This window comes from Helianthus annuus, chromosome 12, assembly GCF_002127325.2.
Source record: "Helianthus annuus cultivar XRQ/B chromosome 12, HanXRQr2.0-SUNRISE, whole genome shotgun sequence".
NCBI classification, from domain to species: Eukaryota; Viridiplantae; Streptophyta; class Magnoliopsida; order Asterales; family Asteraceae; genus Helianthus; species Helianthus annuus.
In genome coordinates, this window is record NC_035444.2 from 18,882,887 (window position 1) to 18,954,975 (window position 72,089).

A 72,089-nucleotide genomic window follows, 5' to 3' on the forward strand; every position below is an offset into this window, starting at 1 on the left:
GAGAGAGAGAGAGAAGAGAGATGGGTGTTTGGAGAGAGAAAGAGAGAGTGTGTGTTGATGGTGGTTGTTGGTTTGGTGGTCATCGGAAAAACCGGCCGGATCTTACTGTTTTCAAATTCCTATCAACATAAACGTAAAATCATCATCATCATTATCATGAGCTTCTTGTGCATGACCCGAATCAAGGTCAATTTGCTTGTTGAATCCATTGCTAATCAAGTCAATCGATGAATCTACATCTTCATCTGGATCGGTACTGTGAGGATTATGATCTAAAGTAGATGAATCCATATCTGTATTCTAGATCTAGAAATAGGTGTGAGATCTAGAGCCTGGTAAAGTTTGTTGGAACAGATTTAACCGCCTGAAGTTTGTTAGGAGAGAGAGAGAGAGAGAGAAGAGAGAGATGGGTGTTTGGAGAGAGAAAGAGAGAGTGTGTGTGTGCAGAGAGAGAAGAGAGAGAGAGAGAGGGATGAGGTAACGGTGGTGGTGGTGGTGCTATAGAGAGAGAGAGAGAGAGAAGAGAGAGTGAGTTGATCTGGGTTTTATGATGATGATGATTTACTTGGGGAAGCTGAAAATGTTAAATGAAAAGCAAAATGACCAAAATGCCCCTGAACTAAAAGACAAAATAAGAGGTTGCAACAGTAAAAAAAATGGGTTTTTGAATTTTGGACTAAAATGACAACAAAATGCAAACCACAGGGACCCAGATGTAAAAAGTTTGAGATTTGGACTAAAATGGCAAAACTGCCCAAACCACAGGGACCAAAATGGCAGTTTACTCGTAAATAAATAATAAAATAAAAAGTTAAAAATTTGAAAAACTGAAAAATGTACCAACTCGTATGAACTGGCCAAACCATTTCAGACATAGCCAGTCCGCACGAACTCGTCAAAATCGCCTCATCTTTCAACTCGCATGAACTGGTCCCCCTATATAAGGAGGAGTCCAGATCGCATAGAAATCATTTCTGTCCCACTCCGCACCAAACACAGTGACTTCGAGCGATGTGAGAGAATTGTCTGATTTCATCGATTTCAAACCGAAATCTTGTGTTCTTGTTGATCGGAATCATCTTATAAGTTGGTTTGCACAACTTATAACATGGGAAAGGCATCAAATGTGCAATTTGATCCATCGCACAACATTTGCTGTGTGTATGATGAAACGTTACCGAAGATGGTTATGTTTAAAGATATTTTGGAATTCATGGAACGTTTACCAATTAAAAAGGCGTTGACGAATCAGCATAAAGTTTTTAAATCGCATGTTGCTCATTTCTGGACGAATGTTGTTTATGACGAAGTGAATAATGTGATTAACTCAAAATTCAGCATAGATGGTGAAGATAAAGATATAATCATCACTGAACAGCTTGTTAGAGAAGTCTTGGAGTTTCCGGATGATGAAAATTCACCAACAGGGTTTTCCAGAACGAATGGTTAAAGGTTGTATGCTGAGGATGGGGTATAGTGGTCCGTTGAACAAAGCAAATTATCTGAAAGCATGTTTCACGAAGCCATACAAATTCTTCATTCATTCAGTGATTCACGCGCTTAGTCACAGAAAGGGTGGATATGTTGTGATGAAAGATTACCAGATGTGTATGGTGACGGCTTTGGTGTTGAACAAGAAGTACAATTTTTCAAGAATCATTTTCCACTACATGAAAGATAATATAACTTTGGGAAGCAAAAGTTGGGTGTATCCAAGATTCGTGTAGATGATGCTAGATCATGCTTATCCGAATCTGGTGAAAGATGAACAGAATGATCTCTTGGTGTTGAATCATATGGATAACGAAACGTTGATTAGATTATCAAAGTATACCACTAATTGGCCGGAACCGAAGACGAAGATATAGTTACTCGGATTCATTAAAAGTGCTAACTTTGAAGATCCTGATCCGGTGAATCATTTGAAGTGGAGAAACGATGAAGAAATGAAAGAAAAGAGTGCAATCGATGAATTGAAGAAGTTAGAAGAGTTCGTTGAAACTAGAAATGAGTGGTTTACAAAGGAAGAAAAGAAGAAAAGAGGTGGAAAGAGAACTCCAAAGGTTCAAGCAGAAGAAGGTTCGTCTTCTCAACCTCAAAGGAAGTGTAAGAAGAAAGTTGTTGAAACTTTGCTGGTGGATGAACCGGAAGAGGATGAAACAGAAGTTGATGTTGAGAAAGATCAAGAACAACTATCTCCTGAAACTGAACAATTGTTGAAATCTATTGATGATACTTTAGAAGCTGGTAAATTAGCTAGTCCGAAAGTAGTTGGTGATGAAGAAAAGAGTTTATCTGGTTCAGATGATGATGTTGATACTGAAGTTGATCAGTGGATTAAAGAAAACCTTGATCCAAGAGATAGAGGGATTCCAAAGAAAAAAAAGAGGAGTACGGACGCTGATGATGAAACGTATGTACCTCCAGAAAATGTTCAGGTTGTATCACCACCATCATCTACCGAAGGCAAAAAGAAATCTACTTTTAGAAAAAGGGCCAAATCTCCAGCAGTACGAAAGTTGAAATTCAAGTTCAAGATAAATCCTCCAACAGAATCTCAATCTAAACCACCATCACCACCACCACAAAATAAACCACCATCACCACCACCACAACAATCTGAAGCTTTACAATCACAACAATCACCACCACAACATCATACTTTATCACCCATCCATGAACAACCTCAAATTACTTCACCTCCCTTTCAACAAACACCACCAATTCCACAACAACCACAAGTTCATTCTACTCCTGAATCATATGGTTTTACAAATTTCCCACCAATTCCAGAGAATATAGGTCTTGAACAGCTTGATGATTTTAGTTTCGTGAACGATGATCTGATGAAAAAGCTGCAAAAGAAGGTGAATGAAGTGTCGAGTGAGAAAAAGAAGTTGGAGAAACGTGTAAAGACTGTTGAAGCTGAAAATTCATCTTTGTTGAAGAAAGTTGAAGTTGATCAAGTTGATATTGATATTCTGAAAGTTCACATAACCGTTTTGGAAGAAGAGAAAGCTCGAAGAGATGAGCAAAATGAATACTTCAAGTTGAAAAATAAAGAATTAGAAGCCCAGAACGCTAAGAAGGAACATGAATATATGTTAAAGAAAGTGATTGAAGATTTGATTGGCAAGTCAACTGAACAAGGATTTGAAGAAATAGAGCTTGAAGAAGTTAGAGCAAAACGAAAAGCTGAAATGAAAAATAAGGGGAAAGATGTTCAAGTTGAAAGTGTTGTGCAAGTTACGAAAAGGGCAATTGTTCCATCACCAGTTTCTGAATCATTTATTCAAGATCCTTGTCCGATAACTTCAATACCTGGTGATGAAGATGATGATGAAGATAATGAAGATGATGAAGAAGATAATGAGGATGATGAAGAAGATGATGATGATAATCTGAAGGATGATGCAGACGAAGTTTATTCAGTTCACGGTAATGATGATGATGACGGTAATGATGATGATGATCAAGGTACTTCGGGTATGAAAGTGAGTGAAGCGTCAAATGAAAAGAATGTTGATGATTATCTTCACGATGATGCTAGTGAAGAATCTGAGGATGCAAAAGGTGAGGGGGAGGAGGGTAATGCTGAAAAGGATGATGAAACTGTTGATAAGAGTACAAGGTTGATTCTACGTCTCGAACACGATGTAGAGGAAGGAGAAATCTCGCATACTTATACTCGTGCTGAGATTGTCAAGATGACGCATGTTGAAGATAATGAGTTTAACTTTGACTTTGAAGAAGAGTTGAACAAGTTTGACATTAATCAGCAACCAGAATATCAGTACAAATATGTTGAAGATGCTGATAACTATGACAGAGTTGAAGTGGAAGACTGTAGTGACGAAGATCAGTTTGAAAACGTTAATGTTGATACTTCTAGCTATTCAACGCTTGTAGAGTTATTCAGTCAAGCGAATGAAGATGTACTAAGAAGGAAAGTAGCAGAAAGTGTGAAAAATAAAAGTCTTCAAGAAATGTCGAAAGATGAACAGCGCGAAGAACGTAAAAAGTGGTTCAGAAAAGATACAGAACGAAAATTCAAAAGACCACTACAATATTACAGAAGAGATAGAGAAGTTTCTCTTGGTGACATCATAAGCTGGGGTTATCTGCCACAGGTCAATGCTTATGCAATCAGAAGAGAGTTCGGTGTTCAGGATTTTCAGTACATTCAAGATATAATGTCTGTGCCTTGGTGGGATGTTGAAGAATTGCCCAAAGTCAGAACATTATCTTATCCTATCAGAGAACACGATATGCCAACATGGGGATTAATGAAGTTTGAAGCATTCAAAGAATTCAAACACTGGAAACCACACTATCCGAAGAAAGTGAAGAAGATAGATCCAGTTACAGGCGTTGAAGAAACAATTTTGCAGATTAAGAAGCCCAGAATTCTGAAGAACATTCCATTGCCTAAAATGGAACAGAACTTTCGTGAAGGGTTTATCTGTTGGGTTTACAGTTGCATAACAACAGAAGCAATCATTGAATACAGAGTTGGGAAAGAGATCAGGAACATTCATCTGTATGATCCGATGTGGATTGTGAACTACTCTGCGAAGGATATTGAATGTCTATTTGTTAACAAGATTGGATACAGAGCAGAAGATAGAGATCAAGCTCTGCAATTTCAGAAAGTTGTTACAATTTGTTTCCAGAAAGGTATTAATTCTGAAACTATGTGGTTATCTCGTTGGAGAGAGATTGAAAAAGAAGAAGCTCTGAAAGCTAAGAAGCTGAGAGAAGAACATGAAGAGAAAGACAAGATTGCTAGATTTACATGTATGCAAAGACTTGCTGAAGAAGAGCAGAGAGCTGTTAAAGAGAACAAAAACCTCAGGAAAGCGTTCCTGAGAAAGCCGAAACAAAGAGAAGAAGTTTTCAAGTCTTTGTGAAGAAAAGTTTTTGAAGACAGGCTGACTGAAGACTGCGGCAATATCCAAGGGGGAGTTTGTTGGTACACAATGTCTATCGCCTACGTCATCAGTCTAGGTCGTGTCGTTTGTATGAAATAGGGTTTAAAATGTAATTTTATATGTTTGTAAGCCAGTTCGCATGAACTGGATTGTATAAGATCAGGTCGCACGAACTGGATGTGTCAGTTCGTGCGAACTGGGTTGTTGTCTTCATGCGAACTGGTGTGCCTATAAATAGGTGTGTTGTGTTTTTCATTTGTAACTTTTCAAGAGAATCTGCCACGAAGTGCTGTCAATATTCTCTCCATACGAAAATGTTTTATATGAATGGAAAACCTGTTTAAAGTGTATTTCTCTGCTCTACTCCTATTCTAACATTGATGCAAGGTTTCTAGTTTGTTTCCGCCATTCTAGAGACTCAGATTTGACTCCGACCGACTCGTTTTGGATGATTCTTGATCCTACATAAAGCAGTTTTTTCCACCTACGTAGAAAAGAACTCATCATTTCATAACTACATTAATTATAACTTTATTGAATTAATGGTATTTCAACAATTTTTGTTTCAACGTAACTTCCAACAACCATTAATTGCCATTAGTATTAGTTTAATTTTCTAAATTGTACGCTTTTCAAATTTGCACTTTTCTAAGGGGAGGTGGGGTGGAGAACAAAATTCCCGTGATACCTTCTTCCACACGTGGAAAACAAACAAATGCCCACTGCCACCTTAAAGTTTCACGAGTGATAAAATGTGTGCATGATAAACTTCACGTGTTATGGCACATTTCGTGATAAATGGATGTGAGGGGTGTGAGGGTTTATTGTTGGGTGTTGTGAGTGATGACCATTGCCACTAAAAAAGGTTGTGAGTGATGGAAATATGGTTGATGACATGGCAGAACTTGATTGGGTGTTATGAGTGACGAGTGAGTGATGACCACCACCCCCACCCCCCCTATGTATAAATTTATGGTTTTGCATGTTTTCTCTTAAAATTATAAAACTTCAAATACGAACCAAGTATGAGTAGAATTTAATAAAAACAACCCTATATCTACTCAAAAGTGTAGGAATATTTATGTAAAAATATTTATATTTCAGAGCATATCAGTGTTAAATTTTGATAAATAATTTATCAACATAACTAATAAATAAATATGATTTTTATTAGAATTATTTTTAAGAAATAATATATATATATATATATATATATATAGATATATAGGGGAAGGTTCTATGCAGAACACAAAATATTGCGAGAACACGCAGAACACAATGAATCGCCTATGTTTTCAATCCTAAAAAGTAAATGAAAATGTTGTAAATGTAAGATTTATTGTTTCTTACACTAGAATTCAAAACAAAATAAGGAAAATTTTTACTTTTTGTATAACCTACACATATGTAGGTTAAATTACCAACATATATGTAAGCTACGTGTAGGTAAAAAAATATGGTTTTTTATATATATAACACACATATGAATGTAAGAAACATAAAATTTAAAAAAAACATGAAACATAAATCCCAAAATTTAGTGTTTTAGAGTTGTTCTTTTTGTTCTCGCAATAGTTAGTGTTCTTTAATGATCCTCATCCTATATATATATATATATATATATATATTTATATATATATATATATATATATATATATATATATATATATATATATATATATATATATATATATATATGAACAGGATCAAGAGAGAACGCCTCAAAATGTGAGAATGGCGAGAACGATTCTCAGCCACAAGATCTTAGTGGTTTGTGGCTGAGATTGATGCGGTGGCATTTTTGTAAATAACAGGGGTCTTGGAACTAACAGGAGGGGTAAAATAGAAAGATCCAAACAAAGGTGCACATGCTAATCACATGCCATTTTCCCCCATCATATTTAAACTACAATAACTTTTTTTATACGTGATTATTTTTCGAAAAAAATTACACGATAAAAATTAGCCTTTTTTTATCTTTCCAATGAGTATACTATTGATATACTTTTAGAAAAAAAATTAACTGGGTTTCATGGCGTTTTTCTGAACTGGGTGTTTTATGGCGTTTTTGACTAGGTATTTTCATGACGTTTTTTCTGAACTAGGTGTTTTTATGGCGTTTTAACTAGGTATTTTTATGGCGTTTTTTCTGAGTTGAGTGTTTTATAGCTTTTTCAACTGAGTTTTTCATGGCGTTTTTCTGAACGCAACGTGTTTTACGGTGTTTTTACAGTACAAATTATGATTTTTCCGAGCTCAAAAAATATTAATTTAGGCGGATGGCTCAAAAAATGGGTTTTTTGAACTGTTGTAAATTATAGCTCAAAAAAATAGTTTTTTTATGGCGTCTTAACTGGGAGCTCTGTGTGTCTTCATTGGAGTATGAATTCTTTTATTTCCAATCACATTCCCCCAAAGCTGCGTGTATGATGAAACTAATTAAATACTTGTGTTCACACTTGTTTACACTTGTTCACACTATAAGTTACACTTTGGATCCTAAAAATATAGCTTTTTTTTTGTTATGGTGTTTTAACTAGGAGCTGGCTTGAAACTAATTAAATACTTGTGTTCACACTTGTTTACACTTGTTCACGCTATAAGTTACACTTTGAAACCTGAAAATATAGCTTTTTTTTTTGTTATGGCGTTTTAACTATGAGCTGGCTCAAAAAATGGTTTTTTTTAGATGTTGTAATTTATAGCTCAAAAAATAGCTTTTTTATGGCGTTCAAAAAATGTTTTTTTTTTGAGCTATTGTAAATTATAGCTCAAAAAAATAGCTTTTGAGTGTTTTATGACGTTCAAAAAAATGTTTTTTTTTGAGCTGTTGTAAATTATAGCTTAAAAATAGCTTTTGATTGTTTGGCGTTTTTCTGAATTGGGTGTTTTTATAGCGTTTTATTTTGAACACCCAGTTCATGTGAGTGGATTTTTGACAATATTACCCCTTAGTGTAATTTAACATCGATGCCACATGTCACCACCAAAATCGTTCTCACCGTTCTCACACTTTTCACCGTTCTCTCTAAATCCTGACCCTATATATATATATATATATATATATATATATATATATATATATATATATATATATATATATATATATATATATATATAGGGCCTGGATTTAGAGAGAACGAGTGAAAGTGTGAGAACAATTATGGGCCGTTAGATCAAAACAATCTATGGACTACATGACACGGTGGTGTTTTCGCAAATAACATCACTTTTATTAGTGTGGCGCACTTCCATAAGGGAAAAAAAGGTAAATGTTCATATACAAAGCACATCAAAGCCGACCGAAACATATATACTTCCCAGAGAAACCTCCCCAAAACCAACGTAAAACGCGAAAACCCTAAAAAACGCTAAACAACAAAAACTATGGCATCGAAAGATCAAACCAGATCCAGAGGAAAAAAACATAGTGAGTTAACTTCGATTTACATTGTGCTAGTTTATCTGCTTTTGGCGTTCTAATTTGAAAAAAATTTGCACTTTCTACACGTTTGGAAGGGGAAGGGTCATCTGCTCCAAAACGCCAAAAATTGAACGAGCAACAAAAGAAGACAACAAGAGGACATGGTACGCAATGTTACCTTTCGTGATGTAAAAATACACTTTGATACTTGTTTCCAAAACGCCAAAATTTGTATCGTTTGTTTAACAATGTATGAGAACGAAATTTTACATATCACTCATGTGTTACTAAACTCCACAAACATGTATCCTGGCATAGCTTTGTTACTAAACGCCAAAAAAGGTATGGTTTCTGTTATAAATGCCATTTAACTGTTATTGTCTTATTCAACATCTATCATCTCTTATTGATTTATAAAACGCCATAAATGTCTCATAGTTATGTTAAATTATACTACTAAAACGCCATAAAATAAAACGCCATGAAATCATTTTTTATAGGTAAAGAGAGGTTAAGATTGAGAATAAATGTCCGCACTGGAAAGGCCCAAAATGCCAATAAGAGGAAGGCATTAAATCAGAATGTTGAGGTTGAGGAAGAACCATATCATGAGTTCAGTGGGGCTAGAATCTTGTCAAGAGTAAAACCTACAAACTTGACTGGTTGGTTTATAAATCTAAACGAAAATCAAAGACAGAGTACACCAAATGGGGTTTGGTGCTACACTAAGGTTTAAAATAGACACCGTACCAACAATGCTTGCGTACTGGTTGGTTGAAAATTACAATGAAAAGACAAACACCCTAAACGTTGGCAACCATACCATACATATGAATGACGAACTGATAAACTCTTTAACGGGTATACCAAATGGAAGGGTGCCCGTGAACATGAAAAAAAAAACAAACAACTAAAGACCAGGTGATGGCTGAGTGGAAGCACAGTTCCAAGGGATGGGATGGGTTAACAGACCAAGCGTGAAGATATACTTTGATAACGTTTTGCCTACGATGCATGGCTTTGGGAGAGACTTCTGCCAAAATTTCCTTGTAGCATTCTTCACTATAATGGGGCATGCAACTAACAATACAGTCGTCAACAAACAATTCTTTCACAACGTTTCACCAAACGTTTAAATAAACCAAATGAACTAGTGTAGTTATATCATCCAATGCTTGCAACACGCCAAAACCTCATGGGCTCCCAAAAAGCGTTACACATGGCCAAAAAATATCTGTCATCTGAAAAATCTATTTTGTTACAGCTTGCCTTGGTGAACGATGCTTGCAATAGGAAAAAACGGGACCGAAAAGAAGGATACCCAATTGAGTGGGTTACAACATATACTCTTGGCTTATTTGAGAGTGCAATGGCAAAACGCCTTGTTGGTAATGAAGTAAAAAGGAAAATAGTCAAAGAAGCTAAAGGAAGCAAGCCCCAAAAAACAAGAAAAATGCAGGTTGTTGTTCATGATGAAGATGATGGTGATGATGTTGAGAATGAAGATGAAGATGATGTTCACAAGGTCGATGAGCATGCTGATAACAATGATGATGAGTTTGATGATGATGAATGTTTTGATCTTGATGATCATTATGACTATGATGTGCAAAACGCCATGCCCTTCAATGATGATGAAGAGGCTTCAATTCAAAGGATGGTGAATAAGGATAGAGAAAGCCGGGAAATGATGTTTGAAGTTTCTGCATCAGGAAACCATGCTCTTATCAGAGGAGTAACACAGTATGACAACATTTTTGCTGATGAAGAAGAACAAAACAAAGAACCTGAAGAGGTATGTTGTTCAAATAATAAATTAAAAAAAAACAAAAAAAGCCATGATAAACAAAATCCTTTTTTTAATATAACAAGAAATGGCTGATAAATTGGATGGAGCATACAAAGAATTAGAAGACTGTTACAATAAAATGAGCACATTGTTAAAACAGTCAAAGTCTGAATACCCAAACAGCCTCCTGGTACACATTAAATACTCACAATGTATGGCATTGTTGGAGAACATCTCAAATTTGTTGATGAAAACGCCAAAGAAATGCCAGCTGAAAGAGAAGAAGATACACATGAAACTGAGGTTGAAAATGAGGTGGTACTAGGAGATGAAAATGAAGAAGAAGGGGAAAAGGAGATGGCTGAAACAGAAAACGCCATTGAAGAGCAAACATTTCATGAAAACGCCAAAGAATTTGAAAATGAAGAAGGAGAAGAATGATGTGAAAATGAAGAAGAAAGGGAGAAGGAGATGGCTGGAATTGAAAACACCATTGAAGTGGAAACAGTTGATGAAAACGCCATGGAAGTAGAAATAGTTCATGAAAATGCCATTGAAGTTGAAAATGAATGAAAAGGAGACGAAGGAGAAGGAAAAGGAAAAGGAAAAAAGGGGAAGGAGAAGGAGAAGAGGAAGGGGAGTCGGAAGGGAATGGTGAAGGGGATGGAGAAGGAGAAGGAGAAGGGGAAGGAGAAGGGGATACAAGAGTAGAAAAAGAAAGGGATATGGCTAGAGAACAAAACGTCGAACCCTCTACTGCTACAACAACCCCCATATATGATGATGAAGATACTATATCATCAGATGAAGATATAAACGAAAACCATATTGAGAGATGGAGTTGTGATTTCAAGACACTTGAATATCACATTTCAAGATACAATGCGGGAAAAATAATTAAAAGGAATATTTCTGAGATTTTAGAGCTATCGGGACAAGATCTAAAACAAATGATTGATATAAAAGAAGGTCTTGATAATTCAAGAACGGTGGATAAACTGATTAAAGCAATAAAAAAATCTGCAACCTGCTGAAAAGACCCCAAAAATGTCAATATTTGATAAGACACTAAACATCCCCACGACAGAAACAAAATATAGTCAGGCGTTTAACACTGAAGTAGAAAAAACTGAAGGGGAGATGGTGAAGAAAAGTGTTGACCAACAACGTGCAGTATTTGATAAAACGTCATATGAGCAGCCACCATCTACATCTATCTACATCTGGGAAAAACCTCTTGAAAAGTTTTGAAGAGGAATAGACACCCAATAAACCCCAGGATGAAAACGCCATCAACACATCACCACCAAAAACGCCAAACAGGTCAGATGTGCAGGAGAAAGGTAATGAGGACAACACTCCAGACATCATAAAGCTGATGCAAGAAAATACAATTTTAAACCTTGAAGAGCTGCCTACTGATGAAATAGCTGATAAAGATGATGAAGAAGATAAAACTATAAAAAATGTGGCTGAAGAGGAGAAGAGAGATAAAAAATGAGCAGGGCATGTTTGTCACCTTATATAAGGAAGCAAGTGGTTATACACGAAAAAAGGACAAACCCTAAAAATAATCTTTCCATATACATCTTCACTGGATACGACGATTATGAGTATCTACACTTCTCTCAAAAATAAAACGCCAAACTTTCCATTCATAACGTTTACTTGAAAATATGCACGTAAAAACGATCAAAACGCCATATATTACAATAGAATGAGTTTGTATAACTAAAACGCCAAATGATGTTTTTTTAGCACTGAGGTGTTCAAGATGGGAGAAAAGTTTCTCATGAGGGTGATCTGTGAGAGCATGAAACCAGGATTTCAAGCACACGTCTTAATTATTCTATGTGCGGCACATATACTGAACTATGAAGAAAGATACAAGGCTCTAGAATCACCCTCAAGGTTATTCTACTCAGAATTACTGCTAGTAACTCTTTTGCTATATTTAATTGTTAAAATTATAATAGGACATTGTTTTGTTGTTCAAAATATGGTACTCAATATTACAGAATACTCCGGCATACGAGGAAACGACAAAAGAAAATATACGAAACAAAGAATTCAACAGAAACATGGAAACTGTTCTGAAATATACACGTTTCAAAGGAGACAAGAAAAATAAAACCATCAAAGATTATGAACTGGTCTTCGTGCCAATAATATGGAAAAGACATTTCTATGTTGTCTGTTTCAACATAAAACACAAAAGAGTTGATGTATTGGACAACAGCGGTGCAGGGGATGACGTCAGCATTAAAGACAAGTAAGAAGGATGGGTAGAAAGATTGGTAAGTATCTTAAAAACTTTGAATATAGGAACTATGTTGACAAAACGCCAAACTAATATATGTGAAAAATGTGAAACTGCAGCACGGAGCTTTTACAAACTACTTGCGTATTAAAAAACACCCAAAGCATATGATCATGAGCAAGGCAAAGATTGTTAGACAACAGATGGATTGGAGGACAACGTCTAACGTGATCGACTGTGAGATTTTCGCAATGAGGCATATGGAAACATACATTGGGGATATAGCTCGTTGGAGAAGTGGTTTGGCAACAGAAGATGCCCCAAATCAACTCCAGTAAAGACAGCTAAATGAACTAAGGGTAAAATACATTGGAAAAATCCTGTTTCATAGCAAAAATGAAAACGGAAAACTATTGACAAGTTGTCTAAAAACATTCATGGCTTTAGGGGGACCAAAATACGTGAATTGTTTGACAAAGCAGACGAGAGAATAACACACAGAATGGAAGAATTCGTAGATTAGCTAAACGCCATCGATTTTTAATGTTGACTATTGTGTTTTACTGTTTACATTATTACGTCTACATGTTTGGTTGTGTGATCTTCTATCGTATTTGTGCAAATAAAAGAAAACGCCATGATTAAAATAATTAACAAATAGTAACCACTTAAAACATAACAACATTTAAAAAGTGTTAAAAACTAAATTAAAACAAGTAGAAAACACAAAAACGCCATATCTATTGGATATCAATAAAACACCATTAAAACATAAACGCCATTTGTAAAAAAATACTTTTTAAAAAATCGCCATGAAAAACTAGGAAAAAGATGAAAATGCCATTAAAACATAAACTTTAAAAAAAAAACGCCATGAAAAACTAGCATGAAGATGAAAACGCCATTAAAACATAAACGCCATTCGTAAAAAATATACTTTAAAAAAAACGCCATGTAAAACTAGCATAAAGATGAAAATGCCAAATATATTTAATTTTTTGGGCAAATGAATCATAACACCATTGTTTAGCGGGAAGTGGACAATGACAATCTAACCCCCCGCATAACAATTAGCGCTCCCTGCCACGTGTTGGGCCAGGATCCGTTCTCACCGTTCTCACACTTTTCACCGTTCTCTCCTGATCCCGTTTATACATACATACACACACACACATATAAAATGAGAACCACCACGAGTTGTGAGAATCGTGAGAAAATTTTCTTCCCCGAGAGTTGGTCCAAATTTTTTTTGCACAAACGTAGATGAAAATATTATAAACACATCTGTTAAAAAAAGTAAAAAAAAAAAATTGTTGAGTCGGTAGTTTTGATCGATGCAATTTTTTTACGCGCTAGTGTAAATTTTGTGCGAAGATAAATATTTTTATTACGTCTCATGTAAATGTGCGTATGCGGCATTTATTATTATTATTTTTTTTGCTGAAAACGTGATTTTTTATGACTTTTGAGAAAAAAAATTCGGAAAAACAGTTTGGATGGCCTAGTTCTCACAACTCAAGGTGGTTCTCATTTTAACTTATCCACACACACACACACATATAGGGGAAGGATCCACTAAAAAGTGGATTTTGCCCAAGTAGCCTAAGAAGGATTGTGATGATATACCATGTGGCACTCCTAATAAGTAGGAAGGAAGGACATTTTGTTCCTTATAAATAAGAGTGACAATGACATTTGGCACCCCTTTTGATTTTTAAGAATACAACAAAAAAATCTATTACAAAAAAAAAATCTAGTATAAAAAATCTAGTACAAGAAAATCTAGTACAAGAAAATCTAGCACAAAAAAATCTAGCACAAAAAAATTAGTACAAAAAAATAAAGCACAAAAAATGTAGTACAAAAAAATATAGCACAAAAAAATCTAGTACAAAAAAATATAACACGAAAAAAATCAGCAAAAAAATGTAGTAAAACAATCCAGCACAAAAAAATGAGAAAAAAAAATTAAGAAAAAAAAATTCAGCACAAAAAATTTAACACAAAAATATAGTACAAAAATCCAGCAAAAAAATTATTATACAACATAGAAATACAACACATTTTAGTGGTTTTTTTAGTTTTCATTATTACTCAATTTAAAGATTAAAAAACGCTCGATACGGTGAAATTTTTATGAAAAAATAATGTCGTATAAAAAAGTTATGAACGTTTAAAAAACGGGGGTGGAATATGTATGTGCCTTGCATGTGGAGAGAGAATGTCCATAAATAGGATTTTCCCAAGATACCCTTGAACTCTTTCTTTCTCCTACACTTTAATCTTAATAATTGATTTGAAAAATGAATGGTTAAGATTTCTTCTCATCCTATTTAGGCAAAATAAACTTTTTATTTGATCTTACCCCTATATATATATATATATATATATATATATATATATATATATATATATATATATATATATATATATATATATATATATATATATTCTAGCAGCCCCCTATATATATATATAGTCCGTCGTTAAAATAGCTTTACGGAGTTAATTAAGTTTTTTTCCGAATTACAAACCGATGTTTTAGAGCTTTTGATCAGAACGAGGATACAGGTCGATTGATATGAAATTTACCTCGAAATTGTGCTCGAAATGGCTTGAATTTTGTTAATTGGAAGTGTAAACACCCGAATTGAAGCACCGTTTTCGTGGGTTGGGGCAATATTTCGAGGCAAGTTTTACATCAATCGACTTATATTCTCTTTCTGATCAAAAGCCCTAAAACATCGGTTTGTAATTCGGAAAAAGACTTAACTCCGTTAAGCTATTTTAACGACGAACTATTTTACAAAAAAATTGATCAGTTTGAATTATTATCGGCCAATAACTGACTTGGGATTATTATTGGCGAAATTGAGTTAGGTGGGATTATTTATTTCTAATTCACCTAAATTTTAATAAACTAAAATTTATAATAATTTTTATATGGAACATTATTTTATCCAAAATGATCATATTTGTAACAATAAAAATTAGTTATATCTGTAAAAAGAATAAAAATAGTTTTATAATTTATTTAATTTCCTCATCACAAATAATTTACAATCTAAATGTGAAATTTGTTATAAAATCAGACAACTTTATTGTGTACTGGAAAAATCAGAATATATAATCGTGGTATAATATTTTGAATAATTTGTATTTTATTTTGATTTTCTAAACTAATATAACATGTATCATTATCAAATAAATCCATACAATATCTCAAAAATCCCTAAATTTCCACAACTTAATGTAATATGCCAATGATCAGTTTGATAAGTTCAATTTCACAAAGACATGATTATATAGATTAAAAAGCCCCAAATTAAAATGCATAAGAACCCTACTTTCACAATAATTCAATTTTTTAATTCATTTACCCTCTATCACATAAATGGATAGTTTGCTTTTGTAGAGTATTGAACGCCGAGATATCATCTAGTTGGGTTTGGGTTTGGTTTGGACGCGACTAGGTAGAAGGGAAATGGGAGGAAGGCACATGGGGGGGGGGGTGTTGTAGGGCAATTGGGGGTCCGGCTTGGGGACGCGTGGCCCGAGTGTGAGTTTGATTAATTGACGATTTTGACCCCTCTAGTCCTTTAATTACATTATCATTAATTTCTAACTTCGTTATGCTTTTTCTTTTATAAAAACTAACGCAACTAACTTAATTTCTTATATAAAATTAATATTTTTAATCCATGTTTAACTAAATTAAAACGTAACATAACTAAAATATAATACATTATAAAAATTCCATTTTTCATTAATTTTACTTAGGGTTCGGTTTACAAAACGAGTCAGGTTCTAGGATCTGTTTTTGACGGATGTTATACATATTACAAATACACCTGTAAAAAATTAGAGCGGCGTTTTAAGTTATTTTACACCATTGTAAGAACTTGTTGGCATAAGCATTTTCCCCCACTGCATGGGTTTTTTTACACTAGTGTAAATCAACAATTTTTTTCAAAAAAAGTTGATTTATTTAGGATTTTTGGTAAAAGAAGATTTTTGATAAACCTTTGTTTTCGTTGAATTTTCTAAATTCTTATAACTTATCAGAATTTTCGATTTACCTAACACACACACTCTCTCTCTCTTTCTCTCTCTCTATAGAGAGAGAGAAGTCGACCTTCCAAGAAGTATGGAATGTATTTTTTTTTCTTGGTAGAAAAAAGTAGGCCAATAGAAAAACGATTACAAAGTATATTTAATATAATAAAATAAAAACACAATAACAAGAGCCTATATAAACATGGTAAACTTGGAATGAACTACACATTAATTCCATTCTCACATCCTTTCTAAATGGCGGAAGTAAAACTTTCTTTTAGTTTTGTTGTAGTGTTGTATGTGTTCATGGCTGCTCAGAATTATTGCTAGTAACTCTTTTGCTATATTTAATTGATAAAATTATAATAGGATATTGTTTTGTTGTTTAAAATATGGTACTCAATATTACAGAATACTCCGGCATACAAGGAAACGACAAAAGAAAATATACGAAACAAAGAATTCAACAGAAACATGGAAACTGTTCTGAAAAATACACGTTTCAAAGGAGACAATAAAAATAAAACCATCAAAGATTATGAACTGGTCTTCGTGCCAATAATATGGAAAAGACATTTCTATGTTGTCTGTTTCAACATAAAACACAAAAGAGTTGATATATTGGACAAGAGCGGTGTAGGGGATGACGCCAGCATTAAAGACAAGTGTGTAGGATGGGTGGAAAGATTGGTAAGTATCTTAAAAAATTTTGAATATAGGAACTATGTTGACAAAACGCCAAACTAATATATGTGAAAAAATGTGAAACTGCAGCACGGAGCTTTTACAAACTACTTGCGTATTAAGAAACACCCAAAGCATAAGATCATGAGCAAGGCGAAGATTGTCAGACAACAGATGGATTGGAGGACAACGTCTAACATGATCGACTGTTGGATTTTTGCAATGAGGCATATGGAAACATACATTGGGGATATAGCTCGTTGGAGAACTGGTTTGGCAACAGAAGATGCCCCAAATCAATTCCAGTAAAGACAGCTAAATGAATTAAGGGTAAAATACATTGGAAAAATCCTGTTTCATAGCGAAAATGAAAACAGAAAACTATTGACAAGTTGTCTAAAAACATTCATGGCTTTATGGGGACCAAAATACATGAATTTTTTGACAAAGCAGACGAGAGAATAACACACAGAATGGAAGAATTTGTAGATTTGCTAAAGGCCACCGATTTTAATGTTGACAATTGTGTTTTACTGTTTACATTATTACGTCTACATGTTTGGTTGTGTGATCTTCTATCGTATTTGTGCAAATCAAAGAAAACGCCATGATTAGAATAATTAACAAATAGTAACCACTTAAAACATAAACAACATTAAAAAAAGGTTAAAAAACTAAACTAAAAGTAGAAAACACAAAAACGCCATATCTATTGGATATCAATAAAACTCCAATAGAACGTAAACGCCATTCGTAAAAAAAAATACTTTTTAAAAAAACGCCATGAAAAACTAGGAAAAGGATGAAAACGCCATTAAAACATAAATTTTTTTAAAAAAACGCCATAAAAAACTAGCATAAAGATGAAAACGCCATTAAAACATAAACGTCATTTGTAAAAAAAATATACTTTAAAAAAAACGCCATGTAAAACTAGCTTAAAGATGAAAACACCAAATATTTTTAATTTTTTGGGCAAAGGAATCATAACGCCATTATCTAGCGGGAAGTGGACAATGACAATCTAACCCCCGCATAACAATTAGCTCTCCCTGCCACTTGTTGGGCCAGGATCCGTTCTCACATTTTTCACCGTTCTCTCCATCCCGTATATATGTATATATATATATATATATATATATATATATATATATATATATATATATATATATATATATATATATATATATATATATACAGAGAGAGAGAGAGAGAGAGAGGGAGAGATAGGTTAACGTACAAATGCCCTTATCGTACATTACATACGCTACAATCTCAGCCGTCCGATCATCTTCCGGCATTAAATTCGCATGTTGTTTTTTTGTAACAATTTCGCATGTTGGTTTTTTAACATGCGATTCTATCAAAATTACCACATGCGAAATTGTTACAAAAAAACAACATGCTATTTCATCAAAATTATCACATGCGAAATTGGTGCAAAAAACAACATGCGAATTCATCAAAAATTATCACATGCGAAATTGTTATAAAAAAACAACATGCTATTTCATCAAAATTATCACATGCGAAATTGGTACAAAAGAAACAACATGCGAATTCATCAAAAATTATCACATGCGAAATTGTTATAAAAAAAACAACATGCGATTTTAAAATGCGGGAAGATGATCTGACGGCTGAGATTGAAGCGTACGTAATGTACGATAAGCAATATTGTACAGTACTCTTTACCTATATATATATATATATATACATATATATATGCTCGGTTCAAATGAGAACCACCACGAGTTGTGAGAATCGTGAGAAATTTTCTTCCCCCAGAGTTGGTCCAAATTTTTTTTCGTAAACATAGATGAAAATATTATAAACACATCTGTTAAAAAAGTAAAAAAAATTGTTGAGTCGGTAGTTTTGACTGACGCAAGGTTTTTACGCGCTAGTGTAAATTTTGTACAAAGATAAATATTTTTATTACGCCTCATGTAAATGTGCGTATACGACATTTTTTAATTTTTTTTTTTTTGCTGAAAACGTGATTTTTTATGACTTTTGAGAAAAAAATTCCGAAAAACAGTTTGGATGGCCTAGTTCTCACGACTCAAGGTGGTTCTCATTTTAACTCATCCATACACACACACACACACACACACACACATATATATATATATATATATATATATATATATATATATATATATATATATATATGAAGGATTGTGATGATAACATGTGACACTCCTAATGAGTAGGAATGAAGGACATTTTGGTTCTTATAAATAAGAGTGAAAATGACATGTGGCACCCCTTTTGTTTTTTTTAAGAATACAACAAAAAATTCTAGTACAAAAAAATCTAGCATAAAAAATCTAGAACAAAAAAAATCTAAGCACAAAAAATTTAGTACAAAAAAATAAAGCACAAAAAAATGTAGTACAAAAAAATATAGCACAAAAAATCTAGTACAAAAAAATATAGCACGAAAAAAATCAGCAAAAAAATGCAGTAAAAAATCCAGCACAAAAAAAATGAGAAAAAAAATTTAAGACAAAAAATTCAGCATAAAAAATTTAACACAAAAATATAGTACAAAAATCCAGCACAAAAAAATATTATACAACATAGAAATACAACACATTTTAGTGGGTTTTTTTAGTCTTCATAATTTATATAGCAATATGGTACTCAATTTAAAGATAAAAAACGCTCGATTTTACGGTGAAATTTTTATAAAAAAATAATATCGTATAAAAAGTTATGAACGTTTAAAAAATGGGGGTGGAATATGCATGTGCCTTGCATGTGGAGAGAGAAAGTCCGTAAGTAGGATTTTCCCAAGATACCCTTGAACTCTTTCTTTCTCCTACACTTTAATCTTAATCATTGATTTGAAAAATGAATGGTTAAGATTTCTTCTCATCCTACTTAGGTAAAATAAACTTTTTATTTGATCTTACCCATATATATATATATATATAGTGTGAGGTTCATTGGGGAACACTAAAAAAGTGGGGAACAGTGGGGAACCGACTCAAACGAACTCCGATTGGACTCATTCTAGCAGCGTTGGAACCGTTTCGTCGAACCCTAACTAGGATCTCTTAACCCTAAACCCTAAATCATAACCCCTAAACCCTAAATATATTAGGGTTTGGCTTTTAGGGTTTAGCTTTAGGGTTTAGCCTTAGGATTTAGCTTTAGGGTTTAGAGTTTAGCTTTAGGGTTTAGATTTAGATTTAGCCTTTAGGGTTTAGTTTTTAAGGTTTATAGTTTAGATCTTACGGTTTAGCTTAGGTTTTAGCCTTATTTTTTAGCTTTAGGGTTTAGAGTTTAGGAGTTAGGATTTAGGGTTTATGGTTAAGAGATCTTAGTTAGGGTTCGACGAGCCGGTTCCAACGCCGCTGGAATGAGTCCAATCGGAGTTCGTTTGAGCCCGTTCCCCGCTGTTCCCCACTTTTTTAGTGTTACCCAATGAACCTTCCCCTATATATATATATATTACCATGTCATTTGTAAGTACTAAGTTTAAATAATCATAAATAATTCATCTAATAAATTTTAGGCAAATTAGAAATAAATAATCCCACCTAAGTCAATTTGGCCGATAATAATTCCAAGTTAGCTATTGGCCGAATAATCCGTACTGTTCAATTTTTTTTTTTTTTTTTTTGTAAAATAGTCCGTCGTTAAAATAGCTTTACGGAGTTAATTAAGTTTTTTTTCCGAATTACAAACCGATGTTTTAGAGCTTTTGATCAGAACGAGGATACATGTCGATTGATATAAAACTTACCTCGAAATTGTGCACGAAATGGCTTGAATTTTGTTAATTGGAAGTGTAAACACCCGAATTGAAGCACCGTTTTCGTGGGTTGGGGCAATATTTCGAGGTAAGTTTTACATCAATCGACTTATATTCTCTTTCTGATCAAAAGCCCTAAAACATCGGTTTGTAATTCGGAAAAAGACTTAACTCCGTTAAGCTATTTTAACGACGAACTATTTTACAAAAAAATTGATCAGTTTGAATTATTATCGGCCAATAACTGACTTGGGATTATTATCCGCGAAATTGAGTTAGGTGAGATTATTTATTTTCAATTCACCCAAATTTTAATAAACTAAAATTTATAATAATTTTATATGGAACATTATTTTATCCAAAATGATCATATTTGTAACAATAAAAATTAGTTATATCTGTAAAAAGAATAAAAATAGTTTTATAATTTATTTAATTTCCTCATTACAAATAATTTACAATCTAAATGTGAAATTTGTTATCAAATCATATAACTTATTATGTACTGGTAAAATCAGAATATATAATCGTGGTATAATATTTTGAATAATTTGTATTTTATTTTGATTTTCTAAACTAATATATCATGTATAATTATCAAATAAATCCATACAATATCTCAAAATTCCCAAAATTTCCACAATTTAATGTAATATGCCAATGATCAGTTTGATAAGTTCAATTTCACAAAGACATGATTATAGATTAAAAATCCCAAATTAAAATGCATAAGAACCCTACTTTCACAATAATTCAATTTTTTTTTAATTCGTTTGCCCTCTTTCACATAAATGGATAGTTGGCTTTTGTAGAGTATTGAATACTAAATGAAAAGGACTCAAGAATCAACGGATTTGGATATATCATTAGATAAAGTTACGAGCTTTAGCTTGATCTTGTCATGAATTCTTTGGTTATATTGGATGTGAACTGAAATTGAGGGTGGGGAATTATGTGAAAAAGGTGTAAGGAATCAAATTGTATCGAATTTATAACTTGAAGCTGTCGAATTGGACTAGGAATCTATCGAATTCTTGAAGGTGTTAATGAAATTTTAATTTTGGTTTTAATGGACTAGCTATGAGATGAAATTGAACGACTAAATGATGGGGATTTAATCTCGCCATAATTCTTAGTTGAATGAGACCACAAGGGAGTTGAATGGTCCAGTATTCGCCGAGATATGATCTAGTCGGGTTTGGGTTTGGTTTGGACGCGACTAGGTAGAAGGGAAATGGGAGGAAGGCACATGGGGGGGGGGTGTTGTAGGGCGAGTGGGGGTCCGGCTTGGGGACGCGTGGCCCGAGTGTGAGTTTGATTAATTGACAATTTTGACCCCTCTAGTCCTTTAATTACATTATCATTAATTTCTAACTTCGTTATGCTTTTTCTTTTATAAAAACTAACGCAACTAACTTAATTTCATATATAAAATTAATATTTTTAATCCATGTTTAACTAAATTAAAACGTAACATAACTAAAATATAAAATATTATAAAAATTCCATTTTTCATTAATTTCACTTAGGATTCGGTTTACAAAACGAGTCAGGTTCTAGGATCTGTTTTTGACGGATGTTATACATATTACAAATACACCTGTAAAAAAATTAGAGCGGCGTTTTAAATTATTTTACACCATTGTATAAACTTGTTGGCATAAGCATTTTCCCCCACTGTATGGGTTTTTTTACACTAGTATAAATCAACAATTTTTTTCGAAAAAGTTGATTTATTTAGGATTTTTGGTAAAAAAAGATTTTTGATAAACCTTTATTTTCGTCGAATTTTCTAAATTCTTATAACTTATCAGAATTTTCGATTTACCTAACACACACACACACTCTCTCTCTTTCTCTCTCTCTATAGAGAGAGAGAAGTCGACCTTCCAAGAAGTATGGAATGTATTTTTTTTTCTTGGTAGAAAAAAGTAGGCCAATAGAAAAACTATTACAAAGTATATTTAATATAATAAAATAAAAACACAATAACAAGAGCCTATATAAACATGGTAAACTTGGAATGAACTACACATTAATTCCATTCTCACATCCTTTCTAAATGGCGGAAGTAAAACTTTCTTTTAGTTTTGTTGTAGTGTTGTATGTGTTCATGGCTGCACGTTTATATATGTTACACCAACAACAATAGGTCTTCAGGTTCCCATGAGAATGTTGAGGTTCAAAAGCTTTTAAATAGTTTAAACAAACCTGCGGTCAAATCCATTAAGGTATGTTACCATTCTTTTCTTTCTTAATTTCATCATTCTTCTTGTCACATGTTAAGGAATTGATTTGTGTATGCATTGCATTGTGACTAGAGCTCCGATGGTGATATAATGGATTGTGTTCGTATCTCTGATCAACCGGCTTTTGATCATCCCTTGCTCAAAAACCACACTATCAAGGTTTGCTTATATTTTTTTACATATATGCATTTATATTTATGTTAATTTAATTATAGTTATGAATAATTATAGATGAGGCCAATTTATCATCCAAACCCCGTAGATGACAACAAAGTGTCATCCCTGGTGAATGCTACAGCGGATAGACATTCATCATCATCAATTACTCAATTGTGGCGTTCAAATGGAAAATGTCCAAAAGGGACTATCCCCATAAGAAGAACAAAGAGAGAGGACATACTAAGAGCTAGTTCGGTCGACAGTTATGGAAAGAAGAAGAGTTTTATAGGTAAATCAAGTTTCATTGATGTTGAACTTGGTGTGACCGATGGACATGAGGTAAGCCTCTTTTAGCACTTTGTACCTTACAACTTGTTTCTTGCTCTTAATCACGTTATAATAATGAAGGGTTTTTTTTAGTATGCAGTTGCATCTACAAAGACTGGGCAGTTTTATGGATCAAAATCAGCACTAAATCTTTGGAATCCAAAAGTTCAAGAAAGTAATGAATTTAGTTTGACTCAAACGTGGGTAGTAGGAGGCACTTATGATACGGGTCTTAATACCATCGAAGCTGGTTGGCAGGTGAGTTCTACTTCATTTAAATTCTAGTACCAAACAAATAAAACACATTGTAAACTTTTCCTATATTCGAAACATGACAAAGACCCTTAATATAAATGTAATAAGTGATTAAAACTACGGGTGGAAATGATGATCCAGTCTTCAAGAAATGAATCGATTTATGAGTTCATTTGGGTCGACTCAAATTATATAAGACATCAAAGCATGTTACTCTTTTTAATCTTGTTAACTTAAAATCTGTCCGAATGAGTTAGCACCACTGCCTGCCATTATTTACCGCCACCACTTACTCGTGACACCTTGACGCAACGTCCATTGTTGCCTAGTTTGCGCCCCCGCTAGCCACTATAAAAACATAGCATGTGAACCCATTTGATACTTTTCTTAAGATGTTTCATTTCAGTTGAGCCCATTTTGGCATGAACTCATTTTGACAAGAAACTTTTTTAGAACAGTCTATATTTACTAGAACTCGTTTAACACAACCCACCAGTTTTGCCACATAGAACTAAAAAAAACAAAATCTTATATCTTTAAAGTTCCAGCAATGTCTTTGAAACAGGTGTATCAAAGGTTGTATGGAGATACTAAAACGAGGCTGTTCATCTACTGGACTGTAAGTTGATGTAAACTTATACATAATATTTCTCTTATATAAACAATAAGAGTAAGACCTTAGATTTTATATTATATTTACAACACGTATATTAAAAAAATATTATATGGTATTATTGTATTTTGAACAGAGTGATGGATATCAAAAAACTGGATGTTACAATCTTTGCTCCGGGTTTATTCAAACCAACAATAAGTATGCAATTGGAGGCAGTTTATCTCCTACTTCGGAAACAGATGGTACTCAACAAGAACTCACCATACTTATATGGAAGGTATTTCTTTAAATTTCTAATTATTAATCTCAAAACATTTTTTATCATCAAGGCGCGTATAAATTCTTAATTACCAGTTATAAGGTTTAACTTTCACATTTACAACTATTGAGGCGGGCAGAAAATATGATTTTTTTGAACCATTTTGACAGGACAACGCAGGGGGCGGGGATTGGTGGATGCAACTCAATGGAGAAACAATAGGGTATTGGCCATCCTCGTTGTTTACACACTTAAGGAAAAGTGCGTCAATGATACAATGGGGTGGAGAGATTATAAATACACGCTCACAAGGGCGTCATACAACTACCCAAATGGGCAGTGGTCAGTTCCCTAAACTATGGTATCGTAAAGCAAGTTATATAAGAAAGATTGAAACAGTTGATCAATCAAACGCTTTAAGGACCGCAGAAGTATCTACCTACCATGAGCAAAATTGCTATGATATTTTGACGCGCAACACTACTGATAACTTCTGGGGCACATACTTTTTCTATGGTGGACCTGGTCGAAACCCAAACTGCCCGTAAAAAAGTTGTAACATCCGGATTTTCAAGTTGTAACATCCGGATTTTCAATGTAATAAAAAATCACCCATAGCCATGGGTAAATGGTTAACCAATGGATCCATAATTATGTTTGACTTTTGATTAACTTGTCACACCCCCAAAATACCACCTAGGGATTGTCCCTGTTAGGTGTGTGACGTACCAATAACGAGCCACTAATTACATTGAACGCGTACAAGTTTCAAAATAAAATCCTTAGTTATTAATGTAAAATACCATCAACGAGTTTAAATGAAAACCAACATTTCCAGCGGAAGCAAATAATAAACCAATGTTAAACTGATTCAAAAACCAATGTATGATATCAATAGTTCAATCACATGAATCCCTCCAGTCGACCCATGACCACTCCAGCTACTCCAGACAGCAAGTTCCAATCCAAGACATCTAACGACCTACAAGCATGCAGACAAGTGTGTCAGACGACGCTGGTGAGTTCAATGTTTTGTTAACGCGTTTAGTTACCAGGTATGTGTATAAAACAGTTCAACAGTTCAATAATTCAATAATTCAATTTGATGTTGTTATTAACTCGATTACCGCAGATGGCTACAAGATGTATTTGCCCAACCCCAATGTCTCTATCAAAACATTGGTCATGCTTTAAGGTAATTAGTTCATGCCCGTCCTCCCCGGTACAGTGTGAGGGTGCCAAACCTAATAGCGCTATCAACTAATAACCTCGTTGCCTCCCCGGCAACTATCAGTAGATGTAAGGGGTCTTATATGATAGAAATGAGTAATAACAAACATCCCATTAACCCGACATTCCTCCCTGGAACATTACCCGTTATCCCTCCCCAGGATGCATGCTTGGAAAAGAGCAGTGAACTCACCTTTGGTTTGCTCAGTAAGATTAAGTATCTTGTTTATCAGTTGAACAAACACGCCCTAAAAGGGTTACCGATAACAGTCAGTTCTACGCACATATATACCACATGTTTTACGTACAACAAGTCACGTATTCCTTATTCACTTATCACACAGTCAAGATACATGTTGCACACACGTAAAGTTCAAGCCATAACACTCAATTAAATAGTCTCTAGTGTATACTTAGTTCATAAACCAATCCGTCACATAAATTCGTATATACAATTCACGCAACAGTTAATTTGTTGACACCAGAAAATGTGCAACGTACAAACTAGTGATCCATCTTTGACTCGCGCGGCCCATTAGTGATGTTGTGTGATCCCATTAACATACTGCTTCGTTTCTAACAGTGAACCCCATATGCCTAACTCAATTAATCGGTTCCCTATTTTGCAATTACGTGACAACATAACAATTTATCATACCAATTATCATTCTTCACATTATCAAACCGTAGCACCCAAATCAACCATATTATACACCCTAGTCACTGACTAACAATGATTACCCATAATCTTAATACCATAAGTCATAACCCAAATATCATATGGATCGGCCAACCCTAACCAGGTTTAACGTTAACATCATTAGTAGCGTATGATATTAACATCACCATTTATATAAGTCATTCGCAAACCACACTAATAAACATACACATACCAACAATACCCTACCCTACGCAACATAGTAGTAATTACAGCCGATCCATGAATATATATCATATACTTCACTATCATAATCTAGTGTATAAGCAGAATCATGATTCACAATTATTCAGTCACATACAAGATCATGTTTCACAATTACTAGCATGTTGAAATCAGTCCTAATACATATAATCACTAGCATATCTAAACATAACTTATGTAAAGTAACAACTCACATACCGATCAACTGCAATATACAAGTGACGCCTCACAAGTATAGGGTTACTTCGATTGGGGGGGGGAGTCTACCACTGCCATGTGCGACTAGAGAAGTCTAGGGTTTGGGGGTATGATTGTGTTATCATAATACGTAGATCATGTGTGTATATAAGCTAAGCCAAAGGCCGGCTCCTAATTAAATAACCACTTGGGCTCTACCAAGCCTAATTAAATTTAGTCATACATTGGTCCGAATTCCTGTTGTCATTTATTAAACACATGGGCTGAGAATCAATTTATTGTAATGCTATCGGACCGATTGATTATCACATGCAGTGGATCACTTTATCACGTGTAGCTGACTTCTTGATTAATTAACCAACACATGCAATACTTATAAGCTTGAAACACTTAATGGTCGACAACAGTCAATATAACCAAAATCTAATTGGACCGAGTACTGTAGTGGGCTTGACTATTTTGTGCAGACCATATAGTATAATAACTGGACCGTCCAACTCTGAATTCACAATTAATGATCACGTGATTGATAATGAGATATAATTGGGCCGCTCAAATAATTCACATGGACTGGATCAGATTTAAAGACATAATATTGAGTGAATTGGCTAAGTGTCGGATGGTGATTCGAGAGTTTACAATAGGCTAAGTGTCGGATGGTGATCCGACGATTGACACTTAACAATCAAACAAAGTGCTATGGATCGGATGTCAGTTCATTGGAACTGCCATTCGAGGATTGAGCCTTAAATCACAAGAACCAAGTTGCAGTGGATCGGATGGCAATCAAGATTGCTGCGGATTTTGCTCAGGTGCCACATCTTAACTAATTCAACTACCACATAAATTCTCAACAACTAATAAACATGTAACACATATTCTACACAATGAATTTTGCATGCTTCATTTATCAAATAAAATGAATATGAGTTTAAGGCACGATGAAACACCCCAAAATATTTTAAAGTAAAAAGGAGAAAATATCTACTCACTGTTTGCGAAGATAATCCATGAACGATATCGCGATAGAAAAAGAACAATCCGAATGAAATTACCCTAAAAAATACAATAACAAATCTTAAACAAACGAAAAGACATAAACAAGACTATGGACTTAGGTTCTTTTATTTAGAGACTTTTGTTTAAAACAATATTCGATATATAAATTCCTAACCAAAATAGATAAGTAAATACAAATGATGACATAAATACATAAATATGATTTGGATTAGGATTATTGTTTCAAGGAATAATAACATAAAATCATTTATTTTGTTATATTTTTATGAGTGCTAAATTTTGATAAATAATTTCTAAACATAACTAATAAATAAATATATGAATACTTAAACAAACAAATAAACATATAAGTCAATACATGAATAAATAAATATGATTTTTTATTGGAATTATTGTAAAGAAATAATATATATATATATATGTATATATATAGGGTAGGGTTCATGCGAGAACCACCTTTATTGCGAGAACCGCGAGAAGCAATGTGAACATAGGGCATTAGTGTAAATACATAACAAAAATTAAATTACATGTCCATCCTCCTCCTACTAGACTTCAAAGAACAATTAAATCATATTTTTCATTCAGTTCATGTTCGATCCTCCAACATCTCCAAAATTCTTCATCTCAGTTCACGTCTACACACCAAAATCTCCAAAATTCGTCATCTCAATCTTACCATTCATGGTGTATTCATCGTATAATCGAAATTAGGGCAATAAGAACAGAATCATCTATCATATATTCGTTATCTGCTTGAAATTAGGACAATAAGAACATAATCATCGAAGACTGTGACACAGTTAGGGAGAATCTGAAGAACAGACGTCCAACGGACTCGCGGTAATCTAGTTGTTGTCGGATTATTCAGTGTCGCTACACCATTTCGTGAATTTGTAACTTTATACTCCTTGTTTTGCACTTTTATATGATAACATGACGCTTAATCATCGATTTAGATTTTTATATGTTAATATGACGCTTAAATCGTTGTTTCATATCTGCACTAATGAAAATTGTTCGATATACATGATTTTTGAGAGATTAGAGGTGACTGTTGTGATAGAACTATATGTAATGTGGTATTTATGTGTTTTTTATGTAGTTTTATTACTGATTAATGTTAGATATGATTGGTAATAATACGAAATTTATTTGGTAAGGGTTAGGGTTTTTTTATTGAAGCAAACCTGTTGATAAGGTCAGCCGTGTTAATGCACATGTGCATAGTTATGCACATATGTATATTTTGAAAGATTAGGTTAATAAGGTCAATCATGTTGATGCAAATGTGTATAATTATGCACATGTGCATAATTTTCCAGAATAGGTTAATAAGGTCATTCATGTTGATGCACATATGCATAATTATGCTATGCACATGTGCACAGGCTGCTAGAATTTGTCAACAAGGTCATTTTTTTCGTTGTACATGTCACATGTTGTAACACCTGTCACGGCCCCCGACCCGGTTTGACCCGTTTCAGGAGCCGCGGGACAGAAATCCTGTGGTATTTAATTTGGGCGACAGCGGAAGTCTTTTTATTTAAAACATGATCTTTTATTATTAAAAACTGCACGTTACATAATTTAGGGATAAAACCCTGTAATTTACAATACGGTGATTTCAATGGAAATCTTTATTTTTCAAAACATGTTTCTTTATTTATTTACACTGAGCCACTTTTCTAAGCTGGTAGTGCTTCCTGGCACTTTTCTTTGCTCACAATAGATCACCTGAAACATGTTTGAAAAAGGTTTTGTCAGCGGGGAAATACTGAGTGAGTTCATTCAGGTTTTAGGAAATGACCCATAGTTATAAATTACAGCATAAGAGCGATTACAATGGTTCATATCTTATTTTTATCTGGTTTTCTGTCACAATGGTGACAAGTCACAATGGTGACGATGGTCATACCACTATTAGGTCAATGAACTCTAATAGTGACGTTCCTCCCTAGTAGGTCAATGAACCTAACTGGGAGAAATAGTAATGTGCACAATACCCCACTAACCAATAAATCAAGATATCCACGACTTAGTCCCTGTAATTATAACACTTTGAAAATAATTTGGAGTATTGTAAAACAGTTGATAAAAAGAGAATGACTCACATTGCAGATTTAACGAGCAAGATATAAGCCTACTGATTTACCTGTGATTAACCTAATTTAAATAATAATACACACAAACAAACGGGTTAGTAACTAATTCAGCAGTTACGTCAATTCACGAGATCAAACCCTCACATCGATTAACAAGTGCGATACTTAATAATTCAATCGGATTCACAACGAATAATAGAGCATAGTCCGAATTCGAACAACACTCAAATATTCAAGTCGAAATCACGATGAATAATCAAAGTATAAGCTCAATTTGAGCAGCACTCGGACAATCGTTGGATAGTTATAATCGATCGGACGTTGAATCGTAATAGCGATCGAGTTATTACCCTGATTGTGGCAGCACTTCGTGATCGGTGTGTGTGGTGAACGATATTCGCTATAACTCGATGGTTACAGAGAATTTGGACGTCGAATGAACAACAGAATTCAAGTCCCAGACCCCTGTATTTATAGCTAAATTTTGAACCTCCCGCGTGTCGCGACAGGATCACCCGTACCTGTCGCGTATCGCCTGGGATGTCAAACTAGCCTAGGGTAGGCTTGTCACTGGTATAGGCTTGATGAATCAGTTACCTCGAGAATTCTCAGCTTAGACAACGAATAATTGTTGATAATTATCAACTAGAGTTTACCCCCTTGAGTTTTAGGGGCCCTGATCCTAATTCCGATTGTTCTGGAAATTTTAGGGCTAATGCAGAATTACTTGGGTGTCTCAATTAGGGTTTTCTTATTGACTAATTATCATTCTAATTATTGATTTTAATGAGAGTTGTTACATCCTCCCCACCTTAAGAAAAATCTCGTCCTCGAGATTCACTGAAATAAATTAGGGTATTTTCGCTTCATCTCTGATTCCAGTTCCCAAGTGTACTCTGGTCCTCTTCTGGATTCCCATTTGACTTTCACTAGCACTAGTCGTTTGTGTTTTGAAAAACTTAATCTTCCGGTCTTCTATTTGTAAGGGTTTCTCTACGAATTTCAGTTTTTCATTTATCTCTACATCTTGAAGAGGTACTACCAGGGATTCGTCTGTGAGACATTTCTTGTGATTGGATACATGAACACATCATGTACTCCTACTAACTCTTCTGGTAGTTGTAAATAATAAGCTACTGGTCCTATTCGTTGGATTACTGGAAATGGTCCTACGTATCTTGGACTTAGCTTCTTAAATTCCTTTCCAAGGAAATACTTTCAATAGCATTTTGTCTCCAACTCGAACTCCTACGGTTCTTGTTTATTATTTGTATACTCTTCTAACCGTCTTCAGCTTTTCCTTCGTGATACTAAATATCACAGTCGTAGTCACCGAGGATTTCCTTTTCCTCATGTTTAATTCTTGTTGCTCAAATATGTATCTTAAATTCTTATGACCCGTATGGATAGTTTAACGCCCTAACACATTTTAACCAAAAGTCGCAGCGGAAAATACGAACTTAAAATTTTCTTTCATTATATTCATTCTAACATACTTAGAACTACATTATATCACTCTTTTACATTAAATACATTAATGCTTTCTATAAATTTATACAATCTGACATACTTATATTAAATTACGTGACCACGCACCCACACGTACAATCCACGACTTGACTCGATCTTCGACCGCTTACGCTTCGTGATGAGAATTCACAGTTCTGTACAACCTGCAGACACCACGTACAATCACATTATTAGTAACCGGTGTCATCATACATAAAATTTAAACATGCATAATTAGGCGTGGACATATCATGCTTTATCTTATGTTAGACCCTTCATCCATCATTTAAACCACCCGCATTGGATTTCGGTGTCTACCTTCAACTTCCATCACAAGTATACCTGCATTTCCATTTCATTCTCAATAGGAAAACGATTAGCATCATTAAATTTCATTCATACGAACATATCCGTGTATACACATAACAAGTCTCATTCAATTGTACATATAACTAAATTCCAATTCATGCATACATACCCTTTCTATCCGTACATGTACTTACAAATTTACATTCTACACATATTACTTGTAAATCCTAAACACACCCATCTATACATGTAAATTGTATACACATAATTCTCCATACTTACGTGTTCATAGTCATACTCTCCTATGAGTCCCAATTGCTTACTTACAATTATACCCACACCTACGTATATAACTACTTATTTCATCTTTATGCATAATATCATCACGTAAGATTCTTTCTTACCTATACTAAATAGAAACTAATTCTTAACTACTTTCGACTCATGTAAACTTACCTTATTACTTCCATTGTCTCATACTTTCTCACACGTTTCACAATAACCATCATACTACAATACATTTTACATCTAAAGTGTAAATCCGGGATTCACTTACCTTGCGCGCCCGTATTTGCGTTCGCTTATTTGATTGAGTCTTCGTAGCCCGTTAGCCTTCAACGCTCCCATCCATCTTGACATGATTCCTATACACTCATGTCATTACATTACATTCACATTCTTATTAGCATATATGCTTATACTTATGAACGACCATATCAAATTCACATCTAACACACGACCTACATAAAGCATACTCAACATCATTAATCCATTTAAACAAGCATAAAGCATACTCGACATCATCCCTACATAATCTTCACATGAACTATATATGTTTACCCATTACTTGCATACAATTTCACTTATTATTGTCTTTTAGACATTTCATCAAACACTTGGCGTGCGTACTACTTCCTAAGCATAATGTACAAGTGTTTTAAGCATGTTCTTCCTTATTTCATCTTATGAACTATCACATTCAAACAAAATCTCATAATCATAAATTTCACTTCAAGTTTAACTATCTTAGTCTATCATACAACACCTTATACAACACAAGATTACACTATAACATCTTCAAGTTCATCATGATCATCATCTTCACACTCATGCAATGGGTTTCATTCTAAATCACCCAATTACTTGAAATTATTCATAACACAAGTTCTATTTGGTGTTTCTAACACCTCTACATGCTTAATTTCATACAATTTCATGGATTGATCATAACCCACTTCAAACAAGATCACCAAATCTAAGTTTTAAGACATACCTTATGATCCCCTTGTGAAGGTGATCGTTAATTCATGCTCGGTTGTGAATTTAGGCTTCGTTTAGCCTTTCAATTTGGAGATTTTGATGGAGTTTAGGGTTTTGGCTCCATGGGAGCTTTCCCTGCTCGTTCATGAACACACACACGATGTGTGTGTATGTGTGTTTGTTGTTTTCTTTTAACACAACAACTTTCAAGTTGTTCACTTTGGTCCCTCATGTTTCGTTTTAATTAAATAAGGCTTCAACTCTTCCCTTACTACTAACGAGACCAATAATCAACTAGGTTAACTATTCCTAGTAAATCCTCATTTTTCAGGTTAACTTTTCTCATTAACGGTACCTTACCAGTTTCTTAATAGTAACCGGGTCTAAATTACCAAACCCGTTTTTGGGGGTGTTACAGATAGTAAACTTACTTCTTAAGGGAAAATTATGGCTACTAATTCTAAGTCATGAGTGGTATAGCTTTCTTCGTGCTTTTTCAATTGCCTTGATGCATACACAATTACCTTTTTGCGTTGCATTAACACACATCTAAATCTTAGCTTTGATGTATTACCATATACTTTAAAATCTTCTGTTCCTTCTAGTAAGGCTAGGATTGGAATATTTGTTAATTTATGCTAGAGGCTTCTTTTTGTTTAAGTTCTTATTTAGAATTAACTGTTTTAGCTTAGTTAAGGATATATCTATCTAAGAGAATCCTTAATAAACTGCCTATAGTATCTGGCTAAATTTACAAAATTCCTAATTTCCATTTAGGGATTGCGAAATCTTCCATTTTAGTAATTTGCTGCTATCTTAGCAGGATCTAAGTGAATACCTTCATGATTCATCATGTGACCTTACGTGGTTTATTTCATGTAATCATAAATACTTCTCCGGCGAGTGCCTGGATTTTCTATAAAGTTCTTATCACAGAGAATTCGAGCACGGTGGCTACTAACCAATCTACAACATCAAACTCGGCTAATTTCATAGGAATTAGATTGGCGAAGAATTCTATGACCTGAGAGTTCTATATTTTCCTTTTTGCCTATTTCGACTGTAAAGATTTTCCTAAGTTCGATTAATGATAAGTTAAGAGTTTGACAGAATGAAGTATTTATAGAACTTTGGTTTGCACCAGAGTCAGATAATACTTTTTGTGTAAACGTTGTAACCTAGGACGTACCGGCTATCACATCTGGAATGAGCTCTGCTTCCTGAGCAATCAATTGAAAGGCTCTTGCATTCCTTTTTGCTTCTTCTGCAGGTTTGGCTTTAGTTTTGGACAATTTGGCCTAAGATGTCCAGTTTCTCCACAGTTGTAACAAACTGAAAATTTCTTCCTCCTGCAGTCTTCTTCCTGATGCCCCAGAATTTTGCAAAAATTGCAGTATCCTTTGCATCTTCCAAAATGCTTTCTTTTGCAAAAATTGCAAAATGGACTAGTGGAAGTTTGTCCATTCCCTCCTTTCTTGAAATCGTTATGGTTATCTGAACGGATTACCTGGGTAATCTTTTGGGCTACTTCCTTCCTTCTATTTTCTTCTCTTGTCCGCACTAGTTCATCAGTCAGAGTATTGGCTAAATCCACCGCATCATTAATCGTGCGAGGTTTCGCAGCCTTGACGATGTTACGGATTTCAGAAATCAATCCCCAAATATATCGAGAAATAAGTATTGGTTCTGGCGAAGCCAGGGTTGGTACTACTCGAGCATACTCGAAAAATGTCGTAGTATACTTTCGACAATCTACATCCACCATCCGGTGGGCTAGAAACTTGTTTGTCATTTGTTCCTTTTCATATTCGGGACAAAATTTTCTTTCTACCAAGTTCTTAAATTCTTCCCAGTTCATAGCATACGCCATCCCTCTTCCTTTTGATTGTAACACCGTATTCCACCATTCTAGCGCCCCTTCTTTGAAAAGATTTGACGCGTACATGACCTGATCATCCTGAGCACATTTACTTATGGCAATTACTGCCTCAGTTTTCTCTAACCAACGTAGTGCTGCAATCGCTCCTTCATTGCCTGCAAACTCAGATGGTTTACAAGCAAGAAATTCCTTGTAAGTGCAACCAGGCGTTGCAACTTTAATTTTCTTAGGGAGCGGCGCTTGTTGTGGTTCATTGTCATGATTAACATGATCATTGCCTCCGTTTACGCTATTACTGAAGTTATCTTCAGAAATACGTTTGCTAGGAACGAGTTGTTGTGGTTCTATTGGATTTTTAACAGCAGCAACGATTGCTGGAATAGCGTTGGCTATCCCTTAAGCTATCATTGTTGGAATAGTGTTGGCTATTCCTTGAGCAACGATATTTTCTATATCCTGCCTAGTCATATATTGATCCCCTGATTGTTGCTCAGGTTGATTAGCCTCGTTAACTGGTTCATTATTAGTGTTTTCCATCGGATAACTAATTTATAGATAAATAATTAGTATACAAGAAATAATCCAATATCACACTTAATTGCACATAATCACGTATACAAACCCAAATTTGTAAATTTTCTAAAATTTTCATTAGATCATGCTTCTATATACAACCGTTTTATTATTTATTTTACACATACTGGTTTTTATTATTACTATTACACAATCATAGTTTCATAAATCCCCTATCCTTTGTCAAATGATATTTTAGTAACGGCGTTCCCTCTTATCATATTTCCAGGAGATCTGTTTCCCAATCTCTTGGATCCTATTCCCAACATTCATTAGTTCTTCACTAAAGCGAAGTTCAGCCATATTTTTGTTACTCATTGGTGGATTTGGTAAAGGTTCTAGATTGAACTGAGGAAAAAGCTTATAGGGATTGTTTTGTAACTGTATTTCGTTAATCAACCATTCGTCTATTTGCGAGTGGATTGAAGGGTTTGGGAATAGCTGGTTCTAAGTTCATTGGTAGTTGTGTTTCAGGAGAGCGATTAAAAATATTTTCATTAACAGGCTTAATAGTATTATAGCTTGCCATTATAAAATCTAACTCTTCCTGAGATGGTAACTTTTCAATTTGCCTAGAACTTTCCCCAATTTCTATTTCCTTGGGCTTGGGTTTCTCAAGAGGTAAAGCATCGAATTCTATAGGTTCTTCTATGTCTGGTATATATCTATTGAAATCTCTGGAAACCTGTACTCTTACTGGATAGAGATTTAAATTCTGAAGGGCCTCAGACAAGTTACTCATGCTGTTTAGCAAAATAGACATAGTCAGAATTTCATAAAATTTATAGAAAACTTTTTAAATATTAGTTCCTACTGGGTACTATTAAAATTTTACATCACACGAGGTTTTATTTGTAAATTTTATGATTTCCTTGATAAGACTTCTAGACCGTAGATAATAAAGGTACTAATACTTGAGTCAAAAAATTTTTAGAATTTGCATTACTGGCTACATTGACTAGCATATAAAGATTTGCTCATACTGTACACAATTAGTCAGATAAATAAACAAATAATCACAAAATAGCAATAAATGGAAATTAAGTATTTTCTAAATACTTAATAGGCTTAAATCAGTGGCTTGAGAAGTGGCTCTGATACCACCTTATTTCTGTCACGGCCCCCGACCCGGTTTGACCCGTTTCAGGAGCCGCGGGACAAAAAACCCGTGGTATTTAATTTGGGCGACAGCTGAAGTCTTTTTATTTAAAACATGATCTTTTATTATTAAAAACTGCACGTTACATAATTTAGGGATAAAACCCTGTAATTTACAATACGGTGATTTCAATGGAAATCTTTATTTTTCAAAACATGTTTCTTTATTTATTTACACTGAGCCAGTTTTCTAAGCTGGTAGTGCTTCCTGGCACTTTTCTTTGCTCACAATAGATCACTTGAAACATGTTTGAAAAAGGTTTTGTCAGCGGGGAAATACTGAGTGAGTTCATTCAGGTTTTAGGAAATGACCCATAGTTATAAATTACAGCATAAGAGCGATTACAATGGTTCATATCTTATTTTTATCTGGTTTTCTGTCACAATGGTGACAAGTCACAATGGTGACGATGGTCATACCACTATTAGGTCAATGAACTCTAATAGTGACGTTCCTCCCTAGTAGGTCAATGAACCTAACTGGGAGAAATAGTAATGTGCACAATACCCCACTAACCAATAAATCAAGATATCCACGACTTAGTCCCTGTAATTATAACACTTTGAAAATAATTTGGAGTATTGTAAAACAGTTGATAAAAAGAGAATGACTCACATTGCAGATTTAACGAGCAAGATATAAGCCTACTGATTTGCCTGTGATTAACCTAATTTAAATAATAATACACACACACAAACGGGTTAGTAACTAATTCAGCAGTTACGTCAATTCACGAGATCAAACCCTCACATCGATTAACAAGTGTGATACTTAATAATTCAATCGGATTCACAACAAATAACAGAGCATAGTCCGAATTCGAGCAGCACTCAAATATTCAAGTCGAAATCACGATGAATAATAAAAGTATAAGCTCAATTTGAGCAGCACTCAGACAATCGTTGGATAGTTATAATCGATCGGACGTTGAATCGTAATAGCGATCGAGTTATTACCCTGATTGTGGCAGCACTTCGTGATCGGTGTGTGTGGTGAACGATATTCGCTATAACTCGATGGTTACAGAGAATTTGGACGTCGAATGAACAACAGAATTCAAGTCCCAGGCCCCTGTATTTATAGCTAAATTTTGAACCTCCCGCGTGTCGCGACAGGATCACCCGTACCTGTCGTGTATCGCCTGGGATGTCAAACTAGCCTAGGGTAGGCTTGTCACTGGTATTGGCTTGATGAATCAGTTACCTCGAGAATTCTCAGCTTAGACAACGAATAATTGTTGATAATTATCAACTAGAGTTTACCCCCTTGAGTTTTAGGGGCCCTGATCCTAATTCCGATTGTTCTGGAAATTTTAGGGCTAATGCAGAATTACTTGGGTGTCTCAATTAGGGTTTTCTTATTGACTAATTATCATTCTAATTATTGATTTTAATGAGAGTTGTTACAACACCTTTATTATTTAACGATTTTCGTATAATTTACGAAAATAAACGGGTAATTAGAATTTTAAATACATTGAAAATACGGGTTTCATTCAACTTTATTTACACAATTAAAACTATATAACATAACATGTGTGAGTTCATTATTTAACATAACAATTATACATAGTGCGGAAGCTTATTTCTTGATCGTGTTCGGTTCTTCGTTGTGCTTGATCGTCCTCCGGTGCTAAAATTATACCTGAAACTCATAAAACATGAGTTAAATTAGTCATACGTGACTTAGAACGTATCTAAACGAGTCCGGGAAGCGAAACTGGTTAAGATAAAAATTTTCGTTAAAACAGTGCCTTTTCGCTCCACGCAAAGGCACCCAGTTGCTCCCTCGCGCCACGCGAGGGAGACCGTTTTCCAGCAGGTATACAGCTGGGTCCTGCATTTTCAGCTATGCTTGTTTTTATGGAAACGGCCATAACTTCTTCGTTATTGATCCGTTTTACGCGATCCTTTTTCCTACGCGACCGTAATTTAATTCTCCATCTAATGGAGTTAAAATCCAACATCCTACATAATAAAATTTTGAGACTTCTAAGCTTTCGACTCGTTACCTTTTTACCGAATTTTAACCCGTTTATGCATTTTATCAAACAAACGTATTTGTTTGATCCTTATATCACATACACTTCTTCAAATTAATGTTATCTACCATTTTAGGATCTAATCACAGGTTTATTACCCAATTTAAACCCGTTTTCACTCGTATGCTTATTTTGACCCGTTAAGTGTAATTAAGTCTATTTTAAGCATGAATCGCTTTCACTCGCATCAAGCATTACATTACCACCTTTCTTATCAACTAATCTACCTTCACAACTATATTTGTGTTGTATTAAGTGTGGAGATTCCTAAATTCCGAGTTTTACCCCTTGAACCATTATTTTTGCGGTAAAGACTCTTATAGAGTCAAATGACCAAAGATTTACATCTTTCGCTTTTTATACTTTTTCTAAGCGTTTATTTAAGCATACTACTCTTTTCCAATTAACCTTTATGGTCGTTCACTCGGTTTGTCTTGCAAGGGCATTTTGGTCCATTTTATCCCTTTATTAATATAAAGGACTTTTAAAAGCATTTTCGACCCAAAAGCCCTGTTTTAAACTATGCATTTTATTCGAAAAGTCATTATGTTTTCAAAACACAACGATCATTATGTGAATTATTCGGTTTACTTATGAAGGTGACCAAATGCTTATATGACTGCATTTAGCTATCAAGGAACCTCTAGTTCCTATTTAGTAGTTAACCTATTATGCATACCTGGCTCGGATCAATATATTGACCCGTTTCGATACCTTGCCTTAGTAACCGCTAAGTAATAGCGCTGTGAGTATCCATTTGATATTTATTCCTAAATTCATAAAACTCGACAAACCATTAGTCGATATTGTCAAAGGGTGATATTTTCACCTTTTGACCCGTTTGGTCTAAATAACCGATTATATTGGCAAGATGAAGCTTGTTGCCATCTCGTCCACACGACTCGCTCCGGTTTACACCGTGCAGTCATTTTAATTACAAATCGCCTCTTAACGCTTTTTGGCCTATTAAGGCTTTCGTAATAAGTATCTTTCAAAACCAACAATTATTGTCAACGAGTGCCCGAATTACAATTTTATCCTTATTAGTTATTATGATTTACCTTATATGGTAAACCTTAAAAGTACTCGTTTCATTCGTCGTAATATGACCGAATTACCAATTTAACTCATTTTTAACCATCAATATGGTTTCTTATCATATTTGATTATCTTGTTCCGTACGACTACACGTCGGAACACTATATCTCAATTAGGTATTTGTCCTATTCGTAAGTAATACGACAAAGAATATTCTAAAATATATGACTCGTGTAAGCTATACTTACCTTGCATCCAAATTATGCTTTTCCTTCGTTCTTGATTCGTTTGACCCGCTTCCTTCCCCAAGCTTTCACCTAGCTTGCCAAGCGTCAAACTATCATTGTAATTGTAAGACGGTTAGGTTAGTCATAATCATTTATGACTATTCCATCCTACGCTTCTTATATCGAATTTATCATTCGATCATATACTTGGTCGGTTTGACTTTTTAAAGTCAATCGATTTATCAACTTATTCAATGCACATTTGGTTTATTGAATTTCACTTAGGCATTTCATCCGAACTCTTAACGAAATCAAATTTTACACACTAACTACTAGGTAATATGATTTCAAGCATCTATATCATAATCTTAACATCAATTCTTTTATATCATACAAAACCCCATCTAGTGAGAAGTATGATCTTGTACCCAATTTCATGGTTTACTCAAACACCTTCTATTCGTTATCATGCATGTTGATTCTAAGCATATCTATATCATCATAACATCAAAACCCACTTATCTAAGTGTGTTAATTCACCAAATCCATCAATCCATAGCATGTTATGTATGATTTTCACTTAGGGTTTCGTTCCTAAGCAAGTATACATCACTAATCTAGCCATAGCTCCTCTAACCCATGCCTAATTCGCGATTAGGATGATTATCAAATTCTTACAACTTCACCAAACATCAAGATTTTACATACCTTATGATCCTCTTGTTCGGGTGATCATTAATTCACGTTCGGTTGTGAATTTGGGGTTCATTTGATCCTTCAATTTGATGATTATATGTGGATTAGGGTTTTTGGCTCCATGGGAGCCCCTGAGCTCGATCCAGAACACACACTGTGTGTGTGTGTGTGTTTGTGTTTGATTTAATTTAATAACTTTTCTAGTTATCCCGCTTTAACCCCTCGTGTTTGGTTCGTTATTAAGCAGGTCACAACCTACTTATTTCTAATAACAATATTCCCACTTATTAACTAAGTTAAACATTCCTAGTTAACTTAGTGGGTTCGGGGAATTTATGACTCAGTTTATTTATTTTTTTTAAGTCCCGTTAACTCAGGCCTTCTATCTACTTTTCTTTCTCAAAGTATTTATCCTCCTTTTATTAAATATTAGATTTATTTATTTAAACCCTATTATTTACCGGGTAAATTTTCACCACTAACGGTATTTTACCAAGTCATTAATATTAACGTTGTTTGATTACCAAACCCGTTTTTGGGGTGTTACAAGTCTACCCCCCTTAAAGAGGTTTCGTCCCCGAAACCTTATTTACGTAGTTCTTTTAATTTTAGACTAAACAAACTTAGCTTCGTTTTCAAGGCATTCATACATTCTTTTTGGATCTAAAGTTTTCGTTTATATTGACCTGTACGTCATCCATGTGTAAGGCCTCGTGGGCCGTTACTTTTAGCTTATATCTTTATCTTTATTGACCGAGTTGTTACTTGACCACTCTTTCGCTTTAGTCTGTCAACATGTTTATTTCGCGCTTGTCTTATATTAACAAGTGCTTTGTATTTGTCATGACAATATCTTGACTTCAAATAGTTTTACCGGCTAGACTAATTAGCCGCCGTCTCTTTATATCTCGTCACCCGGGTATACTATTTTGCCATCTCCGGCCTTATGTGTGTATAAGATTTTTTTTTAATCACTTCATACTAATGTTTTGTTAAAACGTTGTTTTTGACCAAAAACTGAATTTTTAGTTTACGTTTCCTCTTTGTCTCACATCTTTCTCTCATTTCTAGGAATGTTAATCCCGAGGATCTATTTCTTTCCGTTATTATTTAATGCAGGGAATTATAACTAATTCCTTCACTTAACCCATATGATCCGTAGGTTCTTTCACTTAGCCTCATATGCTATTTCTTTAGATTTTCACCTTTTTAAGGTGAGACCCAACAGTTTGTTTCTTTCTATTTATGACCCAAGGGTCTTCTTGGTCCTGTAGACCTTAACACTATGTTTTAATCCCATAGGTTATAATAATCCCGTAGATCATCTTTTATTCAAGTCTTTATTCAACTGTATATATATATCTGGTGTCAAGGCACCCCTTTTATGTCTAGAACGATTTACTTTTGCTTTTTGGATTTCATTTGACCTTGACCGTAGTCTAAGGCTACATTTGTTCTCTTTCAAATTATCTTTCTGACTTTATGACTTCTAACGTCATTTACACGTCGGTTTGTCCTACACTTACCGTTACCCGGTTCTTACCTATACTTCTTTACGACCCATTACCCGGGTTCTTTATCTTAGTGTTTTTAACATTTTTGTTTCGCTAGTTTGCATTTTTCCTATATATATTCCTTTATGACCCATCACGTAGGTTCATTAATGTTTCGCGCTTCCATTATTCAGTTTGCACTTACTTGCACTACCAAGTTTTTATACCTTATTTATCTCGTTTGACTTGTTCGTGTGAAATTTCATCACTTGTGAACATCAAACTCCATTCTTTATTCGACTCGTTCAACTTTAAAATAGTTGAGCGTAGTTACTAACATTTCTGTTTGCAAATTCTCATTGTCTTTTAGTCATGACTCATATTCCGAGTCTTTTGACTTTCTATTTCGCGTTCCCGTCTCTTGGTTTACGCATTCTTTCCAAATCCTACCCATTCATCGGGTATCTTTACCGTAATCATTTTCAAGTAACCATTCTTATATGGTTTTAAACGTTATGTTAATTTATTTGGTCGTTTTAGCGAGATCCATCGCTTTTATTCAATCAAGTCCTTTTTCTTTATTCAATTTGTTTGACTTGTCCATGTGAATTTCATCACTTGTGACAGTCAAACTTTTATCCCTATGCCTTAGCATTCCTATTGGTCGGTCTGTATTTTCTTTTTACTTGATCCTTGTCCCTTCTCTCGGGCTTGTTATTCTTACGTAATACGCTTCCGTCATCCGACTTACGTTTACGTTTACTATCAAACATCTTACTTATTTGATTCATTTGGGTACCATTCAAGTTAGTCCCATTCACCCCACCCTTACTACATCGGACATAAATGTGTCCATCATAAGAAGTTCATGGTACCACGTGTTCACTACTTACTTGGCCAGAGTAAGCGATCAACACCTGGTATACATGACCTTTTTATAATTTTCACATTACACCCCATGTAAGTAATGCCTCTATTTGTTTTTCTTGGAAACAATATCCCGGATAGGTTTTCTATTCAGGTTTTTCCAAGTTTTCAATCTACATATGCAACTTTCAATCTCTACGTATTTGTTGCATATTACTACTTATGCAATAATTTAAAACGTGCACCTGATAATGCTTGCTCTAACAGGCTCCCCTTTCCATTAACTTATTCGCAATCATTGCGCGATTTAGGTCCTTGGTGAGCGTGCTCTATTTGTCATACTTTGGACCGTTCCTCTGTCAAATCCATGATTTGTTAAACTCTCGCTATCTTCATATGCGAGTGTCCTTCAATCAAAACATATACAACAGTTAGTAATTTCGACATTAAAGGATGCCCGTATTATAATACAAGGTTTTTCTACTATACGCATCAACGCGTGTAATTTCGTTGACTACATCTATTCTCTATCGTTTTTATTGGTGTAACGTGTATTACATGATAACCATATGTGTTGTTCTCAACACTTTAATCACACTAAACCATTGATATACATGTACTTACCGGATTTGCGATCAAGCCTCGAACCGAACACACTTTATTCTTTAACCATGAGCTCTGATTACCAACTTGTAACACCTTTATTATTATTTAACGATTTTCGTATAATTTACGAAAATAAACGGGTAATTAGAATTTTAAATACATTGAAAATACGGGTTTCATTAAACTTTATTTACAGAATTAAAACTATACAACATAACATGTGTGAGTTCGTTATTTAACCTAATAATAATACATAGTGCGGAAGCTTATTTCTTGATCGTGTTCGGTTCTTCGTTGTGCTTGATCGTCCTCCGGTGCTAAAATTATACCTGAAACTCATAAAACATGAGTTAAATTAGTCATACGTGACTTAGAACGTATCTAAATGAGTCCGGGAAGCGAAACTGATTAAGATAAATTTTTTCGCTAAAACAATGCCTTTTCGCGCCACGCGAAGGCACCCAGTTGGTCCCTCGCGCCACGCGAGGGAGACCGTTTTCCAGCAGGTATACAGCTGGGTCCTGCATTTTCAACTATGCCTGTTTTTACGGAAACGGCCATAACTTCTTCGTTATTGATCCGTTTTACGCGATTCTTTTTCATACGTGACCGTAATTTAATTCTCCATCTAATGGAGTTAAAATCCAATATCCTACATAATAAAATTTTGAGACTTCTAAGCTTTCGACTCGTTACCTTTTTACCGAATTTTAACCCGTTTATGCATTTTATCAAACAAACGTATTTGTTTGATCCTTATATCACATACACTTCTTCAAATTAATGTTATCTACCATTTTAGGTTATAATCACAGGTTTATTACACAATTTAAACCCGTTTTCACTCGTATGCTTATTTTGACCCGTTAAGGGTAATTAAGTCTATTTTAAGCATGAATCGCTTTCACTCGCATCAAGCATTACATTACCACATTTCTTATCAACTAATCTATCTTCACAACTATATTTGTGTTGTATTAAGTGTGGAGATTCCTAAATTCCGAGTTTTACCCCTTGAACCATTATTTTTACGGCAAAGACTCTTATAGAATCAAATGACCAAAGATTTACATCTTTCGCTTTCTATACTTTTTCTAAGCGTTTATTTAAGCATACTACTCTTTTCCAATTAACCTTTATGGTCGTTCACTCGATTTGGCTTGCAAGGGCATTTTGGTCCATTTTATCCCTTTATTAATATAAAGGACTTTTAAAAGCATTTTCGACCCAAAAGCCCTGTTTTAAACTATGCATTTTATTCGAAAAGTCATTATGTTTTCAAAACACAACGATCATTATGTGAATTATTCGGTTTACTTATTAAGGTGACCAAATGCTTATATGACTGCATTTAGCTATCAAGGAACCTCTAGTTCCTATTTAGTAGTTAACCTATTATGCATACCTGGCTCGGATCAATATATTGAGCCGTTTCGATACCTTGCCTTAGTAACCGCTAAGTAATAGCGCTGTTAGTATCCATTTTTATTCCTGAATTCATAAAACTCGACAAACCATTAGTCGATATTGTCAAAGGGTGATATTTTCACCTTTTGACCCGTTTGGTCTAAATGACCGATTATATTGGCAAGATGAAGCATGTTGCCATCTCGTCTATACGACTCGCTCTGGTTTACACCGTGCGGTCATTTTAATTACAAATCGCCTCTTAACGCTTTTTGGCCTATTAAGGCTTTCGAAATAAGTATCTTTCAAAACCAACAATTATTGTTAACGAGTGCCCGAATTACAATTTTATCCTTATTAGTTATTATGATTTACCTTATATGGTAAACCTTAAAAGTACTTGTTTCATTCGTCGTAATATGACCGAATTACCAGTTTAACTCATTTTTAACCATCAATATGGTTTCTTATCATATTTGATTATCTTGTTCCGTACGACTACACGTCGGAACACTATATCTCAATTAGGTATTTGTCCTATTCGTAAGTAATACGACAAAGAATATTCTAAAATATATGACTCGTGTAAGCTATACTTACCTTGCATCCGAATTATGCTTTTCCTTCATTCTTGATTCGTTTGACCCGCTTCCTTCCCCAAGCTTTCACCTAGCTTGCCAAGCGTCAAACTATCATTGTAATTGTAAGACGGTTAGGTTAGTCATAATCATTTACAACTATTCCATCCTACGCTTCTTATATCGAATTTATCATTCGATCATATACTTGGTCGGTTTGACTTTTTAAAGTCAATCGACTTATCAACTTATTCAATGCACATTTGGTTTATTGAATTTCACTTAGGCATTTCATCCGAACTCTTAACGAAATCAAATTTTACACACTAACTACTAGGTAATATGATTTCAAGCATCTATATCACAATCTTAACATCAATTCTTTTATATCATACAAAAACCCATCGTGAGAAGTATGATCTTGTACCCAATTTCATGGTTTACTCAAACACCTTCTATTCGTTATCATGCATGTTGATTCTAAGCATATCTATATCATCTATTTCATCATAACATCAAAACCCACTTATCTAAGTGTGTTAATTCACCAAATCCATAAATCCATAGCATGTTATGTATGATTTTCACTTAGGGTTTCGTTCCTAAGCAAGTATACATCACTAATCTAGCTATAGCTTCTCTAATCCATGCCTAATTCGCGGTTAGGATGATTATCAAATTCTTACAACTTCACCAAACATCAAGATTTTACATACCTTATGATCCTCTTGTTCGGGTGATCATTAATTCACGTTCAGTTGTGAATTTGGGCTTCATTTGATCCTTCAATTTGATGATTATATGTGGATTAGGGTTTTTGGCTCCATGGGAGCCCCCTGAGCTCGATCCAGAACACACACTGCGTGTGTGTTTGTGTTTGATTTAATTTAATAACTTTTCTAGTTATCCAGCTTTAACCCCTCGTGTTTGGTTCGTTATTAAGTAGGTCACAGCCTACTTATTTCTAATAACAATATTCCCACTTATTAACTAGGTTAAACATTCCTAGTTAACTTAGTGGGTTCGGGGAATTTATGACTCAGTTTATTTAATTTTTTTTAAGTCCTGTTAACTCGGGCCTTCTATCTACTTTGCTTTCTCAAAGTATTTATCCTCCATTTATTAAATATTAGATTTATTTATTTAAACCCTATTATTTACCGGGTAAATTTTCACCACTAACGGTATTTTACCAAGTCATTAATATTAACGTGGTTTGATTACCAAACCTGTTTTTGGGGTGTTACACATGTGCAGAATTTTCCGTAATAGTTTAATTAGTGATTAATGTTAATTATGATTGATGGTAATATGAAATTTGATTTGGTAAGGGTTAGGGTTTTTTTTATTGAAACAAACCTGTTGATAAGGTAAGTCATGTTAATGCACATGTGCATAGTTATGCACATATGCATATTTTGCCAGATTATTTCAATATGGTAAGTCATATGGATGCAAATGTGCATAGTTAGGCACATGTGCATAATTTGCCAGAATATGGTAATAAGGTCATTCATGTACGTGTGCATAGTTATGCACATGCGCATAGTTTGCCAGAATATGTTAACAATGTAATTTATGTTGATGCACGTGTGCATAATGATGCACATGTGCATAGTGTATATAGTAATGATAAAGTTAATGTTAATGCACATATTCATTGAGATTGTATATTTGTTAATCCTTTGTTTTTTTATTATTGTAGATCAATAACGGAAAAAGTCAAAGAATGTAACTTTCGTTTTGAAATCAAGGGATAAAGGGTCAAAAAATGTCGCCTGCAATGGAAATGATTACGCAACTGTTAAACAAAGAGGTAAAAAAAGCTTGACTAATATTGATGATGCAGTTGGGAGTTTATGCACATGTGCATCCCTTTATTACTTTCATGTTATTGATATCATTTATGCAAACACATTACTTATATCACATGCAGGTGCACAAGAAGAAAAAAAGTATAAAGAGGAGGACAAGTGAGCGAAACCACGATGAAACATTGAACAAGTAAGCGAAATCCCTTTATTACTTCACAGACTGCGAGGTGTTCGCTATGCGACATATGGAGATGTTTAAAGGGAGTGGTGAGAAGTTTGAATGCAGATTCAACAAAGATAAAGATATTCAAGACATGCAACTTAAGAACATGAGGGTGAAGATAGTAACAAAATTGTCGGTATCAGAGGCGAATGATCATGTTTGTTAATATTTGATGTATTATGTTGTTTAGTAGATGAAATGTTGGTACTGCACATATAAATAGTTTGAATAGCATACATAGTGGTATTGTATAATGTATTACAGATGGTTATATTTGTTAATTTAGAATGCAATATGTTGTTTGCTATAGTTTATGTTGGTGTTGCATATGTGTAATAATGATTGTTGATCGGATTATGTGATTCTTATGATGAGGGTGTTATATTTACTTGTTGTAACACAAAAGTTGTGTGATAATGTGTTAATGTTGGTAATGCACATGTGCATTAATAAAAAAACAATAAACATGTCGGTAATGCATGTGTATATTTTGAAATGTTGTATATTTGTGTGTATCATATTACGTATGTGGTACCCTATTACGTTTGGGGTACCACATTACATATGTTGATGTATATGTAAAGGCAGACAAATCACATGTAATTAATAATTTACATGTATGCACATGTGCATTGTTCGAAACAGTAACCATGTGGAGTGAAATAGTAAACATGTACTTAAAACATAATGACATTAAAAACAATGCATTGATAAGTTTAGATGCTATGGTTTCAATGTTGAAAATGCATGCATTTATAAGTAGATAAAATGAATACAACAGTGAATACTACACCGCTAAGTAGATAAAAAAAATAGTCTAAACAAGGAATGTAAACAAAAAAGAAGAAGAACCACGTCTTATGGTTGTTCTTACAAAGAATTCTGGTCCTGTAAACCAATAGAATTCTCGGGCAATGAAGGAACCATTGCAGCTCTACGCTGGATAGAAAAGACTGGGGCAGTCTTGAAAATAAGCAAGGGGCAGAAAAGGATAAGATAATTTTTGCCTCCAATCTATTTAAGAACTCAGCTTTAGAATGGTGGAACACTATCCTCCAATCTAGGGGAAGTGACAGGGTCTACAACATGGAATGGGAGGAGTTTAAGAATATGGTGGAAAGGAAATTCTGTCCACCTAATGAAAAGGAACAGATAGCAAATAAGTTCTTAAAACTTAGAATGATTGCAGTAGATAGTAACGGTTACACTACTACATTCTTTGAATATGCTAGAATAGTGCCAACCCTGGCATCACCATAACCAGTACTAATCTCCCGTTACATTTGGGGATTAATCAGTGAGATTAGGCATGTAGTTAAGGCAGCTAGACCACAAACAATAGAAGAAGCTGTAGAACTAGCAAATACCTTGACTGATAAATTAGTACGTACTCAAGAAGAAAACCAATGGAAGAACCTAGCTAAAAGGCTTACCCAAGAAATTCGCTACGGTAACTCCAACCGTGGGAAAAATGTAGGTTCTACTTCTGCACCATACTGCAAGTACTGTAAAAGGAAGCATTTTGGAAGATGCTCTAATATATTGTAATTTCTGCAAAATATCTGGACACAAGGAAGAAGACTGCAGGAAAAAACCTAATAATAGGATATGCTTCAATTATGGGGAACAGGGTCATATCAAGCCAAATTTTCCGAAATTAGGTCCCGCCATGAACAACAAGACTACTAAAAATACTAGAGCATTTGTTCTGACTGCAGAAGAAGCAAAGACGATTCCGGACGTAATTGTCGGTACGATTTTAGTTAATGATGTTTTTGCTAAAGTATTATTTGACTCTGGTGCGAACCAAAGTTTTATTAATACTTCATTTTGCAAACTCCTCAACCAATCATTAACTAAACTCCCACAAGAATGTCTAGTAGAAACAGCAAATGGGGAAACCATTAAGATCACTGAAATCTTGCAGGGAGCAAAAATAGAATTTTTAAATCAAAAGTTTATTGCAAACCTTTATCCAATGAATCTGGCTTGATTTGATGTTGTATTAGGAATAGATTGGTTAATAGCCAACAAAGTTAGTATTCTCTGTAATCAAAAGTCACTCCAATTAAATTCACCAAAGGGTGAAAAGATCACAATTAAAGGAGATAAGTCGTCTAGAACCACAAAATTCATCTCTGTGATGAAAACAGACAGTTATGTGAGAAAAGGATCACTAGTGTATATAATTTCCATAATCATTAACACTAAAGGAAAATAACTGAAAGATATCCCCGTAGTATCTCAGTTTCCAGAAGAATTACCAGGACTACCGCCAAATAGGGAAGTTGAATTCAGAATCCATCTGCTACCAGGGACAACACCAATTGCCAAGGCACCCTACCGTTTGACACCAGTCGAAATGCAAGAGTTAAAGAAACAACTGGACGAACTGTTGGAAAAAGGATTCATACAGCTAAGTTCATCACCATGGGGAGCACCAATATTGTTTGTACAAAAGAAAGACGGGTCAGTGCGTATGTGCATTGACTACCGTGAGTTGAACAAAGTCACGATTAAAAATCGGTACCCATTACCGAGAATCGATGATTTGTATTGATCAACTGCAAGGAGCTCGATTTTTCTCTAAAATCGATTTACGCTTAGGATATCATCAATTAAAGGTACAGGAAGGGGACATTCCTAAGATCGCTTTTAGAACAAGGTATAGCCATTATGAATTTACTATCATGCCATTTGGTCTAACCAATGCCCCAGCTGCATTTATGGACATGATGAACCGAATATGCAAGCCATATTTGGATAAATTCATAATTGTCTTTATAGATGATATTCTCATTTACTCTAAGAATAAAGAGGAATATGCAGTGCACCTGCATGCACTCCTAAATTTTCTGAGAAAAGAAAAGCTTTATGCCAAGTTTTCGAAATGTGAATTTTGGTTAGAAGAAGTGCAGTTTCTTGGACATCTAGTTAACCATGAAGGAATTCATGTGGATCCCACAAAGATTGAGGCAATTACTAAATGGAAAACCACTGAGTCACCAACCGAGGTTAGAAGTTTCCTAGGATTGGCCGGTTATTATAGAAGATTTATTTGAGATTTTTCTAGATTAGCCATTCCCTTAACTAAGCTAACTTGTAAATCTGTTAAGTTTGAATGGGGACCAAAACAAGAAGAAGCCTTTAGAGTTCTTAAGCAAAGACTAACCAACGCACCCATACTAGCGTTACGAGAAGGAACTGAAGACTTTGTAGTCTATTGTGACGCTTCTAAGTTAGGTTATGGATGTGTGTTGATGCAACGACAAAAGGTTATAGCCTACGCCTCTAGACAACTTAAGAATCATGAAGATAATTATTCAACCCATGATTTAGAATTAGGAGCCATAATTTTTGCCCTTAAGATTTGGAGACACTACCTTTACAGTGGTAAGTTTACTATTTTCACGGATTATAAGAGTTTAAGGTATGTTTTCGGGAAAAGGGAGTTAAACATGAGACAAAGATGCTGGATGGAAATACTTAGTGATTATGATTGTAATATCCAGTATCATGCAGGAAAGGCAAATGTAGTAGCTGATGCTTTAAGTCGAAAGTATCGCGAAAAGCCAAAAAGAGTACGTTCTCTTAAATTAAATCTACAAGTAGATTTACATGACCAAATTAGGAAAGCACAAGAATCCGTAATCAAGGATGATACTGAGAAATTGAAAGGAATGATTAAGAAACTAGAACAAGGAACAGATGGAATTTGGAGATTCCATCAGAAAAGAATGTGGATACCCAAATTAGAAACCTACGTCACCGTATATTAGAGGAAGCCCATAAGTCTAAGTATACGATGCATCCTGGAAGTGATAAGATGTATCAAGACTTAAGAAAGAATTTTTGGTCGACATGAATGAAAAAGGATATAGCAGCTTATGTTGCCAAGTGTCTAACCTGTTCACAAGTTAAAGCTGAACATCAGAAACCCCCAGGTTTATTGCAACAATTAGAAATGCCGATTTGGAAATGGGAATTAATAACAATGGATTTTGCTACTAAATTATCCAAAACAAGGAAAGGTAATGATACAATATGGGTGATTGTAGACAGGCTAACTAAGTCAGCTCATTTCTTACCAATCAAGGAAACTTTCAGTATGGAACAGTTAGCTAAGCTGTATGTAAACGAAATAGTTTCATTACATGGAATTCCTTTATCAATTGTTTCTAATAGAGATAGCCGTTTTACCTCTCATTTTTGGACAAGTTTCCAAAAAGCAATGGTAACCAAGTTGAATCTAAGCACCTCTTATCATCCTCAAACGGATGGACAAAGTGAAAGGACAATTCAGACAATGGAAATATGCTTAGAGCTTGTGTAATTGATTTCAGAGGCAATTGGGACGATCACCTACCATTAATCTAATTTTCTTACAACAACAGCTATCATACCAGTATCAATGCTCCACCATTCGAAGCACTTTATGGACGAAAATGCCGAACTCTAGTTTGTTGGGTAGAAATTGGAGAAAAGCAACTATCTGGACCCGAGGTAGTACAAGAAACAACGGACAAAATCATCCAAGTCAAGGAACAACTGAAAGCAGCACGCGATCGACAGAAAAGTTATACTGATAACAGGCGAAAGCCGTTGGAATTCCAGGTAGGAGATAAGGTGTTATTGAAGGTCTCTCCTTGGAAAGGAGTGATAAGATTCATCAAAAGGGGAAAGCTAAGCCCCATATATGTTGGACCTTTTGAGATTATCAGAAGAATAGGACCAGTAGCTTATCAGCTACAATTACCAGAAGAAATGGCAGGAATACATGATGTATTTCATGTATGTAATCTCAAAAAGTGTTTAGCCGATGAATCACTAGTAGTGCCTCTTAAGGATATAGAGGTAAATGAGAAACTTAAGTTTGTAGAGAAGCCTCTACATATTGAAGACAGGAAAGTCAAAAACCTCAAACACAAGAGATTGGTTCTAGTCAAAGTAAAATGGGATTCCAAGAGAGGACCAGAATACACTTGGGAGCTTGAATCAGAGATGCAGAGGAAATATCCACACCTGTTCCAGTAAACTCGAGGACGAGTTCTAAAACAAGGTGGGGAGGATATAACAACCCTTCTAAAATATTTCCGACACCCCTAATATATTTAGAACGTCCCTATACACCCCGTATACGAGATTTGGCCCTAAATACCTTAAATTTCACAAAAATAGGCACTCGCGGGCTGTGAAGACTTAGTCTTCAGGCTACGCGGGGCGCGACAGCTCGACCACCAGGCGAGCCCCTGGGTCGCCACGTGTCCCAATCTGTGTCGAAGCTAGTCTATGACAAATCAAAGCTAGGCCCTACGTACCCTATGTCGCGGAGCACGAAGACCCCTTGTGTGGTTTACGGGCCGCGAGGAAGTCTGGATCAGACCCTATAAATAGATGGGATCGGCAGTCAGTCGAAACCGTTCAAAATTCTCAAAACTCTCTCAATTTCTATAGTGTAGAATTAGTATCGGGCGTTATACCCACTAATATAACGAAGTTCTGCCTCGTTGTAAGTATCATAACCCCCGGTTACGTATTAGATACGTTGCCCGATTGATCTAGGATTCCGTAACGGCTGTCGAGGTTCTACCCGACGTAGTCGTTGGAGTTCTGTCTCGGGGAGGGTATAACTAATGTAAATATTGGGTTATTATACTAACGCATGTGCATTGTGTAATTAATAGATAATCACCAGGAAATCGCAAAGGAAAACCCTAAGATAGCAATGTGAGTAATCTCCTTTTTGTAAACCTTTTTGCAAATTGTTTTTACAAAACCTTAATTATTTTAAATTATAAATATTAGTGATTGAGTCTTTGTAATTCTTCAATTGCTGCCGGTATGTTGGGGTTTTGTATACAAAATGTGGAACACGTTACCATTAGACGACGAGTTATCACTATTTACTTGTTAAATGATATAGAATTTGTTAATTCAAGATGTTACAGATGGCAAGACCAATTCTCCTTCCTTGCTTTTGTATTTTCCTTGTCTGTTTCTAAATTCCTTTTTTGGCGGGCCGGGTTGTGTTGATAGCTCAAGTACACGTATATATTATTATATATAACATTTAAGGGTATTCATAAGATTAGTGTTTTTTGTTTTTGTTTTTGTTTTTGTTTTTGTTTTTGTTTTTTAGTGTATAATTTTCATTTACAACCCGTAATCTTTAATAAGTTTTACAATTGGTCCGTCAACTTTAATAAGTTTAAGTAATACAATTTACGGTACATTAAAAAAGAACAATAACCACTAGCTTTAAATTTGTTGGGTTACTTTATTTGGGATTGATTTCACTTTGCCTCCTTTTTGTAAGAGATTTTGGTTTTATCACCACGTGTTTTTCATATGTTGCAACTTGCCTCCCTGTCACTTCTGTTAGTTTGACGTCCATGTTGAAGGGTAAAATCTTGATCTTACATCCACTCCTGCCTTTTTATATCTTTCTTCTTTCAAACCTCTCTCTCACGCATTTGGAAAAATATCTACTCTCTTGGAACATTAACCAAAAATATCATCAAATTGACATTTTGCAAGTTCAATCATAGAGTAAATAACAATCAACATTGCAAACTATGGATGAGCATTAATGTGTAGTATGACCCACCAGTCAGGATTGACAGTACTGAATAAGTAATTGTGTAGATGTAAACATTGTAATCGCTCTCAATACTGTTAGATGATAGAACTCTTCTTGATTAAATTGGGATTCACTCACCAGTATTTTCCACTAACAAAATGTTTTTAAATGCGTTTCAGGTACCAAAATGTAAAAGCCAAATAGAAGCCAGCTGGACAGCACTGAAGGCTTGGAAAAGTGGCTATAAAAGTTACCTAAATAAAGAAGATGTTTTATTTCAATAAAATAGGGTTTATCCCTATAACCTTGTTTGTAACGAAAACTTGGGTTCTATCCCAATATATTTATTATAAAACAAGGTGTTTTACTCTGATAAAAGATTTCCCAAATACGGTCCTGATGTAATTTCCGCTGCCAAATAATGATAAACACCGATACCACTGATACTGGTCGTGGCCACCCGTTCCCGGGTAATTAGGGAACGGGGATTGTGACAGGGGGTATGGCCTAGCTATGGTGATTCATCGAACTAGGTTTGACACGGGGCAGCCACGTGGCAGCTCAGGGTGCCGCCTCGTAGATGGGCGCTCGCGGCCCGCGTAGAACCAAGACCAGTCTGTCGCGCACTGCGACAGACTTAAATAATTGTTTTTATTTGATTTTTATAAATTTTAAGGTATTTTGGGACCGGTTTTCGTATACGGGGTGTATTTTAGGACGTATAGGGACATTCTAAATATTTTAGGAGTGTCAGAATTATTTTAGGAGGGTTGTTATATCCTCCCCACCTTGTTTTAGAACTCGTCCTTGAGGTCTACTGGAATAGGTGTGGATATTTCCTTTGCATCTCAGATTCAATCTCCCATGTATACTCTATACTCTGGTCCTCTCTTGGAATCCCATTTTACTTTGACTAGAACTAGTCTCTAGTGTTTGAGTTCTTGACTTTTCTGTCTTCAATCTGTAGAGGCTTCTCTACAAACTTAAGCTTTTCATTTACCTCTATGTCCTTAAGAGGTACTACTAATGATTCATTGGCTAAACACTTTTTGAGATTACATACATGAAATACATCATGTATTCCTGCCATTTCCTATGGCAGTTGTAGCTGATAGGCTACTAGTCCTAACGTACCTGGGGCTTAGCTTTCCTTTTTTGATGAATCTTACCACTCCTTTCCAAGGAGAAACTTTTAATAAAACTTTATCTCCTACCTGAAATTCCAGTGGCTTTCGTCTGTTATCTGTATAACTCTTTTGTCGGTCACGTGCTGCTTTCAGTCTTTCCTTTACTTGAATAATTTTGTCTGTTTTTTCTTGTACTATCTCGGGTCCAGATAGTTGCTTTTCTCCAATTTCTGTCCAACAGATTGGAGTTCGGCACTTTCGTCCATAAAGTGTTTCGAAGGGTGCAGCATTGATACTGGTGTGATAGTTGTTATTGTAAGAAAATTCTATTAATGGCAGATGATCGTCCCAATTACCTTCGAAATCATTTACACAAGCTCTAAGCATATCTTCCATTGTTTGAATTTTCCTTTCGCTTTGTCCGTCCGTTCGAGGATGATAAGCGATGCTTAGATTTAGCTTGGTTTCCATTGCTTTTTGGAAACTAGTCCAAAAATGAGAGGAAAAACGGCTATCTCTATCAGAAACCATTGATAAAGGAATTCCATGTAATGAAACTATTTCATTTACATACAACTTAGCTAACTGTTCTATAATAAAAGTCTCTTTCATTGGTAGAAATGAGCCGACTTGGTTAACCTCTCTATAATCACCCAGATTGTATCATTACCTTTTCTTATCTTGGGTAACTTGGTAACAAAATCCATTGTTATCAATTCCCACTTCCATACTGGCATTTCTAAATGTTGCAATAAGCCTGAGGGTTTCTGGTGTTCAGCTTTAACTTGTGAACAAGTTAGACATTTGGCAACATAAGCTGCTATATCCTTTTTCATTCCTGTCCACCTGAAATTCTTTCTTAAGTCTTGGTACATTTTATCACTTCCAGGATGTATCGTATACTTAGACTTATGGGCTTCTTATAATATGCGGTGGCGTAGGTTTCCTCGTTTAGGTATCCAAATTCTTTTCTTATGGAATCTCCAAATTCCATCTGTTCCCTGTTCTAATTCCTTAATCATTCCTTTCAATTTTTCAGTATCATCCTTGATCACTGATTCCTGTGCTTCTCTAATTTGCTCGTTTCAATCTATCTGCATATTTAATTTTAGAGAACGTACTCTTTTTGGTTTTCATGATATTTTCGACTTAAAGCATCGGCTACCACATTAGCCTTTCCTGCATGATACTGGATATTACAATCATAATCACTGAGAATTTCCAAACAGCGTCTCTGTCTCATGTTTAACTCCTTTTGCCCAAAAACATATCTTAAACTTTTATGATCGGTGAAAATGGTAAACTTACTGCCGTAAAGGTAATGTCTCCAAATCTTAAGGACAAAAATTATGGCTCCTAATTCTAGATCATGCATTGTATAATTCTCTTCATGATTCTTAAGTTGTCTAGAAGCGTCGGCTATAACCTTTTGACGTTGCATTAACACACATCCATAACCTAACTTAGAAGCGTCACAATAGACTACAAAGTCTTTAGTACGCTAGTATAGGTGCGTTGGTTAACCTTTGCTTAAGAATTCTAAAGGCTTCTTCTTGTTTTGGTCCCCATTCAAACATAACAAATTTACAGGTTAGCTTGCAGTCACAAAATGGTTGCAACAGGGCAATTGCGACGTGTGTTTTTCCAACCGCATTTTCGATTGCAAAACGGTCGCAATAGGGCAAGTGTGACTGTTTTGCGACTAGAAATGAGGTCGCAAAAACCCAATTTTCTAGTAGTGTGTGTATAATAATTTTTCCTACATAACATAATACATGTATCTACTTTCCAACACAACATATTATATATTATATGATGTATTTCTTGCACGTTTTAATGTATTCATTCACATTAAAAGAGTTTCTTATAACAATTTATTTAGTAAGTGGCATGCATTACTTCATAGTATATCTCTTTACTACAAAATGTTATTAAATTTGAGGCATTAATAATCTATATGAATAATTTTGTCTTTAATAATATGAAAAAAATTGAAGTGAGCCTCAAAAAATCAAAAGAAAACAAAATCAGATAAAACCTAAATGACAATCTTTTTTTATAAATATGCAGGATTTAATAAAGCAAATTTGATATAGAATTGAAGATCAAATTTGAAAAAACAAAATACATGGATTAGTTCTCCATAACTTCTCTTCTACAAACTCGAATATGAAGATGTAATCACAATGAATTATATTGTAGCAATATGTGTTTTTATTTCATATTAATCAATCAGGTATTTTTTCAATTTCAATTATAATATCAATAATGTTCTTGTCCATTTGTATGTATTATTGATAAAATAATAATTGCATTCTTCTATGCGTAAAGGCAAAGCTATCAATTCAGAAATGAAAAGGCAAAAGTTTGAGAAACCATTTTATGCAAACCCAACAACTCAAATATAAAAATTCTCTCTTCATGTAATTCTGTTAAACCCAAATACCGATCCCTACACCTCCATATCCGCCACGGCACCGCCACCGTCACATTTCCATTGCATCCTCCGAAACGATCCATCATGTCCAGATCCATGGTCGCTGGAGCGTCAAAGCCCTATATCTACACCGGACTCATCCCGGCTTCGTTTTATGCCACCGAAACATGGTTTAGATCGAGACATGCAGACCCGTACTCTGCCTCGTACTCGTCGGAAACCCAGCCGCGCCAGCCCTCGAGGTCCACCGCCGCTGTGTTGTCATTTTAAATTGGTGGTTAACATCTATTCTACCAGTTTCATCTACTTTTTTGAAATTTTTCTGGTAAATAAAATCTACTGGTGATTTCCACCATCCCCGTGAGTTTACGTATATATATGATGGTATTGATGCTTGTCCGGAGGAGATGCGACGGTTGCTTTAAGGTTTTGTGATGGTTGGTAGTGCGGTTATTTAACAGAATGGAGACAGGTGTTACTTGTATAAGTTCAAACGGTGGTAAGCCAGCGGTTGAACCGTTATCTTTTGCCGGTTGTTAAAATTAAACGGTTCCTTTAAATGAAACGATGGGTTTTTAAAACCAAACGGTGGCTCTAAATGGAACGTTGTGATGGTGTGTAAACGCAACCTAAGTTTCTTTTTGTAGGATTATAAAATTTAGTGGGTTAGTGAATTTTTCATTTTAAAATATTCAAATTGACACGCTATCTACTATATTTAAATGTCGTTGAGTCATATGGTTTAGATTAATTAAGTTAAAAACATTATATTAACTAATATAGATATATTACTTTTGTTTAAATATAAATTTAGTGAAGGATTTACGTGAGATGAAAATTTTGTAAGAATAGAAAGAATAAATTTTAAACCGATAGAAATACTCCACTTAATAGGTGTATTTAACATTATTGTAAGGATATATAGGTAAATTTATAATTTTATTAATTTATTGCGTACCCCTAGATTACCTCACTAATTAAACTTGTAACTCGTTTTTTAAATTATACGCTTTTAAGATAATCTAATTTATGATGAAGGACAATTTTCTATATCATCATCATACTAAGTAAATTCTACCAATAGCAAAGCTAAGGTATGGTAAAATGCAGACAACCTTACCTTTTCCTTGTAATATGTAGACAATTTTCAATATATGTAAGGTTAAGTGTAGGATAAATTTCGACACGTGTAGGATAAAGTGTGGAATAAATTTTGATATATATAGATATATGTATGATAAATTTTAACACGTGTAGAGTAAATATTTAAATGTATAAGATAAAGTGTTTTTTTTTCCAAATTAGTGAGAGGCAAAAAAAATTAATTTGAGAAGTTATAAACTATTTATTATTTTTATTGTTCACCGTTATGCGCTTTCTTTTTTTTCTTCTCATATTAAATTTCTTAACATTGAAACTAATATAATTGATGATCAACAGGTTGTAGGATGGTGGTACTAAGGAGTAAGGTATTGTCCCCCCTAACGTAGTGCAAGTTCTAGTTCTGTTGTAAACATTTTTGCAAATTTAAAACTAAATTAGTGGGTTACATAGGAAATTCCATTATTAACTTGTAAGGTAAATCCTATGTGACTTCAATCCATGCATTTTGAAACCTTATATCCTGTACCACGTGCAAAACATTTGGTTTAACTACGAGAGTTGGTGAGGAAATCTAATTTTAAAAAAACATAAGTTATTATAAAAATAATCATGCAATTCATATGTAAATTGAATAATCCAAATCATGAATAACAAATTAAATGTACCAATGCTTGCTTGTGTCCCTATCTCTAAGGAGTTAAACTGAATGAGATTGGTTCCAATCACACATAACCATGGTTAAATGGTTAATTAATGGATCCATAATTATGTTTGACTTCTGCTTAATTAATTTAACTACCACATAAATTCTCAACAAATAATAAACACGTAACACATAATCTACACAATAAATTTTTTATGCTTGATTTACCGAATAAAATAAATATGAGTTTAAGGCACAATGAAACACCCCAAAATATTTTAAAGTAAAATGGAGAATATATCTACTCATTGTCTGCGAAGATAATCCATAAACGATATGTGATGGAAAAAGAACAATCCGAATGAAATTACCCTAAAAAACAATAACAAATCTTAAACAAATGGAAAGACATAAACAAGACTATGGACTTAGGTTCTTTTATTTAGAGACTTTTGTTTAAAAAAAATTGATATATAAATTCCAAACCAAAATAAATAAGTAAATAATTAAATGATGACATAAATACATAAATATGATTTCGATTAGGATTATTGTTTCAAGGAATAATAACATAAAATCATTTATGTTATATTTTTCTGAGTGTTTGATGTGCTGAATACAGTCTATAAAAAAACTAACCTAATCTAGACACCCTAGTTTTATATTTATAAACTAAGACTCTCTAAATACTAGACCAGTGACAGGCTAGTGTACCTATCGAACGTAGTAAAGTCTAATGAAGTCCTAGTATCGAACCCACAAGACACTAGCGACGCTAACTAGACTCTGACTAAACTAATTACTTAATTGGTTTAATTTGTGTTTTTGAGATTTTTCTAATTCTACTAAAACGAGTAAATAAGAAAATAGAGCAAGCAAACAAGATGGTGAAGTAAGGGGAAGCAGACAATGATGATAAAGAACTACCCAGGCTTCGAGTCCCTATGACCAACCTGATGAAACGGTGGTTAACCAAGAGAGGTTAATTCATTGGTCTCGTCAAGTAGGGTTAATCCCTTCTTTCCGAGGATCGGTGGCTGGATCGTCCGCTGATCTGTCTTCTGCACAAGGGAAACACACCGTGACTCATAACAAGGAGGATGCGGTTGGTGGTGCTCCTTGTTACCACTCTCCGGCGTGAGAATCTGTAATTTGCTTGAGAGCAAAGTGTGTGATAGTATTAGTAGTGAGAGAGTTGATGAGCGATACCTCAAACCTGGTCCGGGATGGGTATTTATAGCGGAGGAGTGAAGGAGGGTAATTTAGTGGCTAGACTGACAACGCGCAGCCCCTATGCAGGTGTGTCAGGCTTGTCGGTTATGGAGATGATGCCACGTCCTACTACGGTGTCAGTCTGTTGCTTACGTGTGGGCTGACAGGCAACTGCCATAACTGCCACTTGCTATGTGGTGTCAGTCCCACTTGCCTTGTGGGCAGGATGCAGTGCCAGGCCGCATCGCTACTCGTGGTAATGGTCGTTGTTTCCGCGTCCTTGCTTTGGTTAAGACATGTGCGGGATGCGGTGTTAGGCTGCATCGCCACTTGGTGTAACTGTTGCTGTTAATCCAGATCCCTTGTCATGACGAAAATGTTCATAGGATGTTTAGCCAAACCGCATCGCCACCCATTTTCATACACAAGGTAAGTCTTCCCATCACTTCACATATTGGATTCGACCGCTGCGTTCGCGCGTGCCCGCACGAACGCAGATAAGTTCTTGCTGGTGGGGGGTTTTGATAAGGGTAATGGTCACTCGCAACCATCTTGGTGCTAGATCTGGGACCATACCCCTTCACAACCCATAACCTCTAGTCCTGAACAATGGCTAAAGCTCCGAATCTACCCAGAAAGCCTCCCGCTAAGGATGATCAACCAAAATAGAAGATGGAACAAAGTGATGAAGTGCTAAATTGGAAACGACTCGAGCTATCTACACCGAATCCCACGACTGTCAGATTAATAACAACTATGGTGCTAAAATCCTCCGGTCATGAAGCTAAACCTGCTAAGTAATTGAAAACCTAGGAAACCCAAAACGCGAATAAGTAGTCGGATCCGAGCTATCGGTCACCCAAACTACCAAACAACGCCTAGCTAATAACCTAGCAATCCTGACTCGTCGCTAGAGTTGTTAGAAAAGGATGCACACAATACTAAGTTGATTAAAATTAATTCAGTTAAACTTGAATTATCTCTAATCTCAAGCTCTAGACCGAAAACCTAATAGATTACGAACCTAGAATGATCTAGATAGTTCCAGACTAGACTAACAAGATCACCTAACCAAACAACCAATCACAACCAAGACAAGCACACAAATTCATAAACTATCACAAAACAGGAATATGTAAATCTTCCCAATTTAATCATTAGTCAAAACCGAATAGTCAAAATATTAAGTCATAATTCATCTAGACCTAGGTAGTATAAAAGGTCAACGAAGAAACATAGCCAAGAAAAAGAAACAAGTTTCATATGATAAACAAATCATATTTAATAGTTTGTAAAACACAAATCCTAACAAAACCAAAATAAAAATAATAAATTGCAAACCAAACCCGAATCTTGAATCGCGGCTTTGAATCAAAATCGTATAATCTTTTTTTCCTTCTTGATTCTCCCTTATGTTCGTTCGATGTTAACGACAATATAACAACTAATGGAGCCCTTTTTTATGATATGTTCTCTTATAAAAGCCGGCTCCACTCCTCTACCCACACTTTTCTTTTTGCACGTCCAACTATCCTCTCCTTGCCGTTTAATTGCCGCCTAGAAGTGCAATACTACACGACAAAAACAAATTATATTTTAAGAGTAAATTACAAGTTTTGTCCTTTATGTTTGTACCAAATTGCAGGTGGTGTCCTTTGCCTTTAAAATTGACGAGTTTTGTCCTTAATGTTTGAAAATCATGCACGTTATGTCCTTTAGCCCTAACTCAGTCAGATTTTTTTGTTAAATATGGTCATGTGTCTTGCACATGAGGGTATTCTTGTCATTTTAGCTCTCTAGGGACTATTGAATAAATACTTTGATATTTAAGGGGCTAATTGTTAATTGTGTAAGAAATAAAGAGTAAATTATAAATATTAAAAATCTTCTCTCTCTCTCTCTCTCTGACTCTCTCTCTCTCTCTCTCTCACACACACATTTTCTTATCTCTCCCTTCACCCACTATCACCACCATCTCCACCCCCACCACTACCCTTCAGCCGCCGCCACACACCGCTGTTGCACCCACACCACCATAGCCCCACCGTTCACTCTCTCAGACTTTACCCACCACCACCCCCAAAACCTTCACCGACACCACCCAAGCCAGCCTCGCCATCACCCCCACCTACTTACCACCACCAAATCCACAACAACACCACCAATTCCACCACCGCAAGCCCACTGCACCCACCATCACCATCGCACCCAAGTTCAAATCAAACAATCAAGCCATCATAACAACAATTAAATGCTTTTGATTTGGCTTCTGTGGATTCAATTCTGAGAATCATGAGGATGGGGTTTGGTGGGCGATTTGCGTTAGAAAGTGCAGAACAAGGATCATGAGGATGGGGTTTAGTGGGTTTGTCGGCTCCGGTGGTGGTTTCTGGGTCGCCGGTGAGTTCTGCTACGGTGATCCGGGAAGAGTCCGACCCGTTTTTGTTGTATCATGAGAGATCAGAGGCGGGTTTAGAGATGGGGTATGTAAAGCATCATCAACAACAATCTACTAGTTTTGATTTGGCTTATGTGGTTTCAATTCTAAGGTATATCATTATCAATTTATCATATCATGTATTCTGTTTGGTGTGTAAAACAGATGAGTTCAGAGATTATAGAGAGAGGAAATTTAAGAGAGATGTTTGGAGATTCTTAATAAATGTAAAATTTTTTATATTTTACACGACAATCCCTTGCTATAATTTGTTTTACACAATAGTCCCTGATGAGGTAAAATGACAAGAATACCCTCATGTGCAAAGCATATGACCATATTTAACAAAAAAATCTGACTGAGTTAGGGCTAAAGGACATAACGTGCATGATTTTCAAACATTAAGGACAAAACTCATCAATTTTAAAGGCAAAGGACACCGCTTGCAATTTGGTACAAGCATAAAGGACAAAACTTGTAATTTTAGTCATATTTTAATGATGGACTAATGCACGTTATTGGCCCATCGAATTTTTTTCTAAATTCAAATCTTCTTGCGTACATGCATGGCCCACTTGTTTTTAATCTGTTTCTCCACTCTTGATTCCTTCTGTTCGTATAAAATATGTTTCCCTTTTTCTTTGCTGCCGTGACTTTTGTGAATGAATGAATAAAGTTTCTAGCACTTGTTCATTATGACACTTCAAATTTCAATACTTGTGATGATAAATTTTAAACTCGTTTCGATTATTGTTTCACATTGGGACCTGTAACAACATAAAAAAATAAAATACAAACCTATAAAAAATAAAAACGACTCAAAAACTATAAAAAAATATACAAAACACACGGTTAAATGACCAAAAACTTGATGTGCTGAATATGGTCTAAGAAAACTAACCTAATCTAGACACCCTAGTTTTAAATTTATAAACTAAGACTCTCTAAATGCTAGACCACTGACAGGCAAGTGTACCTATCGTACGTAGTAAAGCCTAATGAAGTCCGAGTATCGAACCCACGAGACACTAGTGACGCTAACTAGACTTTGACTCAACTAATTACTTAATTGGTTTTAATTGTTTTGGGGGTTTTAATTAACTAATATCTAAATTAAATTAAAGCGATGTAAACAAGATAACAGAACAAGCAAGCAAGATGGTGAAGTGACGGGAAGCAGACAACGATGAGAAAGAACTACCCAGGCTTCGAATCCCTATGACCAACCTATGACCTCTAGTCCTGACCAATGGCTAAAGCTCCGAATCTACCCAGAAAACCTCCCGCTAAGGATGATCAACCAAAATAGAAGATGAAACAAAGTGATGAAGTGCTAAATTAGAAACGACTCAAGCTATCGACACCGAATCCCACGACTGTCAGATTAAGAAGCAACTATAGTGCTAAAATCATCCGGTCATGAAGCTAAACCTGTAAAATAATTGAAACCTAGGAAACCCTAAACGCGAATAAGTAGCCGGATCCGAGCTATCGGCCACCCAAACTACCAAACAACGCCTAGCTAATAACCTAGCAATCCTGACTCGTCGCTAGAGTTGCTAGAAAAGGATGCACACTATACTCAGTTGATTTTAATTAATTTAGTTAAACTTGAATTATCTCTAATCTCAAGCTCTAGACCGAAAAGAATGATCTAAATAGTTCCAGACCAGACTAACAAGATCACCTAACCAAACAACCAATCACAACCAAGACAAGCATACAAATTCATAAACAGTCACAAAACATGAATATGTAAATCATCTCAATTTAATCATTAGTCAAAATCAAATAATCAAAACATTAAATCATAGTTCACCTAGGCCTAGGTAGCACGAAAAGTTTAGCCAAAAAAAATCATATTTAAGAAAAGGAAAAAAGTCTCATATGATAAACAAAACATAGTATCAAGTTTGAAAACACAAAATCCTAACAAAACTGAATACTAATAAATTGCAAACCCGGACTTAAATCTTGATCATGGCTTGCACCTTTTTTTTTCTTTCCTCTCTTTGTCGCGTCCCCTCTATTACTTGCGGCCTCCGATGTCTGCCGTCTGTTCTTTTTTTTTTTCGTGCCTCTCAAGGAGTTTTTCAACCTACGTAGAAAAGAACTCATCATTTCATAACTACATTAATTATAACTTTAATTGAAATAATGGTATTTCAACAACTTTTGTTTCAACGTAGATTCCAACAACCATTAATTGCCATTAGTATTAGTTTAATTTTCTAAATTGTAGGTTTTTCAAATTTGCACTTTTCTTATGTATAAATTTATGGTTTTGCTTGTTTTCTCTTAAAATCATAAAACTTCAAATACGAACCATTAGTAGAATTTAATAAAAACAGCCCAATATCTACTCAAAAGTGTAGGAATATTTATGTAAAAATACTTTATATTTCAGCTTCCCTACTTTTCCTAGATGAGAACCCACTAGCAAACTAACAATTAGGTATATTTAGCTCAAAGGAACCTAAAACCAAATCGGGCCTACTCACACATCACAAATTATACACAAGCTTAACTTTTTATTCTCATATTATTATTATTTGAAACCCATACATACTTGATTTTTCTATCATTTTCTGTTTTAATTTTGCAAACATCTTAAACAATAGACATTTGCTATTTTTTCAATTTTTTTTATTTTTAAATTTTTAGATTTTTTTTTTGTATATATTTTTTTTTTAATTTCTATGACTCAAAAACTAAGACCTAAACGAAAGTTTCCCATCCCCACACTTAAACTCTACATTGCCCTCAATGTAGGATGAAAACTGACTCAAAAGACTAAAATAAATAAGAAGTAAAAAAATTAAGGGAAAATTGGAAAGGACTTAGCTGGTTTTATAACGCGTAAGTTCCAAAACTCTCGTCCAATCCAGCTCAATCGTATAGCATTTCGGTCGTGATCGGCTTTAACTATAAGGACCTTCAAAAATGTCCCTAACTTATTTATACATGAAAACCCGGACCCCTAAAACCCTAACCAGCATGAAAAACCAAGAAAAACAAGAATCTTGGGTTTTAGGCGGGCCGCGTAAAGGTTAGCTTAACCTTACGTAGGCCGCGTTAACTTGAAGATTATCGGGAAACACATTTGGGCCACGTATAAACCATCTGGCAAGCCTAGCCCATGACCCAGCAAACCTACATCTAGACTAGGCGGCCACGCGGGCCGCGTAGAGGTTGCTTATGTCTTTACGTGGGCCCGTAAAGCCCATTTTCAGGCTATAAATAGCCTGTGCATGGGACTTTCATTCCGGGCTCACAATTTCGATCTCAGACGAAATTTTACTGTCCAAAACTTTAATGTTATATAGTGAGGTGCTGCCACAATACCGGGTAATAACTCGATCGCTGCTACGATTAAATATCCGATCGATTGAAACTATCCAATGGATGTTTAAGTGCTGCCCGCATTAGGGTTATACTTTGTTATTCGTCGTGATTCCAACAGGATATTTGAGCTATGCTCTGTTATTTGTTGTGAATCCGCTGGATATTTAAGTATCGCACTTTGTCATTCGTTGTGAGGGTTGTATCTCGTGAGTTATCGTAAATGCTTTATTAGTTACTAACCTAGTTCGTGTGCATTATTGTTTAAACTAGGTTATTTGGCTTATCAATAGGCTAATCACTGTCCGTCTAAACTTGCAATGTGAGTCATTCTCTTTTTATCAAATTTGTTTACAAAATCATGTATATTTTCAAAGTTATAATTACAGGGATTAACTTTATGTAATCACCAAATTACAGCCGGTATGTGGGGTATTGTGCACATTACTGCCGTTTTATCACTTTAGGTGGGCGAGCCTAAAATTTGTGATACTCGTCACTATTGGGTGACAGGACCCAATAGTGGTATGACCATAGTCACAGATCCGGTCGAGTGACAAATACTGTGGGTAATTGGTTGATAGAAACATTGTAATCTCCCTTAATACTGTAAATTATAACAACGTGTCATTTTATTAAAATGAATGATTCACTCAGTAGTTCCCCGCTAACAAAATATTTTTACAACATGTTTCAGGTGACCTACTTTGAATCAAGTACAAGTGCTCAGGAGCACTCCGATGCTTAAAAAAGTGGCTCGAATAAATAAATAAACATGTTTTGTAAAATAAAGGAATTATGAAATTCCTCCAATGTAAATTACGGGGTTTATCCCGAATTGTAAAGAAATAATACTCGGGCATTTTCAAGTTTAAACGATCCTGTTAAGACTTCCGCTGTGAAAATGAATACCACGGGTTTTCTGTCACGCGGCTCCTGGACCGGGTCAAACCGGGCACGGGGGCCGTGACAGAAAAAGGTGGTATCAGAGCCACTGATTTAAGCCAATTAAGTATTTAGAAATACTTAATTTATCTGACTGCCATTCTGTGCTTTTGTGAAATTTTAGTTTACAAAATTTTAACTTAGGATTGTGTGCGTCTTCGTGTGTGCTAACAGCATGAACGAAATATCAGAAGCCCTATAAAATATTTCAACCCATAGTACAGATATGGATATCACCAGTATTACTACTGGATACCAGGCGGATGTAGAGGAGTCCATGATATTTAAAGCCCAACCTCAGGAAAAACCTAAAGTAGTGAAAAAGAGACATAGGTGGGCAGGTTGGAGGCGTGTGCGCAGAAAGAAGCCAGCAACCCAAAAAACCATGAAAAAGGACGATCCAAAAGATAAAGGAAAGGGAATAGAAACTGGGGAGAGTTCCAGACAAAACCAGGAACCACTATCCTGGGAAGAAGAATTGGACCGCAAACTGTCACTAGGTGATATCATCGGACCTGCCGATGAAACCCTCTATAGCTACCCAGCAGAAGCCCTACTGCCTGTTAACCTAGAACTTGCTATTCCAGACCCTTTTATGCACCCTAGACCTTTCCAGGAACACTAGAAAAGTGGTGGACTGCCGACTGGTAATTTCAGAACATCATGATTAGTCCTAACAGTTTTCTCCCTCAATTCGACCCGGAACCTATACCAAACCCACCAATGAGTAACGAAAACTTAGCTGAACTCCGCCACTACGGCGAGGAGCTGGTGGATGCCGGAAATAGGATTCGGGAGGTAGGAGAGCAGATCTCCTGGAAATACGACGAGAGGGAACGTCGTTGAGACAAAGAAGATGGATGGAAATTCTAAGCGATTACGACTGTGATATTCAATATCACGAGGGAAAAGCAAATGTAGTTGCAGATGCCTTAAGTCGTAAGTATCATGAAAAACAAAAGCGAGTTCGTGCCCTTAGATTAAATCTACAGTTAGATTTAATGGAACAATTAAAGAATGTTCAAACCACAGCAATCAAGGATGATACTGAAGGAATGAAAGGACGAACAAAAGAATCGGAACAAGGAAATGATGGGATTTGGAGATTCCACAAGAAAAGGATTTGGGTACCAAAACAGGGGGACTTAAGGAATAAGATTTTAGAAGAAGCCCATAAATCTAGGTATACCATGCACCCTGGAAATAATAAGATGTACCAAGATTTAAGAAATAATTTCTGGTGGATAGGTATGAAAAAGGACATAGCTAGTTATGTATCCAAGTGTCTTACTTGTTCACAAGTTAAGGCAGAACACCAGAAACCTTCAGGGTTACTTCAACCGTTAGAAATGCCTGTTTGGAAATGGGAATTAATAAGCATGGATTTCGTTACTAAGTTACCCAAAACCAGAAAAGGTAATGATGCGATTTGGGTAATTGTGGATCGATTAACCAAGTCAGCTCATTTTCTACCCATGAAAGAAACTTTCACTATGGAAACATTGGCAAAATTATATGTTGATGAAGTAGTATCCCTACATGGAGTCCCACTCTCTATTGTATCGGATAGAGATAGTCGTTTTACCTCACACTTCTGGACAAGTTTCCAAGAAGCCATGGGTACTCGATTAAATTTAAGTACAGCTTATCATCCCCAAACAGACGGACAAAGTGAAAGAACCATTCAAACTCGGAGGACATGCTTAGAGCGTGTGTAATAGATTTTGGTGGAAACTGGGATGATCATTTTCCCTTAATTGAATTCCCCTATAACAATAGTTATCATGCTAGCATTGAAGCTGCCCCGTTCGAAGCACTATATGGATGCAAGTGTAGAACTCCAGTTTGTTGGGGAGAAATGGGAGAAAGTCAATTATCAGGACTTGAAATTGTACAAGAAACCACCGACAAGATAACGCAAATTAAAGAAAGACTAAAAACAGCTCGGGATCGCCAAAAGAGTTACGCCGACAATCCTCGTAAGCCGTTAGAGTTTCAAGTCGGAGATAAGGTACTTTTAAAAGTTTCTCCTTGGAAAGGAGTAGTACGATTTAGGAAGAAAGGAAAGCTGAGCCCAAGGTACATAGGACCATTTCAAGTAATCCAACGAATAGGACTAGTTGCTTACCGTTTACAACTACCAGAAGAGTTAGTTGGGGTACATGATGTGTTTGATGTATCCAACCTCAAGAAATGTCTATCTGACGAATCTCTGGTAGTACCTCTCCAAGATGTGCAAGTAAATGAAAATTTGAAGTTTGTTGAAAAACCACTACAAATAGAGGACCGAAAGATTAAGTTTCTCAAACATAAACGACTAGTATTGGTCAAGGTCAAATGGGATTCAAAAAGAGGACCTGAATATACTTGGGAGCTGAAATCAGAGATGAAGCACAAATATCCACACTTATTTCAATAAATCTCGAGGACGAGATTTTAATTAAGGTGGGGAGGATGTAAGGACCTTCAAAAATGTCCCTAACTTATTTATACATGAAAACCCGGATCCCTAAAACCCTAACCAGCCTGAAAAACCAAGAAAAACAAGAATCTTGGGTTTTAGGCGGGTCGCGTAAAGGTTAGCTTAACCTTACGCAGGCCGCGTTAACTTGAAGATTATCCGGAAACACATTTGGGCCACGTATAAACCATCTGGAAAGCCTAGCCCATGACCCAGCAAACCTACATCTAGACTAGGCGGCCACGCGGGCCGCGTAGAGGTTGCTTATGTCTTTACGCGGGCCGCGTAAACCCATTTTCAGGCTATAAATAGCCTGTGCATGGGACTTTCATTCCGTGCTCACAATTTCGATCTCAGACGAAATTTTACTGTCCAAAACTTTAATTTATATAGTGAGGTGCTGCCACAATACCGGGTAATAACTCGATCGCTGCTACGATTAAATATCCGATCGATTGAAACTATCCAATGGATGTTTAAGTGCTGCCCGCATTAGGGTTATACTTTGTTATTCGTCGTGATTCCAACAGGATATTTGAGCTATGCTCTGTTATTCGTTGTGAATCCGCTGGGTATTTAAGTATCGCACTTTGTCATTCGTTGTGAGGGTTGTATCTCGTGGGTTATCGTAAATGCTGTATTAGTTACTAACCTGGTTCGTGTGCATTATTGTTTAAACTAGGTTATTTGGCTTATTAGTAGGCTAATCACTGCCCGTCTAAACTTGCAATGTGAGTCATTCTCTTTTTATCAAATTTGTTTACAAAATCATGTATATTTTCAAACTTATAATTACAGGGATTAAGTTTATGTAATCACAAAATTACAGCCGGTATGTGGGGTATTGTGCACATTACTGCCGTTTTATCACTTTAGGTGGGCGAGCCTAAAATTTGTGATACTCGTCACTATTGGGTGACAGGACCCAATAGTGGTATGACCATAGTCACAGATCCGGTCGAGTGACAAATACTGTGGGTAATTGGTTGATAGAAACATTGTAATCTCCCTTAATACTGTAAATTATAACAACGTGTCATTTTATGAAAATGAATGATTCACTCAGTATTTCCCCGCTAACAAAATATTTTTACAACATGTTTCAGGTGACCTACTTTGAATCAAGTACAAGTGCTCAGGAGCACTCCGATGCTTAAAGTAGTGGCTCGAATAAATAAATAAACATGTTTTGTAAAATAAAGGAATTATGAAATTCCTCCAATGTAAATTACGGGGTTTATCCCGAATTGTAAATAAATAATACTCGGGCATTTTCAAGTTTAAACGATCCTGTGAAGACTTCCGCTGTGAAAATGAATACCACGGGTTTTCTGTCCCGCGGCTCCTGGACCGGGTCAAACCGGGCACGGGGGCCGTGACAGAAAAAGGTGGTATCAGAGCCACTGATTTAAGCCAATTAAGTATTTAGAAATACTTAATTTATCTGATTGCCATTCTGTGCTTTTGTGAAATTTTAGTTTACAAAATTTTAACTTAGGATTGTGTGCGTCTTCGTGTGTGCTAACAGCATGAACGAAATATCAGAAGCCCTACAAAATATTTCAATCCATAGTACAGATATGGATATCACCAGTATTACTACTGGATACCAGGTTGATGTAGAGGAGTCCATGATATTTAAAACCCAACCTCAGGAAAAACCTAAAGTAGTGAAAAAGAGACATAGGTGGGCAAGTTGGAGGCGTGTGCGTAGAAAGAAGCCAGCAACCCAGAAAACCATGAAAAAGGACGATCCAAAAGATAAAGGAAAGGGAATAGAAACTGGGGAGAGTTCCAGACAAAACCAGGAACCACTATCCTGGGAAGAAGAATTGGACCGCAAACTGTCACTAGGTGATATCATCGGACCTG

At 35.2% G+C, this 72,089-nt stretch overlaps 1 protein-coding gene and 1 long non-coding RNA gene across 3 annotated transcripts; one reads left to right on the plus strand and one right to left on the minus strand.

Moving 5' to 3' along the window:
- The first annotated feature begins 22,980 nt into the window (after nucleotides 1-22,980).
- Nucleotides 22,981-25,441, plus strand: LOC110894292. Its single transcript, XM_022141496.2, has 7 exons — nucleotides 22,981-23,141; nucleotides 23,232-23,318; nucleotides 23,391-23,657; nucleotides 23,739-23,903; nucleotides 24,466-24,519; nucleotides 24,650-24,793; nucleotides 24,946-25,441. Exons 1-7 carry the CDS (start codon nucleotides 23,016-23,018, stop codon nucleotides 25,321-25,323), a joined length of 1,221 nt encoding a protein of 406 aa, XP_021997188.1. The 5' UTR covers nucleotides 22,981-23,015; the 3' UTR covers nucleotides 25,324-25,441.
- A 6,260-nt stretch (nucleotides 25,442-31,701) lies between these two features.
- Nucleotides 31,702-33,427, minus strand: LOC110896452. Of its 2 annotated transcripts, none has more exons than XR_002567920.2 (3): nucleotides 33,342-33,427; nucleotides 32,625-32,712; nucleotides 31,702-31,923 (listed from the first exon to the last, which is right to left on the minus strand). It is a non-coding gene; the product is annotated as an uncharacterized LOC110896452 (long non-coding RNA). The 2 variants fall into 2 exon arrangements; XR_002567921.2 differs by lacking the exon at nucleotides 31,702-31,923 and adding an exon at nucleotides 32,032-32,101.
- Between the last annotated feature and the right edge of the window lie 38,662 nt (nucleotides 33,428-72,089).

Coding starts and splice junctions, on each gene's coding strand:
- LOC110894292 (XM_022141496.2), top strand. CDS start 23,016: ATGTGTTCATGGCTGCACGTTTATATATGTTACACCAACAACAATAGG. Junction 23,658..23,738: donor GTGTGACCGATGGACATGAG/GTAAGCCTCTTT, acceptor GGTTTTTTTTAG/TATGCAGTTGCATCTACAAA. Junction 23,904..24,465: donor CCATCGAAGCTGGTTGGCAG/GTGAGTTCTACT, acceptor TCTTTGAAACAG/GTGTATCAAAGGTTGTATGG.